This window comes from Camellia sinensis, chromosome 1, assembly GCF_055761805.1.
Source record: "Camellia sinensis isolate YWXY chromosome 1, ASM5576180v1, whole genome shotgun sequence".
Taxonomy (NCBI): Eukaryota; Viridiplantae; Streptophyta; class Magnoliopsida; order Ericales; family Theaceae; genus Camellia; species Camellia sinensis.
In genome coordinates this window covers 186510771-186582859 of record NC_138961.1, presented here as the reverse complement: position 1 = coordinate 186582859, position 72089 = coordinate 186510771, and the positions used below count along the sequence as shown (strand labels likewise).

General features: G+C 37.4%; 2 protein-coding genes across 2 annotated transcripts; one reads left to right on the top strand and one right to left on the bottom strand.

The window, feature by feature from the left end:
- Window positions 1-4664: 4664 nt before the first annotated feature.
- Window positions 4665-5900, bottom strand: LOC114285563 (putative germin-like protein 2-1). Its single transcript, XM_028228604.2, has 2 exons — window positions 5783-5900; window positions 4665-5215 (listed from the first exon to the last, which is right to left on the bottom strand). Exons 1-2 carry the CDS (start codon window positions 5898-5900, stop codon window positions 4665-4667), a joined length of 669 nt encoding a protein of 222 aa, XP_028084405.2.
- Window positions 5901-19322: 13422 nt separating this feature from the next.
- Window positions 19323-59972, top strand: LOC114279536 (acyl-protein thioesterase 1-like). The gene is made up of 9 exons (XM_082918066.1): window positions 19323-19634; window positions 19929-20051; window positions 54492-54529; window positions 57785-57827; window positions 57965-58034; window positions 58114-58218; window positions 58412-58562; window positions 58919-58998; window positions 59956-59972. The coding sequence occupies exons 1-9, from the start codon at window positions 19323-19325 to the stop codon at window positions 59970-59972; spliced, it is 939 nt and encodes a 312-aa protein (XP_082774192.1).
- Window positions 59973-72089: the final 12117 nt, after the last annotated feature.

Here is a 72089-nt window from a genome sequence, read left to right as displayed (position 1 = left end):
TTGGATCCAATGCCAAAACTTCAAAACCAGTCCCTTAGAACCTCAGTTCCAAGAGAAAGGTGAAACACTAGGTGTTTGTGTGCAATAGTAAGACACAAAACACCTAGTGCACAAATGAGAGGGAAAGAGAGATAGAAAATATATCTAACTCAAACCCTAGAACCAGAGCTCAACAATGGCTGTTTTTGCTCTCAAAATATCTCTAAACTCTCTAACCTAAGTCCTCTCCTCTCTATATGGCACTTCTTGTCTTGTAAAGCTTACAAGACAAGCTTCACAAGAGGGAGATCCCTCCATACACGTGTATGGAGGGGAGCAAAAGCAATACAGCTGTCTAAAAATATCTGCAAAAGCAGATGAACAGCAATCGGCCGGCCAAAAATGCCATTTTGGCCAAAAAGAGTGCCGGCCGGCACTAAAAAGTGCTGATCGGCAACAAAAAGTGCCGGCCGGCAATCTATATTGCCGGTGGAGACAAAAACCAGCCGGTGGCCTCTAGCCACTACCGGTGGTGGGTGGGGATGGTCTACAAGCCCCACCCTGCCTCTCAAGGGCAAGATGCAAGTGTTTGGTGCAAAACCAGACACTAAACGGTCGAGTTCGGGGATCCTGAGGCAAGGCGCGCGAGCCGAGGCCTCCGGGAACTCCAAACGAACACAAACATGGATAATCACCGAGTGTTCAAACGGTGATGTCCAAGTCTTGAGGACGGTCAAAAATGGGGTGTCTACAACATGCATTCTCGATCTCCACCCGGAAAGACCACTGTTTAACTCCCAAAAGCCTCTGCTTGCACAATTGAACACATCTAGAACAATTTTGCTCCACCTTACCAACATTCTGCTGAGATTTGCATCAGTGGCCAGCTGGCCACTGGTGAAGATTGCTGGTCATCTACCGGCCATGAAAAGTGGCTTGCCGGTCACTGATGCACTAGTTCATCTTGTTGCAACAGAGGACAAAAAGAGCAAAAAGAGGGTATTCTCACAGATTATTTGCACAACTCACCCCTCCTTTTCATGAACAATTCCAAGGAAAGGCTTACTTAAGCCACCAACTCAAGCAATTTCATTGCATGATGGCTTGTGATTCAAGATGTGCAAGTTCAATAAATGCAAAATGACACACAAACCTTCTCCCTTTCATGAAAGATCAGGGAAGAAGTTGACCTTGGAGACTTGGATCATTTCATCACTAGTGAGTATGAAATGGTCCTAGTTCGATTTGTTCAATTAACGTCCGATTGAACATACCAAGTTATTATCTTGCTCACCCTTTAGTCCCAAGTTCTAGATATTCATTTTACTTTACCAACCATTCTCTAATCCAATTAAGTCCAAAGGTGAATTAAAGTTCTCTAATGGAAAGAGGGCTCAAAACACAAGTTGCTTTAGGTATGAAAGAAGTATCATACCGTTGGTAATGAACATCCTAAGGGATTAAACCATTAACTATGAAACCTCAATTCCACACTTAGGCAAACAAGTGACTTTAAACCACTTTCAAAGAAAATTAAAAGCCAAGAAAGGAGGGAGGTTTCAAAGATGATTAGTGCTGAAATTAAAAGCACTAAAACATGCAATCAATTCAAACAAGTGGTGTCTAAAGGCCTAAAACACCAAGCTTGTGGGGACTATTACACTACAACTATGCAATATAAGACTCAAATGCAATAACCAACCCAAAATAGAGTTAAAACAGTCCAAAATAGAGCCTAAAGCATGCTTTAATAAAGCTACAACAAGCTAGACAAATAAGCTAAAGCACGACACCAACTAGGCTAACAAACAAGACACAAGGAGGGAAGGCTACCCCCTTCAAATTTGGACTTCAAAACCTGATTTTTACCATTGAAAATACTTTGAAAATCAGTGGTTAAAGGCCTAAAAAAAGATGGTTTGAAAATGGGAAACAAAGGTGAAATGACCTTACAAACAAGGAATGAAAAAGGGTGAACCACCCCCAACCTTAAATGGCCAAAAACACCAATTTCAGCCCACAAAAATAGAGTTTTTTACAGTTCAAAAACAACCCAAAACAATGTGAAAAAGATGGGGAAACAAGTATGTAAAGCAAGCTAATAAAGCAAGTACTATACCTTTTGAAGAGAAGAGCAACTATAGGCCACAATTCAAGCCAAAACCAACTTCAAGAGCTCCAAAAAGGCCTCAAGGAACCTCAGTTCAAAGGTGAGAGGATTTTGGTTAAGGAAGTATAGGCAAGAGTGTAGTGTATGTAGGCAAGAGTGTAGATAATTTGTAGAGAGAGAGGAAAATTTTTTAGTCTAAAATTTTCTAACCCCAAAACATGAGAGAGGGGTTTCCTATATATAGAAAACATGAAATTTCTACAAGGGGATCCAGCCCTCCATGTGTGGACAGATGCAAGCATCTGTGCAAACAGCTGGCATAGCTGGCATAAAATATCTGCAGAAAACACTAGTGGTCGGCCGGCCATCATTGGTGGCCGACAAGCCACATGAGTGGCTGACAAACCAGAAGTGATGGCCGGCAGCCTCTAGGGATGGACGGTAGGCCACTAGAGGTTGTAGGCTGAAAGACCAAGGCATGGTCCAAAAATGAGACAAAAAAGAATGCAGGGTTTGAAAGGCTCAAAGTTGTGGCATTCTGCTGAGGACTTCAAGTGCTTGGTGAGAAAACAGACTCATCATCGGGTGTACCTGCAAGGACATCCAAGTCTTGAAGGGCCATAAAAAATAAGGTGTCTACAGTTGCCCTTCTTTGATAGAACTCAGAGTCATGAAATGACGTGAGTGAATGTCAAAGTCCAGAGACGGCCTATTTTGACAAGCCCGCAAGACTTAGACAAACAATCAGGACAAAAAAAATGGTTGCGCCCACTAGCTGCTTACGTATCCCTTTGCAAAGAATCAAACCAGCATAGTTCTGAGGCAAAATGCAAGTGATATGAATGATGCAAGAACATAACTTACGATCATGCAATGAGGCTGTACAATGAAACATTTGAATGTAAATGCAATGCAAAGAAATGCCACATTTAAACAAACTGAAACAAGGCACAGTAATTCCAATCATGAAAAGAAATAAGTAAACAAACACACCACGTATGGGAAACATGAGCGAAACCACATTTCATGCAGAAAAGATGTAAGAAAATTAAAGCTAACTACGCGACGCGCAGGAAAGGCAAAGGGCGACGTAACCGTCGAACACACTCGAGGTTTCAACCGAGATCCTAACGCGTTGCACGCGAGAGGAGGAATGATGGTGTGAACACCGAGTGCACCCGAATGTTTTTAACCGACGCAAACAATCCTAGCGCATCTCACGCGATAGGAGGAGAGGTAGCGTGAACATCGGGCGCACCCGAATGTTTTTAACCGAAGGGTGGTGTGAACACCGGGCATGCCTGAATGTTTTTAATCGAAGGGTGGTGTGAACACCGGGAGCACCCCAATGTTTTTAACCAAAGGGTGGTATGAACACCAAGTGTACCCGAATGTTTTAACTGAAGGGTGATATGAACACCGGGCGTACCCGAATGTTTTTAACCGAAGGGTGGTGTCAACACCGGGCGTACCCGAATGATTTTAACCGAAGGGTAAAAAGGATACGATCCAAATATGGCATGAATGATTTTATTTAGAACTCCTCTGAATGAACCGTACATAGAATATCGTGCATATGTAAGAAAGAGACTTAACAAGTGCAACACAGTACAAATACATGTTCTATGCAAGATAAACAACCGAGATACAATGGCAATGGCATGTTCCATGCGAAACAAACAATCGAGACACAATGTTAATGGCATGTTCTATGCAAAATAAACAATCGAGATACAATGTTAACGGCATGTTCTATACGAAATAAACAAAAACAAAAACATATTCTATTCATGATTCAAGAGCGAAAGCATGTTCTATGCATAATTCAAGAGCCAATGCATATTCCATGCATGATTCATAACGAAAGCAAGATGCACATGCAATATGCGTGAAACACATGTTTTATGTAACAACATATACGAAATGCATGTTCTACGCAAAGAAGTGAAATACATATTCATGCAACAATGAAGAAATGCATATTCATGCACGGTAACTTTCGACTTACCTCTCGAAAGAGTAACAATATGTTTAAAGGATACACCTCGTTCATGTAGACAAGTAATGAACATCGTGCATCGAAAACACAGTTTAAAGCTTCCGTATAGAAAAATTGAACCGAACAGTGAACTGTCCTTGCATTTCTTGGAAACCTAGGACACAAAACAACATCAGAACCACAGAGGAGGCCAAAGGACACCTGCCGGCTACTGGTGAGCCTTGCCGGCCACCTGCCGACCATCGATGGCAGTGCGGGGACAAATTTGACCTTTTGGCTTGGGTCTTTAAATACACACCTTCACACTTCATTTCCTCACTTCTCTAGGGCCGAAATCTTTCTCCCTCTCTCTCTAGGAACTCCTTCTCTCTAGATTTGCACTTTCTACACATTTTCCAACGGCCCACGCGAAGTTGATTGAAGAGGTATTCAACAAACTTCATTATTATATAATCATATGAAAACAATTGTAAGGAAATTATCCACAAGCCAAGTCACTTATTTATGCTTTATTGCATCATATTTGCTTAAAGATTAACAAATAATAGATTAATGGGTTCTCTAATGCTCATTTCTCTAGTTGTTGGGCCACCAAAATTGTGCTTGAAGATAGACTACCACCTTCTTGTCCACTTGGAATGCCTTGGTATGAACATCATCAGAAATTTTTGGATTTGACCCGAACACTACATTAGCAACTGTAATGGTTCCGGGATTTTGGCTACTTAGGGCAGCAAGAGCTACTGCATTAGTCTTTCCATTATTAAATTGAAAGTGAATGAGACCTTGTGGGAACACAAAAACATCTCCTAGGTACAAGATCTTTGTGAAGAGACGGTTGTCAGTGTTGGAGGTCACGAAACCAACGTAGAGAGTACCTTCCAAGACCACGATCACTTCAGTTGCACGAGGGTGTGTACGGGGTGGATTGAGGCCATAAAGTGCCATGTCGATGCGAGCTAAGGAAATGCCAAGAGTATTGAGGCCAAGTATTTGCATAACATTTACGGGGGTGACCTTTGACCCAACTGGGTTCGATGTGTTTTGTGGAGTAAGGAGGCTGGAAAAGAAGAATTCATCGGTTGTGGCAAGCTTTGGGTCCTTACAGACTTTGCCATTCACGAACACTGCATGCAAATGAAATGGAGTTGTGCTTCAGTAAGATTGGGTGAAAGAAAGAAAAAGTTATATAAACTAATCAATTTTTAATAATGTTACAGTAATGACATCTAAGAAATTAAAAATTGGTCCTTTAAAAATTAAAACAATTAAAATATTGGAGACCGAAAAGAAACATGTCATGCGGACCAAAAGGGTAATTAACCTTTTTTTTTTTTAAGTTGATGAGTACTTTTTGTTTATAAAATAATGTTTATTTTGATGATGAATATTGACAATGACAGTGAGGGAGACTAATTTAATACATATTTAATACTTTAAATACTGAAATATTGATTTTCAAAATGACACAAAACCCATATTTATGCTACGAAAAGTACAATTAATCAATAAATATATGACTTCAAAATGAAAAACTTACATGGACTATATATACTTCCAATGAAAAAATTGAGGTTTTAATTATCATCAAAATACAATTGCTTTAAATAATCATGAAAATCATATTTCAAAATCTTCGACTTCAAACATTGGAAGGCACAAAGTTGGGAGATAGAGTTGAGCATAAAATATACCAGCAGAGTTATTAATAGCAACACAAAAGTCTTGTAAAGGACTGGGGTCTGAAGCAGAGACAAGTGTGGAAGCCAAGGCCATGATGGCTATGGTTACAAGGATAAAGTGAGTGCCCATTTTTATCACTCAAAAACAAAAAATTGGTTGAAGGTGGAGATAGATATGTAACCATGGAAAGCTCAACTATTTATAGAGATAGAGTAGCTGAATTTTTCATTAAGTATTTCCAATGCTAATGAGACAAGAATTACCAAGTCCACAAAGAGAAAATGCAAGGAGAGCATAGGAAATATTCTTGAAGAAAGAAAATGATTAGTTCAGCAAAATTTCATCACTTGATTCACAATCAAAGATATTTAGATATTATCTCCTTCTACTTCTGTATGTTATGTATTGTAATTTTATCTCAACTTATTAAAATATTTGTTGAAGAGAGAAAAAGATTAAAGTTTTACAATACTTGGATATTCTTTGAGCGATTAGTTTCAACAAGACAAAAATTACTTACATTCTTCAATTAAATTGTGTGTATAGAGTAAGAAATAATAATTCTTATATTCACTACACAGAAATGCCTTTAAAAGAAGAAATAAAGAAGAAAATGTGCATTTTATAACTCACCATAAATGTAACAAAATAATACTCTGTTTATCTTTGTATGTTTTTTATTTAAGAAAATGTGCATTTTACCTGCAATACCAGTGGCTGCCTCAATTTGGAACAACTTTGCGCCCCCAAAAGTGCAATTCTTTGGGTGGTTGGCTTGGCTTGGTAAGGATAAAACCTCTACTTTCCTACATAGAATTGGAATCCTCATGGGAAGTGCAAACTTTGGCTGTGTGTTTTGTCATAATGAGGTTGAAACAGTGGAACATATTCTGCTTTACTGCCCTTTTGTGTGGCTGCTTTAGTTTGACATTATACACTGGTGGAGATAGCAGTGGGTGATACCAAGTTCAGTGCAAGGTCTGTTGCAATGGTGGTCTGGATGTAAAATGCAGAAGCTGGAGAAGAAAATCTGGATGGTTATACCTTTGGCCACTCTTTGGTCCACATGAAAGCATAAAAATGATTGTGATTTTAATGGTTCTCAACCAAAATTTGGAAGTTATGTGTGAATTAGTGAAGATTAGAGTTGTTATGTGGCTTAAAGCATTGCAAATTCAGGTGGACTTTTCTATAAATATTTGGTCTTTGATCGGCCATAGGTGAAGTATTGTATTAGGAATGGAGGTTGAATGTTATGGTTCAAGTCTGGTATTTTGTTTGGTCTTGTCAATTAGGTTTCTATGTTCAAGGCAACAGGGTTATAGGTCTAATTTGACTGGAGTTACTTGTCTGGCTGCTGTGTTGGCATTTGTCTTGTTGGTGTGTCTAGTTCACTGCTCTTTGCTAAGTTTTGTAGAATGACTGAAGGGTTGCTTGTTGCTTTGAAATGATTGGTAAATTTGAATGGAGTTTAAGGCAGTGTAGAATGGCTGAAAGGCTGATGGTTTTTGCTGATGTTTGCACTGGTTTCTGGTTGTCTTGCTGATATTGCACTTGGTGCTTGGAAGCAAGGCTACTGACTGGAGGTTTGCTTGTTGTTTTGAAATGTTTGGTTAATTTGAATGAAGTTCAAGGCAGCAGGGTTATAGGTCTAATATGAATGGAGTTACTTATCTGGCTGCTATGCTGGTATTTGTCTTGCTGGTGTTTCTGGTTCACTGCTCTTTGTTGAGTTTTGTTGAATGACTGAAGGGTTGCTTGTTGCTTTGAAATAATTGGTCAATTTGAATAGAGTTCAAGACAGTGTAGAATGACTGAAGGGCTGGTGGTTTTTGTTGATGTTTGCACTGGTTTCTGCTGATGTTGCACTGGTTGTCTTCCTGTTACAAAGTTTTGTGGTTGCCTAAGCTGGTTTTTCTTTGCCTTTGCTCTATTTGCTTTGTTTGTTGGTCTCTCACCAACTAGGAGGTTGGAACTTGATATAGCTCCAAGCTCCTCTTTATTGATATAATTTATCATACTTTGTATGTGATTCATCAATGAAGTCTTCTTTTGCCGATCAAAAAAATAAAAATACCTACAACATATTAAGATTTTAGAGATTAAAAATTTGGTACAAAATCTCTTTTTAGGAACCAATTTTTTTGTTGTTACAAGTGTCATTATTATATTTTTAGCGACGAATTAGAATTATTATACTTTTGGGACCCAATTATTTTGTCCCAAAAGGTATGCTTATTAGAGACATTTCAAAGTTTTGTCACTAAAAGTCATTTTTTGTCTTTTTAGGATGACTTTTAAGCGACCATTCTCATGATGACATGAATTGGTTGCCAAATATTTTTTCCAGCAAAATTTTTACTTCTAAAAATAAAAAAGTTTAGTCTTTAGAACTGTTAGTGTATGATTGGTTATCAAGCTGGATTAGTGAGATAAATAAATTTCTTGGATGCATGTTTGTATTGCGATAGATATGCAAATATATAGGAGGATTAATGTGTAGGTCTCAATAAGTGAACTTATTGTTCAATAGATCTCGTGATAATTAGTAGCGATTTTATAAAAATTCGTCATAGAAAATGTCACTCATAGTTACACTTTGGCAACAAATTTAGAAAATTGTCATAGAAAACGTCACTAATTGTCAGTTTTTAGTTACAGATTCAGAAAATCGTAACAAAAAAATCACTAATTATTAGTTTTTAGAGATAGATTTAGAAAACCGTCACAAAAAGTCTTTTTTAGCGATGATTCTGACAGGATCAGCTTTCAGCAATGAATTGATAGCACTTAATGAAGAGAATTAAGTCTAATTATTAGGACTTGCTATTAATTTATCCAATAGATAATCCCATTTGCATGATTGCTTTGTATTTTTAGTTGTAAGATTAAAAAATTCTACAATTTTGTTGATAAAATGTCTAATCTAGATAATATAAGTAGAACAATAAAATGTGTGAGTTATATAGATTAATAATTTCAATCATATAATATAATCCACTCAATCAAATAAATGCTTAAGCGATAGATTTGAATTCGTCATTTTGGCTGTGTTTATTTTAATGTAAAATATTTCTCAAAAATATTTTACTCATTTTCTATTGTTTGGTTGAACAAAAAGTAAAAAAAATAATTTTTAAGGAAAATAGCTTTGCATCATTGTTCTAAAATAACTTACTTTTAAAAATTCCGTAAATTAATTTTTATAAAGTTAACTCTCACTCACCATCTTTTCTACATATTTATCATTCTCAAATAAAAATCGTAACTCATTAAAAAGTCATAAACGACACTTTATTGAATCATAATTTTTCTTTCACGTAATAAAATATTTTTATTTTAAGTGTCCACCACAAGTCGAAAAATAAAATTATTTTTTCTATACAAAATTAATATATAAAAAAATATTTGACATTGAAATATATTTTCAAAGAAGTTAAGACTCTTCAACAAGGAAAGCAAATTAGACTTTCTATGCCCACATGCTTGAAATGAGGTGACAAAGCTATCATGACATACTTCTATATCTCTATGTATAATGTATAATTAAGAGTGATTGAGAAATTGTCTAATATTTTTTAATATAATGCTTATAATAATGTGTTTTTACCCAGTCTTGTATATGGTTAGCTGTTTTTTTTTTTTTTTTTTTACTTTTTGAACTGTGTATATGGTTAGCTTATGGTCTAACTCCATGATGAATGGTTCTACTGGCACCCATATGCATCTTTATTCGCTATAATTATGATTTTTGAGTTTTGTCAAAAATGCAAATATATACATGAGTATATGTTCGAGATTATTTTTATAGAAATTTGAAGGACTATGTAGATAAAGTTATGATAAATTACAAATATAGTCTCTGAGATTTGTTTTAAATACATATTATTTATTGTGGTTCTGAAAATTGTAAACACACTCGTCAGTTTTTGTCATTTAATACAGTTAATAGAAAAAATAAAATTTTTAACTATCCTTCTGTATAACAATAAAATTATTAGAAGTGTTAATTAATATATATTCAAAAAATTGAGAAATTATCTAATATTTTTCAATACGAGACTTATAATAATAATGTATTTTTAACCAGTCTTCTCTTTCTATGGTTTTGCCTATTGTCTAACTTTACCATGAATGGTTCTTCCGCTATAGCCATGCAATTTTTCTTAGGTAAATTATAATTATAGTTTTTGAGTTTTTGAAAAAAAATGTAATAAATTTTATAAAATTGGTATAGTTATATGACCACGTAGGCCCAAAGGTCCACTTCTAAAAATTTTAGGATAATAGGCTCAAACTTAAATTTTCTTGTGCTAAAAGGACATTATTTGTCCGAAAAGACATATATTTGTTTAAATCTTAACTATCTATCTATCTATTTGTTTAAAATGTCGCCTATCTGTTTGACTATATATTTTAATGTCCACCTATATGTACACATGACACCTATTTATTCACTTATCTATTCAATATCACATATCTGTCCACCTCATTGCCGCCAGTGGCTGGTGACTTTTCTAGCACCGGTGATTTTCCAACATGTGTCCTAATTATCACCAAAAATGATTAAACATTAGACTAAATAACATATAACTCCATGGATGTGGATTTTTCACCAATTAACCCTTGTTATATTGACTTTTCTTTAAATAAGATTAGAGAAAAGATAACTGATATTTTTATTTTGTTGTCATTAATTTTGTGTTCTAAATATTAAGCACAAACACTTTTTTTTTTTGAGTTAATTATAATTTTATCACAGTCTTATTTATTTCATTCTTAAACTATTGATTTTGTTTATTTAGTCTGCGAACGTTTTTACTTCAATTTATGTGGGTCCAATTGGTAATATCCGTGCAAATAACTAACAGTATAACATTAGCGTAATAAGGGCCTCTCCACTCATAGTTAATTAGTTTTGAGTTGGATGTTTTAATAAAGCCACACACATAAAATTTGATCGGTCAATAATAGGTTGGGTTCAGGCCAACCCATCTTATATCTTTAAAATTTGAACCTATTCATGTGCTTAAAAATATGGGCTTATGGGTCTCGGGGCAAGTTTGGCTAATATGGGCCTAATGTGACCCAAATTTCAACTTTAATTCAGATTTTTTTTATTAAATTCCAAAATAACTATTAAAAAAATTAAAGAATCACAATAAAAAAATTTGAAGTACAAAAAACAATTATAATCACCTTTTGAATCACTAAAAAAGGGAAAAAAATATTATTTATTAAAATACAAAACTACATCTATTATGAAAATGTTATTGAATTGTATGCTTCTTTAATCTCAAAAAATTTAATTTCTACTTTCATAGATGGCATGCTAGTAGCTCAATTTTTTTACCTTCAATATTATTATTTACTAAAAATTCATATGCTCATGCAAGTAAAAAAAAAAGAAAGAAAAGACAAAAAAAAAAAGAGGATAAAGTGAAATAATAAAACAATTATTTGGTGTATATGGGTCCAATGTGCTCTTGGGATGAGCCTATGGGTCAAGTTTCGAGTCAGGCCTCAAAACAACCACCAAGCCCAACACATATATTTTAGGGTTTAGTTGAGTCAGGCCATCTTTGAGACAATGCTAAATAGAAAATAAGGAAAGTTACGGGCCGGTCCTTTGGACCGGACTTAATACCCATGAGATCCTGTTCCAAAATAATTTAGTCCACCTTCCCATTTTACCCCTGATAACCCACACATTTGGCTTCTCTACTTTGTGCACATGTCACTGCCATGACCCAACATCACCCCTTCCAGCCATTGTCAATCATTTTCGATTGCCAGCTATAACCTTTCATCTCAAGTACATCACTACTACCACCACGTCCTTCTCAAATATAGTGGCAACAAAAGAAAAAGAGGAGAAAAATGATGAAGAGAATGAAGGAGAGAGACACGAAGCCATTGCCAGAAAATAGTTCTCATTACTTTTCACATTCACAGATCAAGACAAAGAATCAAAAATCAAATTCAGTGATAAATTATCATTGTTTGTTTGTAAAAATATTACAAAAGGAAAATCAAGAAATCACCATTACAAACCAACACAAGAATCAGAGATACATTCAATGATAAATTTATCACCGACTCTATGCCTAAAAAAAAGAAATGCAGAAGGAAAATTTAATCATCACCATTACAAATGATAAATTTATCATTGCTAATTTTATTAAGTTTAATATAAAAACAAACATATTCAATAAATTTACTAATATATTTATCATTGATATAAACAACAGATAGGAGCTCCAGTGACCATGTCAATGCTACATCTCGATGGCTGTGATATTAGATCGACATCGCAGATAATAGATCAGCATTGAAAATGGCCAAATCTAAAGTCACTGGTGAAGATTGGCATCGAAGATAATAGATTGGTAATGAAGAATAAGTATGAAGGCAAAACAATGTTGATTAGTAAATTTGGATACTTTGCATCCCAAACCAGTGATGAAGGAAGATGGTGGTAACGATGATGTCAAAGATGGTAGATCGATGATGGAGGAAATGGTGGCAACGACGATGTCAGATTCAATGATAAATTTATCACTGACTGTTTGTTAAAAAAAAAGAAATTCCAAAAGGAAAATAACTATTACAAATGATAAATTTATCATTGTTTAGTTTATCAAGTTTTAAATAAAAACAAACATATTCAACAAATTTACTGATAAATTTATCACTGGTTTAAACAAGATAGGAGCTTCGATCGACATTGAAAATACCTAGATGAACCCATCACCGTTATGATTTAACATCCTGAATGCCTCTCTCATGTCTTCTTTTTTGTCTCGCTCATCTATTATGAACTGGTACAGAGCTCCGAACTCATCAATGTCGATATGCCCATCTCCGCTCATGTCGATTTTCTTGATCTCTCTTAGATCTAACACCAACTATCTCAAATCAACAGACCACAAAGGCAACTCTCATGTTCACCAACACCAATGAACAACCTGTAGCGATCTCGATTTCGATCTTTCTTTCATGTTTTGCCACTTCGACTAGGCTGGTCGGGGGTCGAGCTGCCCGGTCAGCTCGCGGGGGTCCAGGGGGTAGCGCCCCTTGGCGGGTCCAAGGACAACGCCCTGGCGGGGGTCGAGCTGTCTACAAAAGTACTGGGTTAGTGTATTTGACACTCGAGCGGGGCATTCCACGCTCGAGCGAACCATGTTATATTAGTTTGTGAATATGATATTTCATGTCACTTTTTCAGTCCTCTCTCTCTCTCTAAAACTCTCCAGAATTCCAGATTGGGAGCTTCTCTCTCTAGAAGTCATCTTCTCTCTTTGATTTCTCAAAATCCATTGGAATTTAGACCTAAGTTCTCCACCAAAGTTGGTTATCATCTCGAGGGCTTCGTTGTGTGCGGTGAAGATCGAGTTTCAACACCGTTGATTTTGGGGGTTTCATCTCATTTCTTCTTCAAAACTTGAGGTAGGGATTTTCTTAGAGTTATATATATGTTTTTGCAAGATCTAGATGATTTTCGAAATCATCCTTTGATTAGCTTTGAAAAATTGATTGTTGATTTCAAGAAGATGAGTGATTTTGAACGAGGGTTTAATTTCTTTTCCTTTTAAAATAGAGATTGAAGGTTTTCAACCATATTGACTGAAGAAAGAGGATTTTGGGGAGATTCTTCTAAATATCTTGGAGATGAATGGTTTTGGTGAGAAAACCTAGAAATTGGGTCTTTTCTTTGAAAGATGTTGAAAGTCCTTTGAAGATGTTGTCATATTTATTTTGCGTACCAAAATAAATGGATGTTTTGAAAATTGTTTATTTATATATAAATGACGAATTTTGTGAAAAAAAAACAGAGAAATGTTGTTTATTTTGGAAATTATTGTCAAAATGTTGATTTAGTTTTGAATTGACTAAATTGTTGAGATTGCTCGAAATGTGGGAATTACATTATTCTCTTGAATGAATTAGATATAAATGTATATATATAAATATATTTTTATCTTGTGGAATTGTGTTGAAAAGAGGATTCGAAATTTTGATCACAATGGTATATTGTGTGGAACAATTGAATATGGAAGTAATGTTGCATTGCATTATTAAGCATACATTGGCATTTCAATTCATTGGACTATGTTAAGTTTTGGAAATTTGCATTGACAAAAGAATGTTGGGAAATGGGTTTTCATGAAATGTTTTTGGGGTAAATATAGTGGTAAGTCTTGATAGGTGGTGTAGATGAAATTGTTTAAGTTGGCCTGAGTGTCCTTGGTGAAAGAACAAAAAGTCGCACGGATAGGTGTCGAGCCTTCCGGTTAATACCGATAAAAATGACAATTGGTAGTACTCGTATAGTCTACTTGCAGACATTGACCTAGGAATTACCAGAGTTGTATTTACCGCCTCCTTTAATTAATTTGATAAATTTTGAACAGTTGAAGTTGCATAACATCATTGAGCATGATGGTTTTCAAAAGATGAAGATGTATTTTCTTTTCAAAAAGGCCTGGCATGGCATGGCATGTGCATTCATCTCTTGAGACTTGTATAAAATGTATATACTTTGTTAAGGATTTCCTACTGGGCTTTATGCTCTCACCCTACCAGATTTTTGTGCAGGAAAAGACGTGGTGAATCCTCCTAATTGAGGGCGTGGAAATGTGTGTGTTGAGAGCACTAAAGTTCTCATTTGCTATGATCCTATTTGTAAGCCAAGGGCTATGTATGTATGGGTTTGAATAACCATTTTGTGTAGCAGGCTTAAGCCTTGGAAGATTGTGAACCCTTGGGAGTGCTTATTTGGTTATTTTGCTTGTTGTTGAATCAATGTAATATCGCATGAGGAACTATTATTATTATGTAATGCAAGTATAGGAAGTTATATTTGGTTTTCCTTTAAGAGAGCCATGATTGTTGCATTATCATTTGGGCTAGAAATTTGGGGCGTTACACAACCGTTCGATTGCCGAGTCTTCATCACAAACTTTCGCACCGCCGTCGATGACGTGACCCCTTCATCTCCTCCCAACATTACAGTGGCGCAATCAATGGCTCTTGCAACACAACAATGCATGAAATACTTTCTCACACCGATTACATTCTCTATTCCCAAATCTTTTGTTGCCTCCCTTTTCAAAACCCAGATCCTTCGAGGGGGAAGGGGAGAGAGAGAGAGAGAGAGAGAGAGAGAGAGAATTAAATAGAACCACATAATTCAAACCAAACGTGCAAAGCATAACAGTAGGGGTAAAATTGGGATAAAAAAAATACAACATGACTTCCAAGTGCATGAGATAGAAACTTAGGACCTAATGGGTAATATATGCAATTATTGGAACCGGCTGGTAAAAAACCCTAGAAAATAATTGGAAGATTACAATAACCAAAAATTTGATGGTCCATTCTCGTCTATCTGTTGATATGGGAGCCTAGACAAAGATCAAGAATGTCATCATTATATTAATAGGGAGTGGAAAAAAAAAAGATCAAGAGAAAATAGGATTCAAAACTACCACATGGAAAGAAAATCTCAAGTAATAAGATTTAATAGATCAATACAAAAAAATTTGGGAGTAATTGGAATACTTGTTTGTGAGATGAGATTTATTGATAAATATCCGTAAATTATTATCCTTTTTGGATCAAATTTTTTGCCTAAAAAAATAAATATGATTTGGACTAAATTATTTTGTCCTTACATCTATTAGCAACAATTCAAAATTTTGTCATTAAAAGTCGTTTTTTTTTTTTTTACTTTTTGGGACAATATTTTAGTTACTATCTGCACAAAGATCGATATTAATCCCTAAAACCATTTTGCAACAAAATTTTTATTTTTAAGAATAAAAAAAATAGTTCTTAAAATTTTTACATATTGTAGTGGATGATTTTTGAAGCAAACATCCCACGTCGGAAAAAAATAACAACAATAAAAAAAAATGTGAGTATTCATGGATCAAGATAGGCCCTAGTGTTATTGTGAAAGAGAGTGCAAAACAATATTTTAAGCTGAAAGTATGCCCATATCTAGGGATGTAATAATGGCCCAGCCCGGTCAATCCGGGCCCAGGCTCTGGCCATCCAAGCGTGCTTCGCGGGCTCTAGCTTTTTTAGCGAGCCGGGCCAGGCTATCCCATGGGCTAAAAAATAGGGCCCAGGCCTAGGCCCAAGCCCAAGCCCACTCATAATAGGGCCTAGGGCTTGGGCCACGGGCCTTGGGTAGAGGACCGGGCCTAGTCGGGGTTTTTTTTATTAAGAATAAAAAATTTTAAAAAAAAAACTATACTAGAGTATTTTTGAAGCAGTTGTACCGTTTTAAAACTTTTGAGAAGTGTATTTGAACCCTTTATTTTATTTTGGGGATCTTTGGTATTATTATAGGTTGGATTTGGAGGAGTATAATCCGATTTAAACTTGTTGCGTTTGGTTGTTCGCACTTATTCTTGTCAAAAGTTCCTTGGAGACTTAGAAATTCTATTCTAGGGTCGACACCAGCCTTTCTAAGGGTCGACCCTTACCTGTTGATGAAGTTTCTGGAAGTGTTGCTGGAAAATAGGGTAGACACCAGACTAGGAGAGGGTCAACCCTCTTATGTCTGTGTGTTAGTTGCTGGAAGATAGGGTAGACACCAGACTGGGAGAGGGTCGACCCTCTTATATCTGTGTGTTAGTTGCTGGGAGATAGGGTAGACACCAGACTGGGAGAGAGTGGACCCTCTTATGTCTGTGTGTTGGTTGCTGGAAGATAGGGTCGACCCCTACGTGTTTTTTTCTGATTTTTGGGGTTCGAATGGGCCCTACCCTTGGGGGTTTTTTGGGCCTATTATTTTATTTGACCTTGGGGCTATTTGCTACTAGTATAAATAGACCCAAACCACTTTCCTCTCATTACTTTTTCTCCTCTTTTCCTCTCAACCCTTGATTTCTCTTATCTCTTTGTAAAAGTTAACAGTTCACACTTAGATCTTCAGATCTACTCACCTAGAGCCATCTTTTCACCTTGGGCCTTTGGGAAAGGTTGTAGATCTTGTCAAGGGCTTTCTATTGATCCAAGTGGTTCGTGGTTTCGTCGCTGGTGATTTTTGGGTGTTTTCTCTTCGCTTCAAGAGGTAGGAATTTCTTTGCTGCTTTCCAATACTTCGTTTATAGATAGACATGTGATAGATTTTATTGCATAAAAACCATATTCATTATGGATTTGCCTGAAAGTCATGAAAAGGGATCTAGGGTTTGATATTTGTGATTGGAGTTGTTAAGTTGTTTGTTGTTGGGTTATTTGGGAAATGATTTATTTTGCTTGTGAAGAGAGGGAGGAAAGCCCTAATTTAATATTATTGATATAATGGATTTAAAAGGGAGGAGGTTGAATAATCCTTCTATATTTTGCTAATATGGGTTGTATGATTGTGTTTATATCAAAAGAAAATAAAATGAAAAGTAACCACGGTGTTGGTTTTGTTTTAGACTAATCACATGAAGTTGAGTTGAGTTGAGTTATGGTTTTGATACCGATGGAATTGGTTTTGTGAAATAAAGAGGATGGGTTTGGTTTTGATTTTTGTAAAGTGACGAGAATGAATTCTTAGAAAATGGTTGGAGTTGTGTAGATTGGAAAAATAAAGAAAAGTGGTCTTTTTGAAAGAAAATGAAATCATCACCCTTTGTAAACGAATAATGAACTTGAAGTTGGATCTTGGAACCTTTACACATTATCATTGTTATTGGACTGAAAGTCTTGCGAGAATTGGGTTTTTGTTTTCGTTTCATATTAGATGCAGAAATGGATAGATATGAATGTAAATGGTGGAGTTGGTTATTTGTAATTTCTCACCTATGAAAATATTGATAGCTTATCTATTTTGGAGATTGTATATATGTTTAGAAATATATGTTTTGGGCTATCGGTGGAGGATAGCTATGGCTGTTGTAGAAATTGCATGTGGACTAGGTGAATTAAAACTAATCCTTCATTGGCTGTCATTGAATATGACTGTGTTTATATACATTGTGTATGTATTACACTTGTGTTATTATGCATTCTTGTATGTTGGGATGGTTGGAAATGTGCTTCCCCTTCGAAGAAGAGGTACCAGTACCTTACAGCTAGCGCCTGGAGAACTTGGCAGAGATACCATTACCTTCCAACCGGTGTCTGGTAAATTGGGATTTTAGTATGGAAACGTGTATCCTTGACTTGGCATTTTGTTATGGAAAGGTGTATCATTGACTTACCGTGCTTAAGACAGGTAGAGCAGAATTCATTTATCATTATTGTCTCAGTGTATCTGGGTATATCATGGGTTATGATGGTTATTGTTCTAAAAGGCCGTGTTGCCTCAGTTGTTGAAGCAGATAGTTATTGATTGCTTGTTGTTTTCCTTTTGTATTAAAGGCATACTTGAATAGTTATGCATGTGTTGGAAACGAACGTAAGTATTGTGTTGTGATGGTGAAAAACGTGAAAGACTTTGAATACTTGTGTGAACATGTTTTGAAAAGGCAAATCAAGTATAAGTCTGGGAAGTGAGAACAAACATAATGGGCTTGGTGAAATTGTTTTCTTCAGAAATTCGTCATAGTCATATGAATTTTGGAAAAAGGTAACAAGAAGAAAGAAAAGTGAATTGCTTATGTTATTGAATGAAAAGAATGACTTTGAGAAAAGTTCTTATATACATATATTTCTGTATAAACCGTCACATTATTTATACAGTATGAGACTAAGCATTCATGATCATAGCTATCTGTAAGTTGCTATTGTTTAGGATCATGTTGAGATCCCTACTGGACTTTATGTTCATCCCACGTTGCTAATCTTTTTTCAAGTGAATATCGAGAAGTGTTTCAAGGCCATGGATCTTCTTTACCTGTTGGCCACGGGACCTTCTATTTGTGGGCGGAATGCCATTGATGTGAAAGGGTTAAACCCGTTCCTTTACTTTTAAAGATGTAAGTCTACGGGCAATTTATTTAGTTATGCTCATGTTGTATTTAATTTGCATTCGGATGAGAGAATCTTTATTTATTCTTACTCATTGACGCAAAGAGTTTTCCGCATGTTATCTCTAAAATTGAATTAAATTAATGAATCTGGTAATGGTTCCAAGAAATAAACAAAAATGGTGGGGCGTTACAACTTGGTATCAGAGCGAGCCGGGTTTGAATACTTTGGGCTCGTGGGGAGTGGTTTTTACCACATCGGGTTTACTATGCTTGGTGAGGATGTTGCATATAGTTAGGATAAGTGTTAGGATTTACATGTTGCATTTATGTGAGCATGGGATTAAGTTTCTTGGATAGTACTTATAGCCGGTGAACTTGCTTTGAGGTCTTATCGGAAACACGCCTGATTAACATGGTTTCTGATTGGAATTCCTTGAGATTTCTAGGATGAGTGTCTATCTTTGAGGACTTGATTCGATTATGTGTTTAGGTGTTTAGTTGTTTATATGCGATAGAAATTGTATGGTTTGAGAAGTAAGTGTGTCTTGTAGCCTAGAGGTGGCGAGTGTGTGCCTTAGGAAAGGTCGTTGTGTTAAGTACTAAGCTTGGTTTTGTTTTTGGACTTTATAGGATGTCTACACGAGGGAATAGAGGTCGAGTTGGGAATAGGAGTGCCGGTAGGGGCACAACGGTTCCTTTAGCACCAGTCGTTACAGCATCGGCTATCGATGAGGAAGTTGCACACGAGATTGTAAGAGCAGTGCAAGAAGCTCTAGCTTGCAATGAGGGTGACAACAGGCATACCCTCAAACTAACTAAGGAGTTTCTTCACTCCAATCCGCTAGAGTTTTTGGGGGAGGCTAAACTGTTGGAGGTGGAGGATTGGTTGGAACAGATTACCAAGACTCTTGTTAGGCTCAAAGTCAAAGATGAAGAATTGAGGGTCTCTTTGGCAACTTTCTAATTGAGAGGAGATGCGAGTTATTGGTGGAAGTATGCTAAGAACACAGTAGGTAACACGTGGGTTGCTTTCACGGAGGCCTTTTGGGCCAAGTACTTCCCTCCTTCCGCTCGGGAGAGGTTGAGGGAACAGTTTGTTGAGTTGCGCTAGGATGCTACTCCTTTGGCACAGTTTGAGATGCGGTTCAGTAGTTTGTCGAGGTTTGCTCCAGAGTTAGTGGCAACAAAGGAGCGTCGTTGTTATGAGTTTGAGAGGCGGTTGCGTGATGATATCTAGAAGAAGGTAGCTGGATCTATGTGGAAGAATTACAATGCTATAGTTGAGGCGGCGGCGCATGAGGAGGCCGTGGTTATGAGTGTTGGTCGGGTTATGGAGGAGGCCACTTTGGTGACTCCTACGGTTCATAAGCATTCTAGGCTCAGTAAGAGGTGGAGGTGAGCATATGCTTAATCACAGGTTCAGCCCTTGTCTTCGTCAGGGGTTTCAGACTCGTCAGTTAGGAGGCCTAGTGAGATTCAGGCTTCAAGTCAGTTATAGAGTAGGGAGCCTCCTGTTTGTTTTGATTGTGGTCATCTGGGCCATGTTAGACATTTTTGCCCTTTGCATGTGAATGCTTCAGGTGTTTCAAAGCCTAGTTGGACTTAGTCTTTTCAGTCCAGTCAAGGGCGGTACCAATACCAGACCCGTGTAGGCTAGGCTTTGAGAGCTCCGCGATGGTCTACTTTTCAGCCAACACAGTAGTATTACCCTAGAGAGGGACTTTTGCATTAGAGGCCGGTGATTTAATATGTGAACTTTTTGTTGTTAACCAATGTACCGGTGGGTGTTGATACACCGCGATTATGTGTTGTATATGTACATGTATTGTTGTTTGTTTACTCTTATGAATTAGGGGCACGCAGTGAATCTCGAGCGCTCTTTTATATGTGTAATGAGAAATGGTTCATGGACTGATAATCTTAACAATGTTGTATACGTGTTATTGCCTTATGAGATGGTTATGTAATGGCCTGTGAGCCTTGTTTTATTTGGGAGTTTAATGTTGAGAACGGGTAACCCGTGGATTGTTGTAATTAGTAGTGTTGTGCGGTGAGAATGAATTATAAGGCTCGAACGTGTGGAGTATAGAGAAATATGAGATTTGGATTCCTAGATAGTGAGGATGATACTTGTGAGTGTGGCTTAGTGTTTTACTTTGTTGGTCAATGAGTTTGTTGCGATCCTATAGATTTTGTTAAGGGTAATGTTTGTGTTGTGGTTGTTATGAGTTGGTATGGGTTTGCGGTGTTATTAGATATTGAATGGAGCTTACGAATGTGAGGAAAATTTGGTGGTTAGATACTAGAGGTACTCTTTAGAAGGAAGTAAGGTTGTGGGCTCGGGTAACGAGTATGGCATTAGTGAAAATTCTTTTGTGTCCAAATTTGGGTGTTTGTCATTGACCATATCAGTCTCATGTTTGAGAGGTGAATGAGTTTTTTCCATGTAGGCATATGAGTGGTGGTTCCCTTAGAAACGATGGTGGTTTGGCCAAATCTTGAGGAATCCGGTGAGATTCAAGGAATATGAGAACTTGTGTGTGGAACTCCATCTTGGAGCAAGTGATGTTAGGTAGCATGTCGGTGTTTGGTACTGAGTGTAAAGTTTTAATCGAGCTGGTTAGTTAGTTGGTCGATAGGGGTTTGGTTAACACATGGTCACCTTCGGAATAGTTTGGGCTGGCGTGCGAGGTTGTAAGGTTGAGGGTGCATTAGGGTGGTTTGGCGAGCAGTATGTCTTGCGTAAGTGGTTGTGAAGCTTGTGTAAAGACTATCTTGAAATTGTAGAAAATCCCCTGGTTGGGGTAACGTATTGTGAACTCTTCATCATGCGCGTGTTGTATGCTTCATGTAGACGTCCCCGAACGCCCCGGGAGGGTGAGTCCCGTTCTGTTCATTTGTGGGGTCACTACAGCTCGGACTCTCAAATTGTCACGGTTCTTAATCTGAACCAAAGAGTCCAAATCCGGCAAATCGTTTTAAGAAATAGATTTTTGAAAAGAAGTGCCAAACATGGACTGCTTTTCCAGATACAGAGTCGCCACCTAAATATTTTTTATGGGGGAATTTAGGAAACCCTGACTCGGTGCCGAAGGCCACATGTCCGTCATCACCGGAGTTTCTCGGCTCGGGAGCTAGGGTACGATTGGGGAAGGTCAGCTATGAGCACCCCCTCTCGCCCGATCCGAAGATCGACCTCTACTAACCGTGATATCCGTTTTTGAAAACATTATGTGTTCTTATTCCAATTGTTAGCCTAGAATTACTATGTTATGCGCACAGCAAACAAGTATAAACTAGATTGCCTAATTTGGAAAGAAACATTGCATATCCGTTTGTCTTTAAAAAAAAAGTACTTTGGAATTTACTACTCGCAAGTAGGCTAAAATACGGATTTCAACGAATTTTCCCAACTCAAACAATCCAACCTTCACCCACAGGCATTCAAACAATTTATAACACATAAGCATCTAGCCACATGGTAAGCATGCTATCAGGTTAACATTCACACGCATGTGAGATGCTAAAGCATAAATACTTACATCGTACTCCGTGCCAAAACAATAAACTAGTTAGCAAACATGCGTGATCCTAGTTCATGTCAAGTTGACTAATGCAGCACATGCAAGATGCAATTAGAGTAGGCTCGGCTAACCTAAACATGGCATGTGAAATGCAACCAATTAATGCACGTATTCAATTTGGGATTGAAATACAAATGCAGTTAGAATGATGTACCGAGCCCGGTGCATACAAAACAAATGTATGGATGCACGCATGCATAGCATAAGGTATGCTAATTTAAACATGCCCTAACCTACCATCATAAGCAGGTAAATAAAAGGGAAGAAAGAAGTGGGGTTTGGAAGACATACACACCACTCACACACACTTATTACAGATTTGCCCTCGCCCGGAGGGACCAAATAAATAATACAAATAATTAACCTACAAGCTAATTAATTATTACAAATTGCCTAATTAGTTAACAAACTAACTAAGCTAGGAAGAACAGTAAACTGCCTCGGGAAGAGAGCTCAATGCAATGCGTGCTCGGGTCTTGCTCGGAAGTGCACCGCCATGCATAGGCTGCCTTTGTTTTCCTTGCTGTACTCCTCTAGAGGCTGCTAAAACCTCAGGATTGCTTCTCTGGATGCTGGGGAATGCCATCAGCTGAGTAGAATGCCCACCGGCAGTGGCCTGTGATCACCGGCCATTGGTGAAGCTATCGGCAGAGAGAGGATTGTCGGTCGGCACTTAGCACTGCCGGTCGGCAGAAAGCTCCTGCAGAATCTGCAATTGACAGCAACAGAGGGCAAGGCAGAGCATGGCAATACAACTCAAGGCATATATGCACCAATCATATCCCTTATCATGTTAGTGACTCAAAGGGACATGCTCCTTGGTTCTCGGACCATCAATCGCGCATTTCAATGCGTGATGGCCCAAGAGACCAAGTTATGCATTTCCATGTCAAATGCAATGCAAACAATCAAACCAATGGGGACTTAACCTCTATCATGGATAGTCAAGAGGCCAAGCATGCATGCCAATGCAATGCAACCTAAGCATGTTAGCTAGGGATGCAATATGGCAATGCAAATAAGCAGGCAATAAACAAGCATGCAAGCTAGTGGACATGCAAGACATGGTGTAGACACCCCATTTTTGACCGTCCTCAAGACTTGGACGTCACCGCTGGGAACACTCGGTGATTATCCATGTTTGTGTTCGTTTGGAGTTCTCGGAGGCCTCGGCTCGCGCGCCTTGTCTCAGGATCTCCGAACTTGACTGTTTAGTGTCTGGTTTCACACCAAACACTTGTGTTTTGCCTTTGAGAGGCAGGGTAGGGCTTGTAGACCATCCCCACCCACCATCGGCAGTGACTAGAGGCCACCGGCTGGTTTTTGCTGCCACCGGCAATGTTTATTGCCGGCCGGCACTATTTGTTGCCGGTCAGCACTTTTTAGTGCCGGCCGGCACTCTTTTTGGCCAAGATGGCATTTTTGGCCGGCCGACTACTGTGCATCTGCTTTTGCAGATATTTTAAGACGGCTGTCTTGCTTTTGGCTCCCCTCCATACACGTGTATGGAGGGATCTCCCTCTTTAGAAGCTTGTCTTGTAAGCTTTACAAGACAAAAGCCTCTATAAAGAGAAGCCTTGTGTCTTGGCTTTGAGGTTAGACACTTGAGATATTTTGAGAGCTTAGACAGCCATTGTTAGGGTTTGAGTTCTAGGGTTAGGGTTAGATACACATCCTATCTCTCTTTCCCTCTCTTTTGTGCTCTTGTGTGTGTTTTAGTCCATACTATTGCACACAAGCACCTAGTGTTTCACCTTCCTCTTGGAACTGAGGTTCTAAGGGACTGATTTTGAGGTTTTGAAGCTGATTTCAAGCCAAGGAGGGCCATTGGAGCATCTTTGTTGAAGAAGTCTTCAAGGGTAAGAATCTTACCCCTTTTTACCCCATTTTTGCATTGTATTTCTACCTATCTTAAATTCGTTTTTGAGCTTAGTGTATAATACAAAAAAGTTCTATTTTTAAGCCCTCTTGGTTGTTTGTTAAGAGTGTTTTGTGGTTTGGATAAGTTTGAATACCCTTAGGCCTTGAAAGGCCTCATTTTGTGCCCTTTTGTGTGAACTCCGGGATTTTGGTGTTGGGGTCTCTTCACCACTGAAATCTTGAGGGATTTCAGTGGTGACGGTGATGCCTTGAAGTCCCAAGAAGGAGAGGGCCACCCCCTCTCCTTGTTGTCCTTGAAAAGGGCATGTTTTGGCCTCTTGAGGGAGCACCATGTTAGAGGGTGTATTGACCATGACTTGGCTGCTTTTTATGCTTAATATGTCATGTTATGCCTCTGTTTTTACTTGGTTTTGGTACTCCATGCATGCTTAGCATAGTTGCCATGTAATGCCTTGTTATGCCTTAACATGTCTTAGGTTGTGTGCCTTTGTTTCTAGCATGTTTTAGGCTTACATTTGTGAAGATTTTGTGCTTATATTGACATGTTTTAGGTCTGTCCATAAATGTTTGGGTTGATTTTGGCATGCTTGGTATAGCTCCTTTGTATTTGGGCTTGTTGGCCTTGAGCATATGAATGTATAGCATGACATCTTTGCATCATTTTGGTGATTTGGGGTCACCTTATATGTTATTTCAGTCCCATTTTCATGCCTATGTGTTTGCCTTGAATGCATCTTTAATGCCTCATAAGCTTGTGTAGCAATGCTCCTTGTTTTGGCACTTGTGCATGCCTCTAAATTTGAGCCACTTAGATGCCATCTAAGTAGTCCTTTAGCCTTGTTTTAACATGCTAAAAATCTTTTTTTTTAGTTGCTTAATGCATGCCATGTTTGTTGTGATAAACGTGTTTCAAAGCTTCATGACTTGCCTCAAGTACTTGGACCATGCTTGCATGCATTTGCTTGTCTTGTTTAACATGATTTGGCATGATTTTATGACATGATTTTTAATGCTTATGTTATAGTGACCCCGGTCTTTTCTCTTTAAATTATTGTATCCGGACTTAGGTTCCGTGGATCCTGTCATTACTTATTGGTTGTTGTTGTCCTTTAATCTCTTTGTATTTGAAGTATAGGTTGGGTTGGGCGGGTCTGTTACAGGTTGGTTGATTTTAGATGCCAATAGGTGATGCCCAGATTTTTGGCCTTTACGCTCGAGCGGAAGTTTTAACGCTCGAGCGGTCCCTTCGTTGTTGCTTCTCCGCTCGAGCGGTAATTTTGACGCTCGAGCGTGATTTTCCATCTCCCAGTATTTTGCTCTGTAGTTCTTCCGCTCGAGCGGTATTTTTTACGCTCGAGCGTGATCCCTTGTTTTTGCTCCTCCGCTCGAGCGGTGAGTTTGACGCTCGAGCGGGTGTCAGTGCCTGCAAAACTTCTGGAAGGGGGCAATTGACGCTCGAGCTGCTTTCTTCACGCTCGAGCATGATTCTGTGTCTTACGCTCGAGCGGGGCTTTCTACGCTCGAGCGTAGAGTCGATTATATCAGTCCGTGATTTCACTTTTTGGATCACTTTTTGACCTACTTTTCCTTCATAACTTTTTAAAAACCGCCCCTGGAGTGTTTTTATCTCTTTCTCTCCCTCTACACACCTTCTCTCCTTCGATTGATCTACTTAGAGTGAGTTTCTACCTTAGATCCTTTATTAAAAAGTTAGAGTAAGTTGAGGGCTTCGTTTTAATCTGAGAAACTTGGGATTTGGAGCACGTTGGTCTTTGGTCTTCATCTCCATCTTCTCTATACGGGTTTTTTTCTTCGAGGTAGGGATTTTCCTACTCCAATTTATATGTTTTGTTCTAAGTTTGGTATTTTGATAGGTTGGGGACACTTTGAAAATTTTGGGAACAAAACCTAGTTGAATTGCTAAATTGATTTGAGTAATTAATTTAAGGAAATTGGGGAATTTGGTTAAATCCATGAAATTGGGGAATTTATTGATTAAATGGTGTAGTTGGTTAATATAAATCACTCGCCTATTGAATTGTTGTTATATTTATTTCCAGTCTAGAAATAACTGTTTTGGGCTATCGGTGGAGGATAGTCGTGATTGTTGTAGACATTGCATGTGGATTAGGAATAACTGAAACTAATCACATTGGGTAAGTCATCAATTTGACTATTGCATTAATACAGAAAATACGTGTATTGATTGAGCATTGCATTTGCATACATTGTTTTGTGTGGGAGGAGATAGGGGATGTACTCCACGGTTTAGGGGAAGATAGGGGATGGACCTCTAAACCGGATTTTTGTTTGGGAGGAGATAGGGGATGGACTCCATTAGCACCATTTTTATGTGTGCTTATTATATTGAAGTGTTTTAACATGATTATTGATACAGCACTAAAATGTGTATCAAATGGGAAGTATGAGGTGTTTTGATATGAGCATGAGTCTCATTTGTTTTGTTGATATTGGAAGTAATGTGAATGTGATATATAATTCACTGTTGTAAGCTTGGCCAGGTTCTGAGCCATGTTGATAATAATAGAAAGGGAAATATGTCTTAGACATTAGTGTCATGAGACTGTTTAATGATAAAATTGATTATCTTGGTTAACCATCTATTGAATGCTATAGCTTTATTCAATGCTTATATTTGGTTTAGTATTTTTTCTACTGGGCTGTGGCTCACCCTTTATGGGAACATCATTTTCAGGTTCAGGTGATAAGCTACCTCCACGGACTTAGCCTGGAAGGATTTGATGTTTGGGATTTTGAAGACTTGTCTTTAGTTATATGTTTTATTTTGTTATTTTTGAGATTTCATGTAAACATTCAAGCCTAGGGCTTAACTTGTAAATGAGTTAGTACTCATCCTTTTTGTGTCCAAGTGTTAGCTTGGAAAGATGTAAGCCCTTAGGGCATTTATTTTGATGTTGCAGGATGTTACATGTGATGTCTTTCAATAAGAATACTCTGATGAATAACTCAAATGATTCATTTTCTTTTATAAATGCATGTTAATGTTATGGTTATTATGGGTTTATTTTGAGGGCGTTACATATGTTGCATGCTATGTGTCCATGATTACCCCCTTTCAAATGTGTTTGAGGGTTGTTCAATTTGTGCTTAAGTGTTGGCCCTCAATTATGTGCATGTGTGTATGTATTTGGTCCCCCCATATTATAGCATTTTGGCTACTGTTTTGGGCCCTATTAGAGCTGCCCAAATCATGTTTAAGACCACCTTTTCATTGGCTAGCATTGCCTCATGTTTGCTTGCATGCTTGCATAAGTGTATCACCATGCCATGTTGCATCCTTAGCTTGCATGCCTAGGTTGCATTACATTTTGCATGCATGCTTTGTTCCTTGACTTAGTGATAGGAATTGGGCCTTGTTTGGTTTGATTTGGTTTGCATGCATTTGAAATCAAAGATGCATACTTGGTTCTTTGGGCCATCATGCATGGAAATGCGTGATTGGTGGTCCGAGAATCGAGGCACATGCCCCTTTGAGTCATTATCATGATAAGGGACATGGTTGGTGCATATATGTCTTGAATTGTGCTGCCATGCTTTGCCTTGCCCTCTGTTGCTGTCATTTGCAGATTCTGCAAGAACACTCTGCCGACCGGCAGTGTAAGGTGCCGACCGGCAATCATTTCCCTGCCGACAGCTTAACTTTGTGCCGGTGGCCACATCCCACTGCCGGTGGCAATTCCATTCATCCGGTGGTGATCCCCATTGCCCAAGGAAGCAGTCCTGAGGTTTTGGCAACCTCCAGAGGAGTGAAGGAAGGAAAACAGAGGCAGCTCGCGCATGGCGGCGCATTTCCCGAGGCGATTTCCTATTTTCTTAGGATTAGTTAATTTGCTTAGTTGATTAGGCAATTTGTAATATTTAATTAGCTTGCGTAGTTAATTAATTTGTAATATTTATTTGGCCCCTCCGAGCGAGGGCAAATCTGTAATAAGTGTGTGTGGGTGGTGTGTATGTCTTCCAATCCCCACTTCTTTCTTCCCTTTTTATTTACCTGCTTATGATGGTAGATTAGGGCATCTTTAAAATTAGCATACCTTATGCTATGCATGTGTGCATCCATGCATTTGTACTGCATGCATTAGGCTCGGTACATCACGCTAACTGCATTTGTACTTCAATTCAAAAAATTGAATATGTGATAGTTGATCGCATTTCATATGCCATGCTTAGGTTAGCCGAGCCTATCTAATTGCATCCTATATGTGTTGCATTAGGCAATTTAACATGAACTAGGACACGCATGTTTGCTAACTAGTTTATTGTTTTGGCACGGAGTACGATGTAAGTATTTTCGGTTTAGCATCTCGCATGCGTCTGAATGTTGCCATGACAGTATGCTTGCCATGCGGCTAATTGTTTATATGATAAACTGTTTGAAATGCCTGTGGGTGAAGGTTGGATTGTTTGAGTTGGAAAAACTCATTGAAATCCGTGTTTTAGCCTACTTGCGAGTAGCAAATTCCAAAGCATTTTCAAAACAAACGGATACGCAATGTTTCTTTCCAAATTAGGCAATCTAGTCTATACTTGTTTGCTGCGCGCATAACATAGTAACGCTAGGCTAATAAATGGAATAAGAACACGTAAAGTTTTCAAAATCGGATATCATGGTTAGTAGAGGCCGGTCTTCGGACCGGGCGAAAGGGGGTGCTCATAGCTGACCTTCCCCGATCGTACCCAAGCTCCCGAGCCGAGACAACTCCGGTGATGACGGACATGTGGCCTTCGGCACCGAGTCAGGGTTTCCTAAATTTCCCCATTTAAATATTTAGGTGGCGACTCTGTATCTGGCAAAGCAGTCCATGTTTGGCACTACTTTTTCAAAAATCTGTTTCTCAAAACGATTTGCCAGATTTGGACTCTTTGGTTCAGATTAAGAACCGCGACAACAAGAAATCGCGAGTCCGAACTGTAGTAGCATGAGGCCCCTCCGCGGGCGCGTCTACACATGGTGCAATCAAAGCATGCAAAATGTAGGACATGTAACAACATGTAAAGATTGGACTTAAACATGATTTGGGCAGCTCTAAATGGGCCCAAAACAGTGGCCAAAAGCTTAAGAAAATGGAACCAAACACACATACACACATGCACATTTTAAGGCCTAAATGCTTAAGCATCAAAGGACTACTTCTAAGCACACTTAAAAGGGAATAATCATGGACATGTGACATGTATTATAAGCCTTGAAAACATGTAGGAAATGATGCCAAATTAACCTACCAATGCAAGCCATACATGCAACTAAACCCAAGTACCTAAAACATGGCCATATGACTCATGAAGCAAATGACCAAATTGAATCAAAACAGTCCCGAATCATGCAAAATTAAGCCTCAAGAACCACTTAGATGGCATCTAAATGACCTAATCCTAGAGGCATACACAATGGCATAAACATGAAGCATGAAACATCAACTCTTGAAACATCAAAGGGCCATGAAATGCAAGCATATAATCATGCTAAGTGGACTGAAATGACAGGGTGGATAGTCCCAAACCATTAAATCAATGCAAGAATGGCATGCTATACATTCACACACTTAAGGCCAACAAGCCGGAATGCAAAAGGGCTATACTAAGCATGCCAAAGCCGACCCAAACCACTATGGACAGACCTTAAACATGGCAAAATATGCACAAAAGCTTCACAAGGCTAAGCCTAAAACATGCTTGAACAAGGGTTTACAACCTAAGGCATGTTAAGGCCTAAACATGGCATTACAAGGTAGGTATGCTAAGCATGCATGGTGTACCAAAACCAACAATAAACAGAGGCATATTATGATATAATAGGCACAAAAAACAGCCAAGGCATGGTCAACATGAAGCTTAGCTAAATGCTCCCTCAAGAGGCCAAAAATGGTCCATTTCAAGGACAATAAGGAGAGGGGGTGGCTCTCTCCTTCTTGGGACCTCAAGGCACCATCCTCACCTCTGAAATCCCTCAAGATTTCAGTGGTGAGGAGGCCCAAACATCAAGGTCTCGGAGCTCACTCAAAATAGCACAAAATGGGGCCTTTCAAGGCCTAAGAGGGGTCAAACACCTCCAAACCACAAAACACTCTAAACAAACTATTTAGAGGGCCTAAAAATAGAACTTTTTTGTATTATACACTAAGCACAAAAATAGTTCTAAGATAGGTAGAGAAGCAATGAAAAAATGGGGAATAAAAAGGAAGTTTCTCACCCTTGTAGACCACCTTCACAAATGATGCTCCAACAGCCCTCCTTGGCTTGAATCCGCTCCAAAATACCAAAACCAGCCCTTAGAACCTCAGTAACCAAAGGAAGGTGAAGCACTAGGTGTTTGTGTGCAATAGAATGGACTAAAACACCTAGAACACACACAAGAGGGAGATATAGAGATAGGATATATATGAAACCCTAACCCTAGAACTCAAACCCTAAAAATGGCTGTCTAAACTCTCTAAAATGTCTAAAGTGTCTAACCCCTAAGGCCAAGAGAGAAAACTCTCTCTTATAGAGCCTTTTGTCTTGTAAAGCTTACAAGACAAGCTTCTAAAGAGGGAGATCCCTCCATACACGTGTATGGAGGGGAGCCAAATGCAAGACAGCTGTGATAAAATATCTGCAAAAGCAGATGCATAGTAGTCGGCCGGCCAAAGATGCCATTTTGGCAAAAAGGAGTGCCGACCGGCAACAAAAGGTGTCGACCGGCAAAATAGATTGCCGATGGAAACAAAAACCAGCCGGTGGCCTCTGGCCATGGCCGGTGGTGTGTGGGGATGCCTCACAAGGCATTCCCTGCCCCTCCAAGGAAAAACACAAGTGTTTGGTGCAAAACCAGACACTGAACAGTCGAGCTCGAAGATCCTGAGGCAAGGCGCGCGAGCCGAGACCTCCGGGAACTCCAAACGAACACAAACAAGGGTAATCACCAAGTGTTCCAATGGTGACGTCCAAGTCTTGAGGACGGTCAAAAATGGGGTGTCTACACCTCATGTAATTGATAATTTATGATGAGAATATGAAGGAATGGAATTGCAAGATTGGGGATTCCTTTGTTTTGTGTTTGTACTCTATTGTGTTGATAGCACAGTTGTAATTTCTATTAATGGTTATCATAGAAATGTTATGTTTTAGGTTGGTTGTGGAATCACTATAAGGGTGATGGGAGTTGTTGGGTGGTGGTGGAGGTTCACCAATTGTCATATGTTGAGAAACGAACTCGGTAGATGAATTTTTCCTTGTATTGTAGCCTCGGATGGCAATGTTGAACTATAATGTTCTAGATTTAATCTAAGTGTTAATAAAGGTTTTCGATACGTAGTTTATTTGATTTAATAAATGCTGAATTTAACAAAGTATGATAATGCAAACGATTTAGTGTTCGGAGTAACACTTTATTTTATTATTAGAAGATGGTTGCAAAAAATTTTAAGAATTTATTTGAAATTGAGAACATATTTTGGTTGTGGAAACCTTCAAAGAAAAGGAGAAAATGTGGGAAAAATTTTTTTTTTTACATGGTTTTGTGACTAATGTCACCTTTTGTGGAAGGTTCACCTCGAGTTGCATTGTGTTCTTAATTTCGGGGACTAAATTTCCTAAGGCAGGGAGGTTGTAGCACTTGTACCCTTTTAAAACTTTTGAGAAGTGTATTTGAACCCTTTATTTTACTTTGGGGATCTTTGGCATTGTTATGGGTTGGTTTTGGAGGAGTATAATCCGATTTAAAATTGTTGGGTTTGGTTGTTCGCACTTATTTTTGTCAAAAGTTCCTTGGAGACTTAGAAATTCTATTCTAGGGTCGACACCAGCCTTCCTAAGGGTTGACCCTTACCTATTGGTGAAGTTTATGGAAGTGTTGCTGGAAAATAGGGTAGACACCAGACTAGGAGAGGTCGACCTTCTTATGTCTGTGTGTTAGTTACTGAAAGATAGGGTAGACACTAGACTGGGAGAGGGTCGACCCTCTTATGTCTATGTGTTAGTTGCTGGAAGATAGGGTAGACACCAGACTGGGAGAGGGTCGACCCTCTTATGTCTGTGTGTTGGTTGCTGGAAGATAGGGTCAACCCCTACGTGTTTTTTTTCTGATTTTTGGGGTTCGAATGGGCCCTACCCTTGGGGGTTTTTTGGGCCTATTATTTTATTTGACCTTGGAGCCATTTGCTACTAGTATAAATAGACCCAAGCCACTTTCCTCTCATTACTTTTTCTCCTCTTTTCCTCTCAACCCATGATTTCTTTTCTCTCTCTCCAAAACTTAACTTTTCGCACTTAGATCTTCAGATCTACTCACCTAGAGCCATCTTTTCACCTTGGTCCTTTGAGAAAGGTTGTAGATCTTGTCAAGGGCTTTCTATTGATCTAAGTGGTTCGTGGTTTCGTCGCCGGTGATTTTTGGGTTGTTTTCTCTTCGCTTCGAAAGGTAGGGATTTCTTTGCTCCTTTCCAATACTTCATTTATAGATAGACATGTGATAGATTTTATTGCATAAAAACCATATTCATTATGGATTTTCTTGAAAGTCATGAAAGAGGATCTAGGGTTTGATATTTGTGATTGGAGTTGTTAAGTTGTTTGTTGTTGGGTTATTTGGGAAATGATTTATTATGTTTGTGAAGAGAGGGAGGAAAGTCCTAATTTAATATTATTGATATAATGGATTTAAAAGGGAGGAAGTTGAATAATCCTTATATATTTTGCTAATATGGCTTGTATGATTGTGTTTATATCAAAATAAAATAAAATGAGAAGTAACCACAGTGTTAGTTTTGTTTTAGACTAATCACGTGAAGTTGAGTTGAGTTGAGTTCTGGTTTTGATGCCAATGGAATTGGTTTTGTAAAATAAAAAGGATGGGTTTGGTTTTGATTTTTGTAAAGTGACGAGAATGAATTCTTAGAAAATGGTTGGAGTTGTGTAGATTGCAAAAATAAAGAAAAGTGGTCTTTTTGAAAGAAAATGAAATCATCACCCTTTGTAAACGAATAATGAACTTGAGGTTGGATCTTGGAACCTTTACACATTATCATCGTTATTGGAATGAAAGTCTTGCGAGAATTGGATTTTTGTTTTCCTTTCGTACTAGATGTAGAAATGCATATATATGAATGTAAGTGGTAGAGTAAGGTGTTTGTAATTTCTCACCTATGAAAATATGGATAGCTTATCTATTTTGGAGATTGTATATATGTTTAGAAATATATGTTTTGGGCTATCGGTGGAGGATAGCTATGACTGTTGTAGAAATTGCATGCGGACTAGGTGAATTAAAACTAATCCTTCATTGGTTGTCATTGAATATGACTGTGTTTATATACATTGTGTATGTATTACACTTGTGTTATTATGCATTCTTGTATGTTGGGATGGTTGGGAATGTGCTTCCGCTTCGAATAAGAGGTACTAGTACCTTCCAGCTAGCGCCTGGAGAACTTGGCAGCGCTTAGAATGAGACGTACCAGTACCTTCCAGCTAGCGCCTGGAGAACTTGGCAGAGATACCATTACCTTCTAACCGGTGTCTGGTAAATTGGGATTTTAGTATGGAAAGGTGTATCCTTGACTTGGCATTTTGTTATGGAAAGGTATATCATTGACTTACCGTGCTTAAAGCAGGTAGAGCAGAATTCATTTATCATTATTGTCTTAGTGTATCTGGGTATATCATGGGTTATGATGGTTATTGTTCTAAAAGGCCGTGTTGCCTCAATTGTTGAAGCAGATAGTTATTGATTGCTTGTTGTTTTCCTTTTGTATTAAAGGCATACTTGAATAGTTATGCATGTGTTGGAAACGAACGTAAGTATTGTGTTGTGATGGTGAAAAACGTGAAAGACTTTGAATACTTGTGTGAACATGTTTTGAAAAGGCAAATCAAGTATAAGTCTGGGAAGTGAGAAAAAACATAATGGGCTTGGTGAAATTGTTTTCTTCAGAAATTCGTCATAGTCATATGAATTTTGGAAAAAGGTAACAAGAAGAAAGAAAAGTAAATTGCTTATGTTATTGAATGAAAAGAATGACTTTGAGAAAAGTTCTTATATACATATATTTCGGTATAAACCGTCACATTATTTATACAGTATGAGACTAAGCATTCATGATCATAGCTATCTGTAAGTTGCTATTGTTTAGGATCATGTTGAGATCCCTACTGGACTTTATGTTCATCCCACGTTGCTAATCTTTTTTCAAGTGAATATCGAGAAGTGTTTCAAGGTCATGGATCTTCTTTACCTGTTGGCCACGGGACCTTCTATTTGTGGGCGGAATGCCATTGATGTGAAAGGGTTAAACCCGTTCCTTTACTTTTAAAGATGTAAGCCTATGGGCAATTTATTTAGTTATGTTCATGATGTATTTAATTTGCATTCGGATGAGAGAATCTTTATTTATTCTTACTCGTTGATGCAAAGAGTTTTCCGCATGTTATCTCTGAAATTGAATTAAATTAATGAATCTAGTAATGGTTCCAAGAAATTAAAAAAAAAAAAAAAAAAAAAAAAGTGGGGCGTTACAATTTTAGTTAAAATTAATGAGATGTTTTGTTTGGTTATGTAATGTTTCATGGTGATATTTTGGCAAGTGGTGATTTTAGCCTAAAAGCCAAAAAGTCACTAAAAAAACTAAAAAGCCAACAAGTTTTATCCTACAAACCTATACACTGTGCCTATAAATGCTTTAATAATTTTTTTCAAACCTATAAATGTTTTCAAGTTCAAGTTGATTTTAAAAAAACAATAATTTGAACATGACTGATGCTTGCAAGTTTGTCGTCATTGTCACGGGTACAATGCAAGGGTACAATGCCATCATTGTCATTGTCACAGACTCATGGGTACAAATATTAATTATTTATATTATTTTTTTCACATCTTTTCGTAGAAGTCAAAAAGTTTTTCTCAAACATACAAGTTTTTTTTACATCATATTTTAGCTAAAAAGTCAAAAAGTTACTAAAAAAGTATTTACCCAAACGAGGCCTTAAATTTAATTATGTATGACGTATGTTTTTTTAATTATGAACTTAAAACTCAAAAAGTATGCAATTATAGCGATCCCGGTTTTTACCGACCTTTGTTGTGTTTCGGACTCAGATTTCGTGATTGTATGTTGATGTCTATATCTTGTTTCGTCCCTTTAATTCTTTGAAATTGAGTTTTGGGATTTGTTGGGTGAGTTTAGAACAAGTTGGGTGTTAGTTGGTATAAATAGTTGTTGCCCAAATTTTGGTCTCTTCGCTCGAGCAAGGCTTTTTACGCTCGAGCGAGCCTTGAGTAGTTTACTTCTTCGCTCGAGCGAGGTTTCTTGCGCTTAAGCGAGGATTGAGAGTCCTTAGGTCTTTTTCCCAGACGCAACTTTTCTGGGAAGGCGGAGTGCTTCGCTCGAGCAAGACTTTTTGCGCTCGAGCGAGCCTTGTGAAATTGTTTCTTCGCTCGAGTGTAGGCTCGAGCGAGACTTCTTGCGCTCGAGCGTGCGTCTGCGTTTGTGGCAAACTTGAAACTTTGCATTCTATGCTCGAGCGGCGCTTCTTGCGCTCGAGCGAGGTCACTTGTTGTGTCCGGTCGCTCAAGCGACAACTCCTTCGCTCAAGCGAAGACTGCATATATCAGTTCGCAGCAGAGATATTTTACACCACTTTTGATCTTCTTTTTCCCTAAAATCCCTAACCTAGCACCTCCTCTCTCTAAAACTCTCTCTTTCTCTACAAATACTCCATGATCTAGGGTCTTTCTACCCTACTTCTTTTGTTCAAAAAATAGAGTATTGCGTGAGCTTCCATTTGATCCGAAAAAGGTGGAGTTTGGTCATCTTCGAGGTTTCTTCCTTCTTCTCCTTTGAGCTTCTACACTTGAGGTAGGGATATTCTACTCTTTAATATGAGTTTTAACCTAGATATTTGTCATTTTGTATAAATGGTGGGATTTGGGAAGATTTGGGTAAAAGTTAAGGTTTGGGTTCTAAACTAAAGAGGGGTTTTCATGTTGATTTACAAAATAACCTTGGGGGTTTGTGTATAAGGTTTTTTATTGTTGAAATGGTGAGATTTAGACCTATGGGTTGATGTTTTGGGAATATAGGGAAAATCGCCCTAAGTTTAGTTGAAATAACTATTTGTGTAAATAATGAAATTGGTTTGGGAATTATAAAATTGGGAGAATATGTGATAGAATGGTGTAGTTTGGTTTGATAAATCACACACCTATGAAAAGTTGATAATGTATCTGTTGATAGATTTGTTTATCTGTTTAGAAAATATCTGTTTTGGGCTATCTGTGGAGGATAGCTATGATTGTTGTAGAAACTACATAAGGACTAGGTAAATTGGAACTAGTCATATGAATATTGTCATTGAATATGACGGATTGATTAAATTGTTGAATGTGCGAATTTTGGTAGTCATTGTGTATGACATACTTTCAAATACATTGTATATGTATCATTGTTTGGGAGGAGATAGGGGATGGTTCCATTGATAATTAAGTTGGCCGGAGCGTCCAGTGTGAAAGTCCCAAAATTACACATACATGGGTGCCGGTTCTCTCGGGTGTGATTCTGTAAAATGGCAAGAAAATGGAAGTGTTGAATAATGTTTGTTATTGAAGTGTTGATAAATAAATTGTAGTCTCGTTTTGAATTGTTTAGATAACAGTGAACTATGTCAATGAATTAATTTGAATAAATGAATAGAAATGGACTGAAATACGAATGTCGATATTGATTAGTAATGAAAAAGGAGTGAGTTGACTTACTAGTATTGAACATTTATCTGATGCTGATAGCTTAGTTAATTCTCATATATTGTTTAGCCTATCTCTACTGGGCTTTGGCTCACCCTACTTGGGAAACCATTTTCAGGTACAAGTGACGTGCCACCTCCAAGGACATAGTTTGGAAGGCTTAGGGGCTGAAGGCTCCACTTTTGTAATTTTGTTTTGTGTTGAATGTTTAATCAAGCCGAGGGTTTTACGTGTATAGAGGCTAGACTCTTCTTTTGTTGTAACCAAGCGAGGTCATGGAAAGATGTAAGCCCTTAGGGCATTTATTTTGTTGTTCTCAATTAGAGTTACATGTTATAGTTTTAGGATGAACATTTATGAAAGTGTAATGCATGTGATATCTTTTGTAATATTAACTCTGATGAATGAAAATATAACATTTCTATAATGTCTATAGATATTGTGAATGATTGATTATATCATATTTTGAGGGCGTGACAACAATTATGTAATATTTTTTTTCTTTCGAAATGAATAATTTTATATATATGAAAATGAAACTTTCAATATTACAATATTAAATTATTTATATAACATTTATTGACTGAATAATTTTTATTTCAAAATGAAATAAAATATTACAAAAAATTGATATTATTAAATAAATTAGGTGTAGATTACTGATGATGGTAGAGCAATTGCATCACTATAAGTCAAGTGCATCCCAACTAAGTTGGCACCTACTAGCCTACCAATCATTTACATTATACTCCACCACATCAATAATCTAATACAAAAAACAAAAAAACAAAATGAAATGAAATAGTAAAAAATAAATTGTTGATCAATCATCGGAGGAAACAGATATTTCAGTCGTGTTGCCCGAGGATATGTTATCCAAGTCATTTTGAATTCACTCATTTTCACTATAATTTCGTCTTCTTGTAAGCGCATGCATATGATCTCTGGATATCATCAGTGCCTCAACCATTTCGAGTGAAAGCATGCTCTGGTAATCGCTCAGCACCTGTCCACTTGCACTAAAAGTTGTTTCCGAAGCAACTGTAGAAATAGGAACGGTTAGTATATCACGGGCCATCTGTGACACCACATGCCACATAGTTTCATTTTGTTTCCACCATTCCAAAATGTCAAAATCATCAGAATCATCCACTAATGGGCTTTCCAAATAACGTTGTAGTTCAGAACTACTTACACTTGTATGTTGAGATATTCTTCTGCTTTTTATTACTGAAAAAACACTTAATTCCCTGCCTCAAGATGAGACTACTAGTGTAGTGTGTGTATGTGTATTTATAGATACAGCTACCTTATATTCTTCAAATAATCTATTGCATGTTTGGATAATAGGGGGAAACTGTGTTTGATCAACGAAAAGATACTCTAAAAATTCTTGTAAACCAAATTATTTACACCTAGGATCAATTATTATGGCTAAACCTAATAGATGAGGCAAATGATCAAAATATTTATAAAAAAAAATTTTCATTGAAGTAATAATGGTTATATAATATTCATTACATATAAATTTTACGAAAACTTTAATTATTTCTGCTAGCATATGTAAAACAAATGGTGAAGTAGGAATATATATATATATATAAATAATTTTGTTAAAGTATCGAAAACTTTTAAAAAATCTTTATACAAGGCTACTTGGCGCCAATTAAGTTCAGTGGGAGTCAGTACTCCTCGTATTGATGTTGTTGCAAAAAATAAATCTATTGCTTTTCTTTATTTACAACCTAATTTTAACATATTATATGTTGAATTCCACCTACTATCTACATCTAAAATTAATTTTTTAAATGACATATTTTCTCGTTGACAAATTTTTCTATATTCTGAAATTCGATTAGCAGAAGACATAATAGTACCAATTGCATTTTTTATTACAAGTACAAAAGTCTCGTATACATGCATAGCTTCTTTAACAATCAAATTTAAAATATAGGCACAAAAACGAACATGAAATAAATCACCATCAACAAGTAATTGTAAAGTTGATTTTAAAGGGGCTACAATTTGATTATAATATGATGCATTATCTAAACTAATCGTAATATTTTATTTTGTAAAGCCCACTCATATAATACATTTTTTATTTCTACACCAAACAAATTTTAAATGAAAAAATTCTTTTATTTAATTTTCAATAATTATCAATAAAATGTGCAGTGATACATTGATATTCAAAACCATTATTTGACCACAAATCGGATGTTAAACAAACTCTTCTATTCAAATTTTTAAAGATGTCAAATAATTCATTTTTAACATCCTCAAATTTCTTTAAAATCCTTTTTTAGTAGTATTTCTTGAAAAACTTTGATATTGGGGTGCAAAACTTTCGTGAATCATTTCGGTAAAATCAGGACATTCACTAGTAGTAAAAGGTTTCTTTTTTCCTAATAATATAATCAATTACAGAATTTTGTGCATGTATAGAATCATATGAAAATGTTTGCAAATTACCAGTTGATGAAGCCCCTAATTACATTTGACTTCAAATATCAGGTTGTTGACTTTGTAAATATTTGTTAGCATGCCTTTTAGATGACTAGTACCCCCTGCAGATGCATCACTAAGTAAATGTGTACAATATTTACGTTTTGTTTTAAATGTAATTGTACCATCAGGATTATTTATAGATATTTTTTCAAAATGTTCCCAAACACTACTATTTCTACTCCTAGATGAGACCCCAATTGTTGGAAGAGGGATATTAGAAAGAGAATTAACAGATTCATGTTGTGTAGTATATGTATCAACATCGACATAAACATTAGGCATATTAGGATCCATAGTAATGTAAGTAAAACAATATATAAGAATTGACAATTAATTTACATAATGTGTAAATACAATCAGTAAAAAATAATAATTAATACATGTGTACAAATAATTAATGAAAAAAATAAGTAGCTAATAAATTTAATTAAACTAATTAATGTTACCGACTGGCGAATGCGATACAAAATTTGCTTCTTCTAATAAAAGTTTATTATTGCACAATTGTAGTTGTCACTTTAGGGATGACACTTCAAAATTAATTGAAAGCTGAGAGAGATTGAGAGAGTTTAAGAGAGAGAGAGAGAGAGAGAACAATTTGTTGTGAAATTTATTTTGAAAAATGAAAAATATTTATAGTATTTTTAATTATGACCGTTTGTATCTATATTACCATTTGAGTTGAGTGATTGATGAGGAGATGCAAGCCACTGCTAGCCACAGTGACACTGGATGTAACGCCCCGAAATAATCCAACATGGACTACCCATAAATAATCAACATTTACCCAACAATAACAATAATCTGCCCATCTTTACATAATTACTAATGAGTCCTTACAAAGGTTTTACATGCGTGTATACATTCATCAATACAAACATATGAATCTATAGCATGTAAAGCATTCATTCTGAAAACAATACAATGCCCTTAAGGGCTTACATCTTCCAAGGCATAAGCCTGGTTACACAAAAATGGTTTCTGCAACCCATAAACATTAGCCCTTGGCTCAAAAAGAATTACACAAAATAAAAGAGCTATGTACTCTTCTCAAAAACATCCACGCCCTTAGTTCGGCGGGATCACCGCATCTTTACCTGCACCAAATCCCATAAGGGTGAGCATAAAGCCCAATAGAGGAATTCTCACAAAGGATATACAGTTATGTTTTTTCCTCAACATAAAAACAAATGTAATTGCAATGCCATGCCAAGATTAAGGTATTGAGGAAAAATATTCATTTCAATGCACCATTTCAAAATCACCCTACTCTCAATATCATCATGTGATCTCATCAATTTCAAACTTCTATTATTAATTCAATAGGGGCGGTAAATATACGACACTGGTAATCCATAGGCCGATGTCTGCAAGTAGACTCTACGAGTACTACCAAACTATCATTTTTACCGGTATTAATCGGAAGGCTCGACACCTATCTGCGCGGCTTTCGGGTCTTTCACCCTAGACGCTCAGGCCAACTTATCAAATTCATCTACACCTTCTATCCAGACTTACCAACGTATTTACCCCTTACACATTTTCATAGTTCTCAACACAATAACTATTTCTTTTCCTCATGATGGAAATCTCAATGATTTAGATTCACGATGCACTATAATGCATGAAATAACATGCAATGCAAATGATCCTTTCCATATCTTAAGACATTTCTCCACTTTTGAGTATCTCTACTACCATGTCAACACTCACATTCTCATCTCCTTTTTTCGATGTTCATCCATATGATTAATATATTTCATCAACACGTAGTCACAATTTTCATATCACAAGACATAACAATTTAGTCTTGCCACAGCCTTGCTCATTTATGTATTGTCAATAATTTAACATTAACGCCTCATATTCATATAACAAGAAATTTTCCATTTTGCCAAACATTGATGCAACTCACTCTCTTCATCCTTTTAAAACAAGAAAATAAGAAATTTCAAAAACATTTGCCATATTACCGAAATCCCCAATTTCTAGGGTTTTTTCTCAAAACAATCACTTCCCATTTCATGGTGAAAATTCTCACCCAAAACATTTCTTTTCTTAGGTCAACAAGATGAACCCTCAAGGATTGATCAAAAATTTAGAGTTGAAAGAGAAACCCTCTTTTGAGAAAAACCTTTACATTCTGAAATCACAAGGTTAATATCATCACAAACTAGAAAGAACTCTTAGATCATCATAAAAAGGGCAAAACTAGTATATATAACGCAAGAATATCCCTACCTCAAAGTTGAAGCTTCCAAAAATGGCAAAACCCACTTCTTCTTGGATGGAAATGAAGATCTTGAAGAGCTCAATCTTTTTGTTTAAAGGAAAGGGGGTGAGAAGATCACTAGATCTAGGTCAAATATAGAGAGAGGGGGTATTTCTAGAGAGAGAAGCTCTCAACTTAGGGTTTGGATGAAAAAGTTATGTAAAAAGTCGCTTTTACGATCTGATATATGCGAATCCCGCTCGAGCGGAGAGTTTCACGCTCGAGCGTAAGACACAGCAACAACAACTCGCTCGAGCGCAAAGAGCACCGCTCGAGCGTGGATTTCACCCGTCCAGTATTTCACAGATTGCAGACAGCCGCTCGAGCGCCAAAAGGGTCGCTCAAGCTTAGACATGCTCGAGCGTAAGAAACGTCACTCGAGCGTGAAAAACAGTCTTGCAGCACTTTTGCAGAGACACTCGATACTGAAAGGTTGCAAACTCCGCTCGAGCGCAAGAAGTCCCGCTCGAGCGGAAGACCGAAATTCTGGGCAACAAGATTCTAGACCGAAAGGCAACCAACCTGTTCTAAACACGCACTACTACAAAAATAGTTAAAGATCACACTTTGATAAAAAATATATATATATATATATATATATATCTCACTTTTATTGAAAGTGTGATAAAAAAAAATTTGATTGATATTTTAATCACACTTAATTTGATTGAGTGTGATAATATTTATATTTTATGTCAATTTTCAATTAAGTGTGATTATATATACATTTTTTTAATCACACCTTCTAATTAAAGTGTGATTACATATACACTATTACTTTTTAATCACACTTATTAAATAAGTGTGATTATATATATATATATATATATATTTTAATCACACATTCTAATTAAAATGTGATTATTTATATATTTTTTAATCACACCTTCTAATTAAAGTGTGATTATATATACACTACTACTTTTTAATCACACTTTTTAAGTGAGTGTGATTATATATATATTTTTTAATCACACATTCTAATTAAAGTGTGATTATTTATATATTTTTTTAATCACACATTCTAATTAAAGTGTGATTATATATACACTATTACTTTTTATATATATTTTAATCACACATTCTAATTAAAGTGTGATTATTTATATATTTTTTAATCACACATTCTAATTGAAGTGGGATTATATAGACATTACTACTTTTTAATCACACTTTTTAAATGAGTGTGATTATATATATATTTTTTAAACACACATTCTAATTAAAGTGTGATTATTTATATATATATTTTTAATCACACATTCTAATTAAAGTGTGATTATATATATACTATTGCTTTTTAATCACACTTTTTAAATAAGTGTGATTATTTATATATTTTTTAATCACACATTCTAATTAAAATGTGATTATATATATAGGGTAAATTACACTAACACCCCCTGAGGCTTATATTTATTACAGTTTCCCCCTCACGTTTTGGAAATTACATCTCCCTCCCTGAGGTTTAAAGTTTCATTACAGATTTCCCCCCTTAGCAATTTAATTTTTTTAAATACTAATTTTTCCCTTACTGGGTAAATTACATTGACACCCCTTACATTTTCGAAATTACAATCTCCTCCCTAAGGTTTAAAGTAGCATTACCAATTGCCTCCTCGGTTAGTATTAGTCGGGAAAAAAATTCATTGAAAAAAAATTAATTGGAAAAAAAATTAATTGAAAAAAAAAAATTGTTAGTAAAATTTTTAAATTTCTGTTTAAAAACCAACATAAACTCATTTTTTCAATTTACTTTTTTTTCTCAAATTTACAAAATGAGACAACCATTTATAAATCAAAAAAATTATCAAATAAATTTTTATGACAATTTTTAAAATTTTTGTAAATATAAATTTAAAACTGAAAACGAAATGGTTACCAAACAGGCTTCAGATAGTAAAAATGTCGTAAAATTAACAAATAATTAAATAAGTTACCAACATAAGAAATGACTTATCAAAAGATTCTTAGGCTATGTATGGTTTGATTTTTAGAAAAAAAAAAATTTAAAATTAAAAATTAATTTGGTTAAAAATTAAAAAATAAAAAATAATTGTCATTTTTATATAATTTTTATCTTTCGAGTGGTTAGAAATAATTTTTTACAAATTAAATTAAAACAGTCATATGTATGTATATAACCTGCCCAAAAGTTTAAATGATAATTATTTTTTATCCTTAAATTATAATTATTTTTTATTTTTTATTTCTTAACCAAATTAATTTTTAATTTTTAAAAAAAATTTCTAAAAATCAAACCATATATGGCCTAAGAATCTTCTGATAAGTCATTTCTTATGTTGGTAACTTATTTAATAATTTGTTAATTTTACAACAATTTTACCATCTAAAACCTGTTTGCTAACCATTTCATTTTCAGTTTTCAATTTATATTTACAAAAATTTAAAAAACTGTCATAAAAACTTGTTTGATAATTTTTTTGGTTTATAAATGGTTTTCTCAGTTTATAAATTTGAGGAAAAAATATAAATTCAAAAAATAAGTTTACGTTGGTTTTTAAACAAAAATTTAAAAATTTTACTAGCAAAATTTTTCTTCAATTAATTTTTTTTTTCAATTAATTTTTTTTCAAATAAATTTTTTTCCAATTAATTTTTTTTTTTGGGTTTATTACACTAACACCCCGCCTAAGATTTATGTTTATTACAGTTCTCCCCTCACCTTTTGGAAATTACATCTCCCCCCTAAGATTTAAAGTTTCATTACATATTTCCCCCTTTAGCAATTTAATTTTTTTAAATACTAATTTTTCCCTCACTAGGTAAATTACATTGACACCCCTCACATTTTAGAAATTACAATCCCCTCCATAAGGTTTAAAATAGCATTACCAATTGCCCCCTTGGTTAGTATCAGTTGGAAAAAACAATTCATTGAAAAAAAATTATTTGAAAAAAAAAATTTGTTAGAAAAATTTTAAAATTTCTATTTAAAAACCAACATAAACTCATTTTTTGAATTTACGCTTTTTCCTCAAATTTACAAACTGAGACAACCACTTATAAATCAAAAAAAAAATATCGAACAAGTTTTTATAACAGTTTTTTAAATTTTAGTAAATATAAATTGAACACTGAAAACGATGGTAAAAATGTCATAAAATTAACAAATAATTAAATAAGTTACCAACATAAGAAATGACTTATCAAAAGATTCTTAGGCTATGTATGGTTTGATTTTTAGAAAAAAAAATTTAAAATTTAAAATTAATTTGGTTAAGAAATAAAAAATAAAAAATAATTATCACTTTTATATAATTTTTATCTTTCGAGTGGTTAGAAATAATTTTTTACAAATTAAATTGAAAGAGCCATACGTATGCATATAACCTGCCCAAAAGTTAAAATGATAATTATTTTTTACCCTTAAATGATAATTATTTTTTATTTTTTGTTTCTTAACCAAATTAATTTTTAATTTTAAAAAAATTTCTAAAAATCAAACCATCTATGGCCTAAGAATTTTTTCATAAGCCATTTCTTACGTTGGTAACTTATTTAATTATTTGTTAATTTTATAACATTTTTACCATTTAAAGCCTGTCTGCTAACCATTTCATTTTCAATTTTCAATTTATATTTACAAAATTTAAAAAAATTGTCATAAAAATTTGTTTGATAATTTTTTTAGTTTATAAATGGTTGTCTCAGTGTGTAAATTTGAGGAAAAAACGTAAATTCAAAAAATAAATTTACGTTGGTTTTTAAACAGAAATTTAAAAATTTTACTAGCAAATTTTTTTTTCAATTAATTTTTTTTCGAATAATTTTTTTTCCAATTAATTTTTTTTGGGTAAATCACACTGACACCCCCATGAGGTTTATGTTTATTACAGTTCCCCCTTCACTTTTTGGAAATTGCATCTCCCCCTGAGGTTTAAAGTTTCATTACGGATTCCCCCTTCAGCAATTTAATTTTTTTAAATACCAATTTTGCCCTCTTTGGGTAAATTACATTAACACCCCTCACATTTTAGAAATTACAATCCCCTCCCTAAGGTTTAAAGTAGCATTACTATAGCGACCCCGGTCTTTTCCCATTTGATTATTGTATCCGGACTGTTCCGTAGATTCTGTCATTGTATAATTGTTGTTGTTGTTGTTCCTTATTTTCTTATTTGGAATTATAGGATGTGTTGGGCAGGTTTGTTCAGGTTGGTTGGGTTTAGAAACCAAGTGTTGCTGTCCAGAATTTTGGTTATTCGCTCGAGCGAGGAGTTTGTCGCTCGAGCGAGATGTCGTTTTTGTTCTTCGCTCGAGCTGGGGTTTGGTCGCTCGAGCGAGAGTTGGCGTCCTGTATGGACCTGTAGCTTTGCATTCTTGGCTCGAGCGAGCTTTTCTTCGCTCGAGCGAGTTAGTTTGTTCTTCGCTCGAGCAATAGTTCCTTCGCTCGAGCGTGAGTCTGGTTTCAGGCCTGAGGGTTTGAGTTCTTCGCTCGATCGAGCTTTCTTTCGCTCGAGCGAGATTTTGGGTTGTTGGCTCGAGCAAGGCTTCCTTGGCTCGAGCGTAGTTTCTCTGTGTCTGGTCGCTCGAGCGACCAAGTCTTCGCTCGAGCGAGCCTGTCCAGTTTATATACACAGCAGCGGGATTTGATCAGTCTTTTTCATCTTCTTTGGATTCCAAACCCTAGGTCCGACTTCTCCTTCTCCCTACTCACCTTCTCTCTTAGATTTGATCCACCTAGGGAGTGTTTCTACCCTAGATCCTTCATTAAAAAGATAGAGTGGGTCGAGGGCTTCCATTTAATCTGAACATTTGGCAATTTGGAGCACTTTGGTATTTGGGTACTCATCTCTGTCTTCACCATTTGGGTTGTTTTCTGTAAGGTAGGGATTTCCTACTCCATTTTATAGGTTATGTTCTAAGTTTTGGTATTTTAATATGTTGGGAATACTTTGGTAAATTTTGGGAAAAACCCTAGTTGAAATATTGAATTGATTTGTATAAGTAATTCATGGAATTGGGAAAAGATGGTTAAATTCATGGAATTGGGGAATTCATTGATTAAATGGCATAATTGGATAATTTGAATCATTTGTCTATTGAATTGTGGACATAGTTATTTTCAGTTTAGAAATAACTGTTTTGGGCTATCGGTGGAGGATAGTCGTGATTGTTGTAGACATTGCATGTGGATTAGGAATAACTGGAACTAATCACATTGGTTAAGTCATTAATTTTGACTATGGCATTGATACAGAAAATACATGTATTGGTTGAGCATTGAATTTGCATACATTGTTTTGTGTGTGGGAGGAGATAGGGGATGTACTCCACGGTTTAGGGGAAGATAGGGGATGGACCTCTAAACCGGATTTTGTTTGGGAGGAGATAGGGGATGGACTCCATTAGCATCACTTTTATGTGTGCTTATTTATATAGAAGTGTTTTATTGATACAGCACTAAAATGTGTATCAATCTGGAAGTATGAAGTGTTTGATTTGAGCTTGAGTCTCATTTGTTTGTTGATATTGGAAGGATGTGAATATGATATATGTGATTCACTGTTGTAAGTTTGGCCAGGTTTTGAGCCATGTTGATAAAATTGGAAAGTAAAACGTATCTTAGACAATAGTGTCATGAGACTGTAAAATGAAGTAATTGATTATCTTGGTTAACCATCTGTTGAATGCTATTGCTTTATTCATTGCTTATATGTGGTTTAGTATATTTCTACTGGGCTGTGGCTCACCCTTTATGGGAACATCATTTTCAGGTTCAGGTGATAAACTACCTCCAAGGAATTAGCTTGGGAGGGTTTGGCTTCTGGATTGAAGAAGACTACTTTTAGTTAACTGTCTTAAATTATTAGTACATGTAAACATTCAAGCCTAGGGCTTTTCTTGTATTGAGTTAGAACTCATATTTTTGTATCCAAGTGTTGGCTTGGAAAGATGTAAGCCTGTAGGGCATTTTATTCGATGATACATGTAATGCTTTATTTTGTAATACTCTGATGAATGAATTAATAGATTGTCTTCTTTAAATAATGAATGTCAATGATATATAATGGGTTAATTTTGAGGGCGTTACAACTTGGTATCAGAGCGTACCGGGTTTGAATACTTTGGGTACGTGGGAAGTGATTAATATCACATTGGGTTCGTCTCGTTTTGATAGAGACTTAGTGTAATGTTATATGCTTATGTGATAACATGTTTATGTGATTATGTGGGTATGGAATGTAGTTTCTAGGATGTTGATTGGACCCTTGAGTTTCTAGTAGTCTTGTTGGAAAGGCACTTGATCACTGCTGCTTCCAACCGGAACTATAGTAACGCATTGGGACTATCATTATCCGGGAATGAAATTTGTAGGTGCTTATGTGATTATGTGCTTACGTGGAATGAATTATTGTTGTCCATTGCATTAGGACGCGAGTGTTTAGCTTCGGCACATTTATTAATGTGCTAATGTCTTTGTTTCCTTTATTAGGATGTCAGGACGAGGACGAGGACGCGGTAGGCGTGGTAGGCCGGGTAGGCAGGAGGTGCCTGTGCCAGAGGAGATTCCGGCAGTTCAAGAGGGAATTGGCCAGGCCAATGTGGCCGAGCCAGTAGGCCAGCAGGCTATGGGCGCTCTAGCCCGAGAGATAGCAGGGGCATTCAGGGAGTCAGTAGGCATTCTCAGAGCTGAGAATCAAGCTCAGGCTGTTATTGCGGATGCAGGGCCTTCCTTTCTGAAGAGGGAGTTCTTCCGGTCTAATCCGGATGAATTTGTGGGTGATCCTAAAGAGCCACTTAAGGCAGATGAATGGCTCGAACAGACAACGAAGACGTTTGAGATGCTTGGCATCGAAGACGAGGGGTTGAAAGTGACCTTGGCATCTTTCCAGTTGAAGGGGGATGCGGGTCAGTGGTGGAAGTTTACTAAGGGGCGTATAGGAGGTACGTGGGAGGCTTTTGTGAATGCTTTCCAGGAGAAGTTTTTATCTTCGGCAGTTAGGGAGAAGCTGCGAGACCAGTTTTGTCAGCTTAAGCAGGCGAGTTCTTCAGTGGCCGAGTTTGAGGCTGCATTTACTAGTTTGTCCAGGTTTGCACCTGAGTTGGTGGCGTCTGAGGAACGCCGTTGTATTGAGTTTGAGAAGAAGTTGAGGCGTGGCCTCAAGCTGAGAGTTGGGGGAACTATGATTCGGGATTATGGGCGTATGGTTGATGCTGCAGCCCATATGGAGATCATGATGCAGGAGGAGGAGGAAGGGCAGAAGGGCTCCAAGAGGAGTCAGGATAGTCAGAGTGATGGTAGGAGACAGAAGGGTTTTAATCCCCAGCAGTCTCAGGGTAGCTTTGCTAGATCGACTTTTCCTGTACCGAGTGCTAGTTCGGGGAAAGGCAGTCAGGGAGACATTACCTCTTTCAAGTGTGGCCAGCTGGGCCACAAGTCTCCAGTTTGTCCTCAGAGGGGAGGAGTTCAGAGAGCAGCATCATCTTCGGCTCGATCTCAGAGCCAGAGTCAGGGTAGAGGTCAGCCACTCTCGTGTTATCAGTGTGGTCAGCCAGGGCACATGAAGAGGTATTGCCCACAGTTGGGTGGCACACCTGGTGCATCTGGTTTTAGGCCGATTCAGGGTCAGCAGCCAGCTCAGTCGGGTCAGGCCTCGAGGGCTAATCAGGGGGCTTCATCGTCCCAGACAGTGCAGCAATCTTATGCTCCTAGGGGAGAGCAGGTTGATCAGAGGTCGTCTGGGCGCGTGTACGCTGTTACCGCGCAGGATCTTGTACCGACTCCATCAGTTGTGAGAGGTACCTTCTTGTTTTGCAACTCGGTTGCTAATGTTTTGATTGATACGGGTGCATCTCATTCCTTTGTGTCTGCTGCATTTGCATCTGTTTTGGAATTGGAGTTAGCACAGTTAGCATCTCCTATATGTGTAGTGTCACCTCTTGGGGGTGAATTGATTTTGAAACAAGGTGTTAGGGGTTGTGATATAGAGGTTGATTATCATAGAATTCCATTTTCCTTTGTCGTTATGCCTATGAGAGGTTTCGATGTTATTTTGGGTATGGACTGGTTATCGTCATACCGGGCAGTTATTGATTGCTATCGCCAGAGGGTCACTTGTTGTACCGTGAGCGGAGAGTATTTTCATTTTCTGGGGGACCGGGTTGGTGATGTGTTGCCACCGGGGTATGTTCCGCGAGGAAGGAGTGAGCTTAGTGGGCTACTTGCTAACCTTTTGATTAGTGAGGATAATGAGACTCAGATTGTGTTGCCAAGGGTGGTTTGTGAGTACTCGGATGTCTTTCCCGAGGATCTTGTTGGTTTGCCACCGCATCGGGAGATTGAGTTCTCTATTGACCTAGTGCCTGACACGGCGCCGATTTCCATGGCACCTTATCGTTTTGCCCCAGCCGAGTTAGTTGAGTTGAAGATCCAACTCCAGGAGTTGCTAGATAAGGGCTTTATACGTCCTAGTGTTTCGCCGTGGGGAGCACCGGCCCTCTTTGTTAAAAAGAAAGGTGGTGCTTTGAGACTTTGTATAGATTATCGGAAGTTGAATCGGGCTACGGTCAAGAATAAGTACCCTATGCCCCGTATAGATGACCTGTTTGACCAGTTGAAGGGTTCCCGTTGTTTCTCTAAGATAGACTTGAGATCGGGTTACCACCAGTTGAGGGTCAGGGAAGAGGATATTCCGAAGACGGCATTCCGTACGCGGTATGGCCATTATGAGTTTTTGGTGATGCCATTCGGGCTCACCAATGCACCGGCAGTCTTTATGGACTTGATGAACCGGATCTTTCGGGAATTCTTGGATCGGTTTGTAGTCGTTTTTGTGGACGACATCCTTATCTATTCACCTTCTGAGGAGGAGCACGAGGCACACTTGAGGGTGGTGCTTGAGTTACTTAGAGCCCATAGGCTGTATGCCAAGTTTGGGAAGTGTGAGTTCTGGCTGAGAGAAGTCAAATTCTTAGGCCATGTGGTATCCGGTGAAGGAGTGTCTGTTGATACATCCAAGGTAGAGGCAGTGCAGGATTGGGCACAGCCTAAGAGTGTATTTGAGATCCGCAGTTTTCTGGGATTAGCTGGGTATTACCGTCGGTTTGTGAAAGATTTCTCCAAGTTAGCATCACCGTTGACTAGACTGACTCGGAAGGGAGTCAAATTTGTATGGAGTGAGACTTGTGAAAAGTCGTTTCAGGAGTTGAAAGTTAGACTGACTACCGCTCCAGTATTGATTATTCCAGAGAGAGGATTGGGTTATGCAGTCTATTGTGACGCCTCACGAGAGGGTCTGGGTTGTGTACTAATGCAAGAAGGGAAAGTAGTTGCCTATGGTTCACGTCAGTTGAAAATTCACGAGCAAAATTACCCTACACATGATTTAGAGTTAGCAGCTGTGATTTTTGCCTTGAAGATTTGGAGGCATTATCTTTATGGTGAGAGGTTCGAGGTGTTCTCGGATCATAAGAGTCTGAAGTATTTGTTTACTCAGAAAGACTTGAACTTGAGGCAGAGAAGGTGGATGGCATTTATAGAGGATTATGACTTTGAGTTGCATTATCATCCGGGAAAGGCCAATGTGGTGGCCGATGCCCTTAGCAGAAAACCTGTTGGTGTCATAGCTAATATAGCTGTCCGAGAATGGGAGATGTTGGGTGCACTTGGGGAGTTTGATTTACTTCTGGGCGAATCCGTTGAGGCTGCGGCCTTGTTTTCTGTTATTGCACAACCTTCACTTGTGACTCGAGTGTTAGAGGCTCAGAGAGGTGACTTTGAGGTAGAATCTCTCCGTGAGAAGATTTCCGGTGGGAAGGTTGAGAAGGGTTTGATGGTATTTTCCGACCTGAGTGTGAGATACCGTGACCGTCTGTTTGTGCCGGAGTCTTGCCGAGAGGAGGTACTCCGAGAGTTTCATCATTCACGCCTTGCGGTGCATCCGGGAGGCACTAAGATGTATCGGGATTTGGGTCGCCAGTTTTGGTGGCGGGGTATGAAGAGAGATGTGGCAGCTTTCGTATCTAAGTGCCTTACTTGCCAGCAAGTGAAGGCCGAGCATCAGAGGCCAGCGGGTTTGTTGCAACCCTTGCCTATTGCCGAGTGGAAGTGGGAGCATGTCACTATGGACTTCGTTGTAGGTCTTCCGAGGACTCAGCGGGGTAGTGATGCTATTTGGGTGGTTGTAGACCGGTTGACTAAGTCGGCGCACTTTATTTCTATGCGCGTGAGAGATTCGGTAGATCATCTTGCCGACTTGTATATTCGGGACATAGTGAGATTGCACGGGGTCCCAGTGACGATCGTCTCAGATAGAGATCCTCGTTTTACTGCCAGGTTGTGGCAGAGTTTGCAGAGTGCCTTAGGCACTAAGTTGACCTTTAGCACGGCTTATCATCCTCAGACTGACGGACAGTCCGAGCGTACTATTCAGATACTTGAGGATATGCTTCGGGGTTGTGTTCTAGACTTTAGTGGGTCGTGGGAGAGGCACTTACCGTTGGTGGAGTTTGCCTACAACAACAGTTTCCAGTCTAGTATCGGTATGGCACCATTTGAGGCCTTGTATGGCCGACCGTGTAGATCTCCTGTGTGTTGGGCCGAGGTGGGTGATGCACCTCTGTTGGGTCCAGAGTTGGTGAGGGAAACGACGGAGAATGTTGAGCTTATCCGTAAGAGGCTTGTTACAGCACAGAGTCGTCAGAAATCGTATGCCGACCGTAGGAGAAGACCTTTGGTGTTTGAGGTGGGTGATCATGTCTTTCTGAAGATATCACCTAGACGGGGTTTGATGAGGTTTGGGAAGAGTGGGAAGTTGTCCCCTCGGTTCATTGGTCCGTTTGAGATCCTTGAAAGGATTGGCGAGGCTGCTTATCGTTTAGCTTTGCCGCCGCAGTTGTCCGGAGTACATGACGTGTTTCATGTGAGTATGCTTCGAAAGTATGAGCCGGATCCATCACATGTGTTGGATTGGACCGATTTAGTAGTTGATGAGGATGTCTCGTATGAGGAGAGACCAATTCGAGTCTTGGATAGGCGGGATCAAGTTTTGCGAGGCAAGACCATCCCTTTGGTCAAAGTTTTGTGGAAACACCACGGAGTGGAGGAAGCCACTTGGGAACGTGAATTGGAAGTCCGCAAGAAATATCCGGACATGTTTGTTGATTTGTAATCTTTTAATTAGATTCTGTTATATTATTGAACTTAAGAGCTTTACATATGTCTTAAGTTGTAAAACATTGAGTATGTTTTGGTAAATGGGTGTATCTTGAAACTTGTTTCATTATAGAAGATTAGTGTAACATTGTATATGTTGATTACATTGTTGGATGTGTTATATATATCATGCAATTGAATATGATATGGAAATTGTTAACATTGAAAGGAATAATGCATAATAGTGGTGCAGGTTGAAATATATGTTGTTTTATATATATTGTGGGATGCCTCTGGATAAAGAGATGAAGTGACCAGTATTGGGTCAAGTTGTTTATTATTATTCTATACTATCTTTGGGTATTGAGAAAAACCTGTTTTCAAATTTGTGCCTAATTTCGGGGACGAAATTCTTTGAAGGGGGGGAGGTTATAGCGACCCCGGTCTTTTCCCATTTGATTATTGTATCCGGACTGTTCCGTAGATTCTGTCATTGTATAATTGTTGTTGTTGTTGTTCCTTATTTTCTTATTTGGAATTATAGGATGTGTTGGGCAGGTTTGTTCAGGTTGGTTGGGTTTAGAAACCAAGTGTTGCTGTCCAGAATTTTGGTTATTCGCTCGAGCGAGGAGTTTGTCGCTCGAGCGAGATGTCGTTTTTGTTCTTCGCTCGAGCTGGGGTTTGGTCGCTCGAGCGAGAGTTGGCGTCCTGTATGGACCTGTAGCTTTGCATTCTTGGCTCAAGCGAGCTTTTCTTCGCTCGAGCGAGTTAGTTTGTTCTTTGCTCGAGCAATAGTTCCTTCGCTCGAGCGTGAGTCTGGTTTCAGGCCTGAGGGTTTGAGTTCTTCGCTCGATCGAGCTTTCTTTCGCTCGAGCGAGATTTTGGGTTGTTGGCTCGAGCAAGGCTTCCTTGGCTCGAGCGTAGTTTCTCTGTGTCTGGTCGCTCGAGCGACCAAGTCTACGCTCGAGCGAGCCTGTCCAGTTTATATACACAGCAGCGGGATTTGATCAGTCTTTTTCATCTTCTTTGGATTCCAAACCCTAGGTCCGACTTCTCCTTCTCCCTACTCACCTTCTCTCTTAGATTTGATCCACTTAGGGAGTGTTTCTACCCTAGATCCTTCATTAAAAAGATAGAGTGGGTCGAGGGCTTCCATTTAATCTGAACATTTGGCAATTTGGAGCACTTTGGTATTTGGGTACTCATCTCTGTCTTCACCATTTGGGTTGTTTTCTGTAAGGTAGGGATTTCCTACTCCATTTTATAGGTTATGTTCTAAGTTTTGGTATTTTAATATGTTGGGAATACTTTGGTAAATTTTGGGAAAAACCCTAGTTGAAATATTGAATTGATTTGTATAAGTAATTCATGGAATTGGGAAAAGATGGTTAAATTCATGGAATTGGGGAATTCATTGATTAAATGGCATAATTGGATAATTTGAATCATTTGTCTATTGAATTGTGGACATAGTTATTTTCAGTTTAGAAATAACTGTTTTGGGCTATCGGTGGAGGATAGTCGTGATTGTTGTAGACATTGCATGTGGATTAGGAATAACTGGAACTAATCACATTGGTTAAGCCATTAATTTTGACTATGGCATTGATACAGAAAATACATGTATTGGTTGAGCATTGCATTTGCATACATTGTTTTGTGTGTGGGAGGAGATAGGGGATGTACTCCACGGTTTAGGGGAAGATAGGGGATGCACCTCTAAACCGGATTTTGTTTGGGAGGAGATAGGGGATGGACTCCATTAGCATCACTTTTATGTGTGCTTATTTATATAGAAGTGTTTTATTGATACAGCACTAAAATGTGTATCAATCTGGAAGTATGAAGTGTTTGATTTGAGCTTGAGTCTCATTTGTTTGTTGATATTGGAAGGATGTGAATATGATATATGTGATTCACTGTTGTAAGTTTGGCCAGGTTCTGAGCCATGTTGATAAAATTGGAAAGTAAAACGTATCTTAGACAATAGTGTCATGAGACTATAAAATGAAGTAATTGATTATCTTGGTTAACCATCTGTTGAATGCTATTGCTTTATTCATTGCTTATATGTGGTTTAGTATATTTCTACTGGGCTGTGGCTCACCCTTTATGGGAACATCATTTTCAGGTTCAGGTGATAAACTACCTCCAAGGAATTAGCTTGGGAGGGTTTGGCTTCTGGATTGAAGAAGACTACTTTTAGTTAACTGTCTTAAATTATTAGTACATGTAAACATTCAAGCCTAGGGCTTTTCTTGTATTGAGTTAGAACTCATATTTTTGTATCCAAGTGTTGGCTTGGAAAGATGTAAGCCTGTAGGGCATTTTATTCGATGATACATGTAATGCTTTATTTTGTAATACTCTGATGAATGAATTAATAGATTGTCTTCTTTAAATAATGAATGTCAATGATATATAATGGGTTAATTTTGAGGGCGTTACAATTACCAATTGCCCCCTTGGTTAGTATTAGTTGGAAAAAAAATTTCATTGAAAGAAAAATTAATTGGAAAAAAAGATTAATTGAAAAAATAATTTGTTAGTAAAGGTTTTAAATTTCTGTTTAAAATCAATGTAAGCTCATTTTTTTAATTTACGTTTTTTCCTCAAATTTACAAACTAAGAAAACTATTTATAAACTAAAAAAATTGTCAAACAAGTTTTTATTACAGTTTTAAAATTTTTGTAAATATAAATTGAAAACTGAAAACGAAATGGTTACCAAACAGGCTTGATGGTAAAAATGTCGTAAAATTAACAAATAATTAAATAAGTTACCAACATTAGAAATGACTTATGAAAAGATTCTTAGGCTATGTATAGTTTGATTTTTAGAATTTTTTTTTAAAAATTAAAAAGTAATTTGGTTAAGAAATAAAAAATAAAAAATAATTATCATTTTAATATAATTTTTATCTTTCGAGTGGTTAGAAATAATTTTTTACGAATTTAATTGAAACAGCCATACGTATGTATATAACCTGCCCAAAAGTTAAAACGATAATTATTTTTTACCCTTAAATGATAATTATTTTTATTTTTTAACCAAATTAATTTTTAATTTTTTTAAAAAAAATTTAAAAATCAAATCATACATAGCCTAAGAATCTTTTGATAAGTCATTTCTTACGTTGGTAACTTATTTAATTATTTATTAATTTTACGATATTTTTACCATCAAGCCTGTTTGGTAACCATTTCGTTTTCACTTTTCACAACGCACAATTTATGTCGTTCCAAAAAAAAAATAGGCGCCAAAATAAAATGTTGCAGCGCCAATCACCAAAAATATTTAAAAAAAAGAAAAAAAGTTCTGTTGCTATTAAGCAAATAAGAGAGGGAGAAGATAAAGGGTTAGAAAGGGAGACTAGTTTGGCAGCGGTGAGACTTCGACCTAGAACGGTGCTATCTCTTCGGCAGCAGGACTAGTTCGGCGCCGGCAGCGATCAACGATTCGAAAGGGAAGGGTTTTCTTATTCTCTTCTCTTTGCTTTGATCTAGGTATGTTCGGATTCCCCTCTCCCCCTCTCTCTCTCTCTCTCTCTCTCTCATGGTTCTGCGATAGCAGAGGGGCTGGGAAGGGGTAGTTGGATCGTCGGAGTGGAGGATAGGCGAGGAGATTACTGAGTTTGGTCCTGGAGTTACCAAAGGGGTTGCTGGGGAGAAGTGAGGCGAGGGGAAAGGGAAAAGGGGAATTTTTTTTGTCTTCGCAATGAGATCTAGTACGAACTCGACTCTCTCCTCCCTCTCAGGTACTCCTCTAATCACTCCAATTTTCTATTTGTTTCCTAAAAAATTGCATAAACATTTTTTTTTTTGTTTTTTTTTTTTTTGCTGAGAAAATGAAGCAAATAGTCAATGTGGGGTTCTTTTCTCTGTTTGGTTGCTGAGAATTGGAGCAATAAATATTCCATTGAATCTTGAACGTTATATGAACTGAATTTTTGTATGCAAATTACTAATGCATGAAAATTTACATTTGTCCCCTTCATTATTCAAATTAATTTTGTATTATAATTTTATTTTATTTATTTATTTATTTTTGTTCTTTTGTGATTTTATCAATTTTCAGAAAGATCTCAAAGTGTATCACAATAGATGAACTAATATTAATTGGTAGTTCCAGTCTTCCAGCAGCTAATTACATAGACCCCACTGATCTACAAAATGGATGCTAATGGCTGAAACCCTAGGGTTAAAATCAAAAGGCTTTCAAGGCTTCTGCAAGAAGCATACCAAAACCATCATTGAAGTGATTCTAGACAGTCTTAAGCTGTGTGTGTATTTACTTAAAACAAAGCACTAGAACGCATCGGTGGGCATCATTCTAGTGTGCTTTTAGAAGCTTCTCATTAATGAGGTTGTTTTCAAGTGCCACGCATTATCTGGTAGTTTCATTGGGATCTATTGGACTGAAAGTTGAAATTGGGCATGTATTGTTATAGATAGAAGAGTTTTCTTGCAAAGAATAAAAAATTGGGCATGTATTGTTATAGATAGAAGAGTTTTGTTGCAAATGAAGCTCTTTGAAAGCTTGTTTCAGGCATAGTCTGAAAAATACAAAAATGAAGATTATCACAGCATTAGACAAAGGAATACAGGAGATGAGGAAAACTTTTGCATTTTTATACTAGATATCCTGACATTTTAAACATCCACATTCAAAGCTTCCACAAGAGATTTGTAGCTATGCAAGTCTTTGTGCCTTTTTATTCCCTTCTTTCTCATATCCTGCCGTACAAGTCTTTGTGCCTCTGTATTCCGTATTATAGTATCAAATTATTCAATTTGAGAGTTTTCAATATAGTTACCTTTCAGCAGGATTTGTGCGAGTTACTATTTTTATGCTAATCTAAACTTCTAAGTTTGCTACAATATATTTGCCTAAATCTGATGCTTTAGGCTATAATCAGTTGAGGAATCACATAATTAGAATGTTTATTCTGTGCTGTGTTTGTTATTGCAACTGGTCCCAACTCTTGGAAAAACTTGCTCTTCCAAATGTAAGGACATGTATCCCTTGAAATATATTTGAACTTTATGCTTAGCCTCGTGACCATGCACGTGCATATGGTTCTTTGATTTTTGAAAAACTTAGTTGGCACTTATCATTTTTTTATGCTGAAATTATGTGATGCAGATCAAGTGGTTATGCCCAACTGCTCCTACTTGCCCAGTGGCTATACTTGGTGGATTCCCTCGCACTGCATGTAAGATTAAAGCTTACATTTCTTCCAATGCTGAGATACTGATACAATTATCTAAAGTGCTTTTGTGGTTTCGTATTAGGGTTTGACGTTAGAGAACTTTCAGAAGATAGTCCTGATGATTTCGAAGGTTTAGACGCTTCAATAGCGCATATTGCAAACTTGTTGTCAACAAAGCCTGCTGATAGTAAGTTTCTGCCTTGTTACTTCATTGATTATAGGCCATTAAATTACTTAATTTCCATGTGTTTAGTTAGTAGTTCATTTATCTATCGTGATAAAAAGTTTCATCAACTATCATGAATAAATTACCACCGTGTTGTTTAGGAATTCTATACTTTTTCATTTATTTATTTATTTTTGTATTAACTCATTTACAGTTAAACTTGGTATCGGGGGTTTTAGTATGGGTGTTGCAACTGGCCTCTACTCTGCAACTTGTTTTGCCCAGGGAAAATATGGAAATGGGATCGATTACCCTGTTAACTTGAGGGCTATTGTTGGTCTAAGTGGTTGGCTTCCTGGTTCAAGGTATGAATGCAATATCTTCCTTCTCATTTCCTCTTTGTTCCTCTGTTATATGTACTGTTTTCCCATGTTGAAAATAACCAATTTTCCAAATAAAATAAGATTCGCATGAGATGATTCTAAAATATCTCATTTGATAGCTCCCTCTGGCCATATTTGGAATTGTTTTCAAACTAATATTATATTGAGTTCCAAGGTGACAAAAATAGCTAATAAGTTTTGTACAATGTCATCTCAGGTAGGACTCACTCATTGTTGATTCATAAATCTTTTCACAAGTAAAGATGTAATGTGTGCACCTTATAGTGCTCTTCAAAATATTACCATGCTTATTAGTTAATGGCAAGTTTATGCACGAGGTTGAGGAACAAGATAGAAGGATCACAGGAGGCTGCAAGGTGTGCTGCATCTTTGCCCATTTTGCTCTGTTACGGAATCTGTATGTACATTGCATTTTGGACTCCCTTTTTTTAAAAAAAAAAAAGTTTTCTTGGGAATGATAAAGTTCTTTTCTCACATGTTGTTCGACTTCATGCATATAGCTTAAAATTTGAGAAAACTTTTTGAAGAGAACTATAAGGTGCACACATTATACTGTAATTACCAACAAGCTGGTAGTACACTCAAACTTTTGAGTGCTCTACTGTTGCTCTTAAAATTTGAGTCTTCAATTTGCTATTTTTTTGGTATTGGGACATCTACTGTAATTACCAGCTTGTTGTTCCTATTCACTGATAATTCATAGTTGGTAGAATTATATACATGAAAATTTTATTCCCAAGGATCCTTCTCAACCTCTCATTAGAAACCTACATGAGCATTAAAATCCCTTTAAAAACGCTCCATTTGGTTTAGTTTTGGAATTATGATTTGAGTATAAAGTTATGATTTAACTGTGAAATTGTGAGTTGGGTTTTTAAAAGAGAATATTTGTTTTGTTATGAGTTTTAACCAAACACATAACTCGAAACTCCACACTATTTTCAAAACTCCACACTCAAATTGTAACCAAACACATAACAAAAAAAATATATATATATATATTTAAAAATATATTTATAAAAGAAAATAAAATATTTATAAAAAATTATATAGTTAAATAAAAAATAATTTTTGTAAAATTTTTAATATTTTAAGAATATTTTTTAAAAAATACAGCACACAAATGTATGAAATATAGTGCATATTAGAATAATAAATAAATATTTAAAATATAAAATATTTACCCTAAAAAAATAAAATTAAGAAATTTTTTAAATATTTAAAAAAATAAATCTAAAAAATTTCAAAATACAACTCAAAACTTTTTTCAAAATTCATAACCAAATAAATGGTACTTCTTTCTGCCTATGTATAACATACTTTCATTATTTCAATTTATCTATTTCTTCCGCAGCTTATTATGTGGGTTAAGTAGGTACTAGTTGGAATTGTCTTTTCGGTGTTCTTACTTGTTACTGCCCTGGTATTTGGTCTTGCTGGAATCTACACAGGGTTATTTCTGTTTATGACTTAGCATGTTGCAGCAGGAATCTGGAGGTAAAATCCTTAAATTTTTAAATGCAGTTTGGTAGATATTGTGTTTTTTATTTTATTAGAATGGTTTAAAGTTATATTGTGTTTTTTTTTTTTTTTCTAGTGGTTTCTGAATTAATTTTTTTTTTTATTTTTCAGGTCAGAAATTTTTTCGAGAGATGCAAAATATGGTCAAAGAATTCAAGAACTTAGTTTTTTCAAGTTTTTTTTTTTTAATATATGTAATCACAGTTAAAAACTTTTTATTAATTTCTTTGTATATACTTTTGAACATTTAACTTTCATTTATGAAATATATGATGTTATTCCATTCAATATACGGTTGTGATTCAAAATATAGTATATAGTGTGTATTATATTCTTCAAATGCGCGTACAAAAATAATATTGATTATTATTCAAATATGTCGAATTCTTTTTTTTTTTGTCACAGGTTTTATTAGTTATTAATCACACTTAAAAGATGTGATCTAAATGTTTTTAATCACACTTAAAATGTGTGATCTAAATATTTTTAATCACACTTAAAAGGTGTGATTTGAATATTTTTAATCACACTTAAAAGATGTGATCTAAATTTTATTAATCACTTAAAAGGTGTGATCTAAATGTTTTTAATCACACTTAAAAGGTGTGATTTAAATGTTTTTAATCACACTTAAAAGGTGTGATGAAAGCATTTTTTAATGACACTTAAAAGGTGTGATTAAAAATAACCATTTTTAATCCCACTCCCAAAGACCACACTTTAATAAAACTTAAAATGCACGACCCCAAACCTACCCTAGTAGTTTGGTGCCGTGATGGCCAGTAATCCGTAATTACCGAAGGCCAACTTTCAAAAGTTAACACAATCAGAGTATAGATATAGGGGGCTCACAAATGCGGAAGCAATAAATCAAAATACAAGTGGTCCAAAAGAGCAGTGCATAAGTCCAATGAAATGGCATACATCTTTACAACTTGAATACAACAAAGCAAAATACGTATTACATCTTGATCAAAAGGCTCCTCAAGCCGACATATACAAAATGACAATGAATACAAGCCAAGATGCATAATTTTCAAGAATTGTCGACATAGAAATGACATCGCCGACGTTAATACAAAACAAAGCCGAAAAAAACCATGGATCCAATACAAGCTTTCAAAAACACATCTAGGCATCGCCGACGTCCTGCTCATCACCTACATATATATAGAGAGGGTGAGCTTGGATACTCAGTGAATGGTACTAGCAATAAAGGTTTTGCATGAATATAGCCGAAGTCTTTCAAAACAAAACATGCCAAAACCATACGAATATTAGCCGAGATCCTTTCGGAGCAAAACACATCAAAACTTTATCAAAACAAGAGACGAACCGTATTCATCTATCAAGTCCTACAAGTCTCAAGGGATGCTTACTGGCATCGGCAAAACACAAATCAGCTTTCCGAACAAACAAATCCACGCGGTAAACCGTCAGTGGCAAAACAAAGACTGCACGATCCGTAATTGATTAGCCAAAGGTACTGCGAAAGTTTATAGTCCTCCAGCACAAGGGACTTGTGTTACTTAAGCCCGTAGCTCTTTTTAACATGATGGTCTTGTGTTACTTTGGCCCATGGCCCGCTTTAACACGATGGTCTTGTGTTACTTAGGCCCGTAGCCCGCTTTAACACGATAGTCTTTCCAAGAAAGGACCGTATCCTTTTATACTTAGTGCTACGAAACTTTAGAGTCCTCCAGCACAAGGGACTTCTATACTTGGTACTGCAAAAGTTTAGAGTCCTCCAGTACAAGGGACTTTTCAAGAATGACATCAAAACAAAGCTTATACTTGATACATCAAAACAGAGCTATTCATTCATACTTAACAAATACTTTCGTCAAAACAAAGCAAAGCAAGATTTATCAAAACAGTATAACATAGCTTTATTAGAAATACCACTCACATAGATCTCCTCGGGTGTAGGCTCAAAGCAAAGATCAAGGACCTACAATCACATGGCAATTCACATTCTCAAAACAAGCTTTATATGCATGCAAATGATCCCAGCATTCTTACCAGATCCAAATCAGCAACAAAGCAAAATATGCTGGGAGTTTAAACACTACTCCCGTCTCATGAAAACACATTGGGTACCAACCAGGTCTTTGCCGAGGTCCTACACCTCCTTGCCGAGGTGTGGTCCCGATGGCCTCATTCAAAAACAAAGTCGGGAAAACCTGGGTTTCCCTTGAAGAACATGATGAACATGATCATGAGGAAGATGAATGCAAGATCATAACTCATTACAAAAATCTGAGATTACATGCCATGAGTTCAAAACATGGACCTGGGTACCCATACAAGAAAGCCATGCAAGAACAAACACAAAACATGGTTCTTGTTCCAAACTTTCGGATCAAAACGAGACTTTTCTTCAAGAACACATGAATACTATCTTTCTCTTCCGAAACCAACTTCAAATCGATGCATGATATGCAAAACAAATTCGATCATGCAATGCAGCTAGATGACCAATAACAACAACCAGAGTAGATCAAGATTCTTACCTCAAAACTCGAATCCAACGGTTCAAACCTCGAAGATCAAGCTTGGAAGATCTATTCTCACTCAAGAACTTCTCCTCCTTTCTCTAGAGCTTCTCTCTCTAAAGGCAAAGATTTCAGACAAAATGATTTGTTTCTAGGTCTGCCGGCTGTCTTAACAATCAGCTCGGACACGTGGCGCTACTGGGTTGGTTCAACTCAAAAGGTGATTGATTGATAAGACAAGTCTATGACAAAGCGTATGCAACAAGCTAGGGCAAGACACATCGGCTAAAGTTAAAGCTTCGGCAACAGGGTAACAAAGACATCGGCTAGGGAGGACGACACTTGACTAAGCTGTTCCACACCTTGGCCGGGGTGTGCCACACCTCGGTCTAGGCCATACCTGCCCAAGAACAAGGATTACTAAGTGCAAAATATCTCGGCAACCATGCCCGGGGTGAAGATGGGGGTCGACCAAGTGGTTCCAAAACAGTTCTAAGTACAAAGGTTCAGGGGTGAACTAAGCTCAAGATGACCTCGGCTATACACCAAGCAAGGAACAAAATCATGCAGCAACACTTAAACAAACAAGGCAAGGCAAAACTTGCAAAACAACATAACAAGACAAGATCATGCATGAATGTATGCAAGTATGACAAGAGTAAGGTGAGGGTTGCTACAGTCTACCCCCCTTAAAGAAGTTTGGTCCCCAAACTTAAATGACCTTGCTCTATAAACAACTCTGGATAACGGATTCTCACATCCTCTTCCTTTTCCCACGTGGCTTCTGTGCCATAATGCTCCTTCCATTCGACCTTTACCATTGGTATCGATTTGTTTCTCAACTGCCTCACTTGCCTGTCAATGATCCTCATTGGTTTCTCCTCGTAGCCCAAATCCTCATTAACCGTAATCCCAGAATGGTCAATTATATGAAGTGGATCTCGGATATGCTTCCTCAACATCGAAACATGAAACACATTGTGGACTTGGCTTAAGTCTGGCGGCAAAGCAAGTCTGTAGGCAACGGGGTTAATTCTCTCAAGAATTTCAAACGGTCCAATATATCGAGGTGCTAATTTCCCTTTCTTCCCAAATCTGGAAACTCCCTTCATTGGTGAAACTTTCAGGAATACATGATCCCCAACTTTGAATTCTAACTCATTCCTTCTCTGGTCGGCGTAGCTCTTTTGTCGGCTCTAGGCAGTTTTAATCCTCTGTTGCATAAGTTTAATCTTCTCTGTTGTTACTTGAATCAATTCGGGACCAAGCAGAGCTGTCTCCAATTTCGGTCCAACATATCGGCGACCTACACTTTCTTCCGTACAAAGCTTCATACAGCGCCATGCCAATGCTAGCTTGATAACTGTTGTTGTAAGCGAATTCCACTAAGGGCAAATGCGCTCCCCAACTTCCTAGGAAGTCCAATACACAAAGTCTAAGCATATCTTCAAGTGTCTGAATTGTCCTCTCTGTCTGCCTGTAATAACCCGACCCTCGTCTATGATTCTGGTATACTTTCAGTTCCCTTATTCTGCATATTTATATGCTTATTGTGAAATTTCATGTGGAATTACGGTTAAGTAAGTAAATCCCCTATTTAAGGATGTCTATCTGCTGAGCAAGAAAAGTATCTGTTCTATGTAGAATGTTTAAAGCAGAAATTGGAAGCCTTAGGGGCTTACTTATCTGAAATTGATGTTATATATGTGATCAACATAATTTTTAAGTAATATTAAATGTTTCTGTGAAATTTCAATTTGGGATGCTTAAACGATTGATTTTTGTCCTATTCAATTATTATAACATAATATATATATGCATGCTCTAGTCATTGACTTGGACCCAAAAGCACAAAAATATCTCCTAAGAGGGTTAGGAGAGGAGAATTGGGGAGAAAGAAGAAGAAGCTTCCAAGGAAGAAGATTGGGAAATTAAAGGGGTTATAAAGATTTTAATGGAGGGTATGTGTAATTCATTCTTATTGGTTCCTCTCTTTGATAATTAAGTAGAAAGTTCTTTATGTTATACAAGTTAGGGTTTATGTTACGGAACAAATATGTGGTGAATGATTAATTAGAATCATGCTTTTGAAGTTTGATTATGTAGCTAAATGATCATGTGTGTATATATGGCTATGTATGAGAAGATAGGAATGTTATGAAGTTAAGTTGTGTTTGTGGGTTAAGATCAAAGGTCCAAATTGTATGAAGATTGATCTATGTTATAGCTTCTATTTACATGATTTTGAACCATGTTTCATCAATTAAAAGAACCTATTTCGAGCCTTGAAAAATGTATCAAAAATTGGGTTTTTCTGCATTTTCGGACTGCTTTCTGCTAGAATCGCCGCACGTGCGGGGCTTCTTGCCACACGTGCGGCCCAAACTGCAAAAATTCGTTCGCTCTGTTTTGCGTGCTTAACCCTCGGGTATTTTTGAAATTCATGTTTGAAGTTCCTAAGATGCCTATAAATTCGTTCGAAGTGAAATGATGTAGGAAATGAATTAAGAAAGAAAAAGAACTAATGTCTAAGTTATGTATGTGTACAGGGCACATTCCAGGAGGGACAAGCACTCCGTTGTAGCACTGTGAGTAGTACAAAAATGTACATTTTATCTAATGTTGACAATTATTGTTACTAATGCTCTGTTCCTTGTAAATGTTATACGAATATTTATGACAATTGGAAAGCAATGTGAACTTATATGATCGCTGAAAGATTCGCGTACGTCTGTATGATTTTGGAATCCTTATGTTCTGTTAATGACAAATATTAGCCATTTGTTATTTATCAGCATACTATGTTATTTCTTAGAAAATAAGTGGAACCTATGTTCATCCTTGAAGAATGATATTTGTGTGAATCTAAGATTATGTTACGAAGGGACCCAAGATTGTTTAGAATTTATGATATGAATGCAAAGGTTTACCATCAGTATGCAACTCACATAAGAATATGAATTATTCTATTTTGTTAAGCGTATGATAACGACATGATATAACAAGAAACGCTCTGTTTCTATTAACTTAATGAATGATTATTCAGATATGTAGAAGTATCCACATCATCTTTAACACAAGGCCCTTACCCAGGGGTAATGATACCGTGGTTCAAATAATTGAGTTGCAAGTTTACGTATGTTCTAAGTTTAAGTCTGTTATAAGTTTACGTATGCTATAAGTCAAGAATGTTACAAGTTTATATATGTGACAAGTTCAAATATGTACAAGTTTAAGTAAGGTTACAAGTACAGGTATATACAAGTTTAAATATGTTACACATTTTCAAGTTTAAGTATGTTATAAGTTCATGTATGTTACAGGTCCAAGTATGTTACAAGTTCATGTATGTTATAAATTCAAGCATGTTACAAGTATGCGCATGTTATAAGTTCAAGTATGTTAGAAGTTTAAGTACGTTACAAGCTTAAGTAAGTATGTTACAAGTTTAAGCACGATACAAGCTTAAGTATGTTACAAGCTACGTTACAAGCTTACATATGTACAAGTTCAAGTGTACTATAAGTTCACAATGTTGAGGAATTTCTTTATGGAACTAACAAGAATGCTTTTTATTGATTTGCCAGCGCTATTAAAAGGCTAAGTATAAGTAAGTATGAATTCTGATTTCTGTTAATGATTCAAGCATAATGCATAGGTATGAATTTATTTTCGTTTATGGTATGACATTTATGTATGGTTTGGTCTGTAAGACCTGCTAATTATTGGTATGGAACAAAGTGCTACTTGGAACTAAGTGCTAAATTGTGAGCCACCTCTAGAGTCCATGTGAGCCACCTCTTGAGTCCATACATATGCGAATGAGGCTTATAGCCAATCTGGGCCTATGGCCATTCTATATGATCTATGAGGCCGGAGGCCATTTTGTATTTTCGGTATGGAACAAAGTGCTGTACGGAACTAAGTGCTGCAATGCGAGTCACCTCTAGAATCCGTATACGAGCCACGTCTTGAGTCCATACATATGTGCAAGTTATGAGGCCTATGGCCATTCTGGGTAAGTTGTTATAATATGAAACAAAGTGCTACACGGAACTAAGTGCTACGATGTGAGTCACCTCTAGAGTCCGTGTGAGACACCTCTTGAATTCATGCCATATGTTCAAGGGCTTCATGCCATATGTACAAGGGCTATATGCCAACATGTTTAAAAGTTTAATGATAATATGTTCAAGGGCTATCGCCACTTTGTTCAAGGGCTTAAAGCCATTATGTTCCAAGATATTATGTTTCAAGTTAAAATGTTTCAAGACTGGGCCTTAGGCCGTTTAAGAATTAATACAGAATCCATTAACCTTATGCCTCATTATTATGTATGCATTGATATGTACTATTGATATGTACTATTATTCACTGAGCTTTGCTGGCTGTATATTATGTATGTTCTGTAGGTAATCACTTTGGGAGTCCGTCTTAACCCGTGAAGCTCACCCCTCAGTTGTCAACCTCAGTATGCCCAGGCTCCCAGACCAAGTCTGTGCATTTATGTCAAGTTTTGTTAAGATTTTGGCTTGCACTTTAATTATTTACCTAAGGTTAAAATGTATGTATATGATCCCTTTCTATTCCAATGTTTGTTTATGCGGTCGTGTATGTATATGGGTATATCTAAAAATAAATGAGTCTCACGAATGTGATCTTGGCATGTTAGGTAGCTCAATGGATGCTTTTCTGTGTTGTTTTATTATATTAAATGCTTCCGTTCAGGCCCCATATGATATGTATATCAGGTTAAGTGTCCGTTTCTGTATGAGTCATGCCCGAACTTTTAGGGGCGAGTTTGGGGCGTGACACTGCCCATCCGTCTGGGGATGAAAAACTGTACTAAATCTCAGCTCGGCTCTGAAAGCCCTCTGTAGACTCTGCCAAAATCTAGAAACGAATTTAGGATCTCGGTCTGACATAATTGACATCGGCACTCCATGAAGTCTAACAATCTCGTTCACATATAACAAGGCAAGTTGATCGGCGTTGAAGGTAGTCTTAACAGGTAAAAAGTGTGCTGCCTTAGTTAATCCATCAACAACAACCCAAATCGAATCCATACCTTTCAGTGTTTTCGGCAAACCAATCACAAAATCCATGGAGATGTGTTCCCATTTCCACTCAGGAATCGGCAAAGGTTGAAGATGTCCCGCCGGTCTTTGATGTTCTGCTTTCACTTGTTGACAATGCAAACACTGGGACACGAATTCGGCAATTTCTCTTTTCATATTTGGCCACCAAAACGTCTGTTTTACATCCTGATACATCTTAGTGTTCCCTGGATGAACAGCAAACTTGGAACCGTGAGCTTCCTGCAAAATTCTCCTTTTCAACTCTAGGATGTCGGCCACGCATAACCTTCCTTCAAACTTGAGCACTTGATTTTCGATGGTATATCCTGATCTCGGCTTTGTGACAATCTCCTCGACTATCTTCTTGAAGAATTTATCCTCCAACTGTCTTGTCCTTACCTCATCAACAATAGTCGGCTCCACTGCTATCATGGTCAAACACGCCAAATTTCCATCTGTCTTCCTGCTCAAAGCGTCGGCCACGCTGTTAGCTTTACCTGGGTGATATTGAATTTGCATATCATAGTCTTTCAACAACTCAAGCCACCTTCTCTGCCTCAAATTTAATTCCTTCTGAGTGAATAGGTACTTTAAACTCTTATGATCTGTTAAAACCTGACAAGAAGCTCCATACAAATAGTGACGCCAAATCTTCAAAGCAAATACCACGGCCGCTAATTCTACATCATGGGTAGGATAGTTCTTCTCATGGGGTTTCAACTGACGAGATGCATAAGCTATAACCTTACCCCCTTGCATTAACACACAACCCAAGCCCTTATGTGAAGCATCGCTATAGATATGAAACTCTTCATTACTCGATGGAAGTACGAGTACTGGTGCTGTAACTAACCTCGTCTTCAGTTCCTGGAAAGCCGACTCCCGATCTTTAGTCCATTCATACAGTGTTCCCTTCTTAGTCAATTGCGTCAATGGAATTGCAATCCTTGAGAAATACTTCACAAACTTCCTGTAATAACTTGCCAAACCCAGAAAACTACGAATCTCGGACACATTAGTCGGCCTCGGCCAATTTACTACGGCTTCAATTTTGCTAGGATCAACCGAGATATCCTCTTCATTAATCACATGACCCAAGAATGAGATAGTAGGAAGCCAAAACTCACACTTGTTAAACTTAGCATACAATTTCCGGTCTCTCAAAATCTGTAAGGCAAGTCTCAAATGATTTTCATGTTCAGCTTTACTCTTGGAATAGATAACTACAAACTCATCCAAATATGGCTTGAAGACTCTGTTCATTAAATCCATAAATGCAGCAGGGGCATTGGTCACCCCAAAAGGCATTACTAAAAACTCGTAGTGGCCATATCTTGTCCGAAAAGCAGTCTTCTCGACATCTTCGGCTTTAACTTTAAGTTGGTGGTAACCAGACCTAAGGTCAATCTTAGAAAAGACTCGTGCTCCTTGTAATTGATCAAGCAAATCATCAATCCTAGGTAATGGGTACTTGTTCTTAATGGTGACCTTATTAAGTTCTCTGTAATCGATGCAAAGACGGAGTGTGCCATCTTTTTTCTTTACAAATAAAACAAGTGCTCCCCATGGTGAAGTGCTCGGCCTAATAAACCCCTTATCCAATAATTCTTGTAATTGCAGTTTCAATTCCCTAAGTTCAGCTGGGGCCATCCTGTAGGGTGTTTTGGAGATCGGCTGGGTTCCCGGCGTGATATCAACAGTAAACTCTATCTCTCTATCGGCTAAGTGGCCAGGCAATTCGTTCGGGAAGACGTCGGGGAATTCATTAACAACTGGGATGTCGGCTAAATTAACATTTCCATCCTGATCAACCAGTATACTGCACAAGTAGCCTCGACACCCTTTCTGAATTAACTTATAGGCCTTAATGGACGAAACCAAGTAAGGTGGGGGCACTATCCCTTTACCCTAAAAAGTAACCTCGGCTAGGTTTGGGGGTCTCAGTGTGACACTTTTCGAAACACAGTTAATAGATGCATGATTTGCGACTAACCAATCCATTCCCAGTATAACATCAAAAGGAGTTATGTCCAGAGCCATTAAATCTACTAACAATTCAACATTCTCAATCACAACAACACATGCTCTATAAATGGATACAACAATCATAGATCTCCCAGATGGGGTAGACACAGATAATACATAATCAAGGGGCTCTAGTTCTCTATTAATTTTCTTGGCAAACTTAGCAGATACAAACGAATGCGTAGAACTCGAATCAATCAACACATAGGCATTTTGGGAGCAAATTAGGAGTATACCTGACACCACTGTCTCAGCATTCTGAGTGTCCCCCGGTACTAGCGCAAACACTCTGCCCTGTCTCATCTGCCCTTTTCCAACATTACCCTTATGGACGGAACCCGAGGTATTCTCACCTTTCTTGTTGTTATCAGCCTTTGTCTTAGGGCAATCTTTCACATAATGACCCATTTCGCCACATTCATAACAAGCTCCGGACGTCCGACGACAGACCCCAAAATGTTGCTTCCCACAATCCGAACACGTCGGTTTAGCATTACCTTCCTGCCTCAGGTTACCAGTACTGCCCATGTTCGTCTTCTTCTTGGTGCCCAGCGGTGCTCGGCGATTGTCATAGTTCTGTCTCTTTCGCTGGTTCTCCCCCGAGCTCTGGTATCGATTCAGGTTAGCTTCGGCTAAAATGGCTTTGTCCAACACTTCGGCGTAGGTCGGCATATTATGCAAGTTAACCCGGTCTTGAATCGGTCCGCGAAGTCCACTCTCGAACTTCCTGGCCTTCATATATTCATCGTTGGCCATGTGAGGTGCAAACCTCGCCAATTCAGTAAAAGCGCGGTCGTATTCCGCCACTGATCGGTTGCCTTGCGTCAAAGTCTGAAATTCGGTAGCCTTACAGTTTCGAACACTTAGGGGAAAGTGTTTGTTGTAGAACAACTCTAAGAATCAGGTCCAGGTCAGATCTGGATTGCTTTCTCGAACCATCATCCACCATCTGCGAGCGTCATCATCAAAGGTGAATGCTGCCAACGTCACCTTCTGAGCGTCGGTGCTAGGAAAGATCTCGAACAACTTTTCCATTTGCAATACCCACGCCTCAGCCTTCATTGGCTCTATACCCCTAGAGAATCTCGGTGGTTTCATTTTCTTGAACTCTCTGATTAAAGCTATCGTGTCATCCCCATATAAGGCTGGCTGCGGGGGAACTTGCGGCACTGGAGGAGGTGGAGGCGGAACCACATTTCGGCCGTTGGTCTGCTCGGCCTGAGTCGACGTAGCACTAGCGTACTGCTGTCTGGTTTGCCTCAACTCGCGGGCCAAACCTTCAATTAATCTTTCCAGTCTGTCCAATCTGTCTTCGGGCTGATTCCGGCCAATTGGAGGTCTACCTCTCCTCATGATGCTATGAGCATGCACAGTGTCACTTTAAAACAAATAAGCAAATGACCACGTAGGCAAGTAACAAAACGGTATGTCAAGACAATGCACACCTCGTTCAATTAGAAAGCACCCTGATGCAATCCTAACATCTTTCTAAGGGAAATCCTATGCTCTTTAGGACTCAAAGTGTGTGAATAACGTACTATAAGGAACGCGTTCTCTGATACCATTCTGTCACGACCCCAAACCGCCCCTAGTAGTTTGGTGCCGTGATGGCCAGTAATCCGTAATTACCGAAGGCCAACTTTCAAAAGTTAACACAATCAGAGTATAGATATAGGGGGCTCACAAATGCGGAAGCAATAAATCAAAATACAAGTCGTCCAAAAGAGCAGTGCATAAGTCCAATGAAATGGCATACATCTTTACAACTTGAATACAACAAAGCAAAATACGTATTACATCTTGATCAAAAGGCTTCTCGAGCCGACATATACAAAATGACAATGAATACAAGCCAAGAAGCATAATTTTCAAGAATTGCCGACATAGAAATGACATCGCCGACGTTAATACAAAACAAAGCCAACAAAGACCATGGATCCAATACAAGCTTTCAAAAACATATCTAGGCGTCGCCGATGTCCTGCTCATCACCTACATATATATAGATAGGGTGAGCTTGGATACTCAGTGAATGGTACTAGTAATAAAGGTTTTGCATGAATATAGCCGAAGTCTTTCAAAACAAAACATGCCAAAACCATATGAATATTAGCCGAGATCCTTTCGGAGCAAAACACATCAAAACTTTATCAAAACAAGAGACGAACCATATTCATCTATCAAGTCCTACAAGTCTCAAGGGATGCTTACTGGCATCGGCAAAACACAAATCAGCTTTCCGAACAAACAAATCCACACGGTAAACCATCAGTGGCAAAACAAAGACTGCACGATCCGTAATCGATTAGCCAAAGGTACTGTGAAAGTTTATAGTCCTCCAGCACAAGGGACTTGTGTTACTTAAGCCC

What these genes read in the sequence shown, in the direction of transcription:
- LOC114279536 (XM_082918066.1), top strand. Translation starts at nt 19,323, where the DNA reads ATGTCTACACGAGGGAATAGAGGTCGAGTTGGGAATAGGAGTGCCGGT. An exon ending in GGTTTAGGGGAAGATAGGGG is followed by an intron (nt 54,530 to 57,784) that starts ATGCACCTCTAA and finishes CTGTGTTTGTTA; the next exon opens with TTGCAACTGGTCCCAACTCT. An exon ending in AAAAACTTGCTCTTCCAAAT is followed by an intron (nt 57,828 to 57,964) that starts GTAAGGACATGT and finishes TATGTGATGCAG; the next exon opens with ATCAAGTGGTTATGCCCAAC.
- LOC114285563 (XM_028228604.2), bottom strand. Translation starts at nt 5,900, where the DNA reads ATGGGCACTCACTTTATCCTTGTAACCATAGCCATCATGGCCTTGGCT. An exon ending in TGCTATTAATAACTCTGCTG is followed by an intron (nt 5,216 to 5,782) that starts GTATATTTTATG and finishes ATTTGCATGCAG; the next exon opens with TGTTCGTGAATGGCAAAGTC.